This window comes from Alligator mississippiensis, chromosome 11 (genome assembly GCF_030867095.1).
Source record: "Alligator mississippiensis isolate rAllMis1 chromosome 11, rAllMis1, whole genome shotgun sequence".
Classification (NCBI taxonomy): Eukaryota; Metazoa; Chordata; order Crocodylia; family Alligatoridae; genus Alligator; species Alligator mississippiensis.
In genome coordinates this window covers 46,960,377-47,029,642 of record NC_081834.1, presented here as the reverse complement: position 1 = coordinate 47,029,642, position 69,266 = coordinate 46,960,377, and the positions used below count along the sequence as shown (strand labels likewise).

Below are 69,266 nucleotides of genomic sequence, written 5' to 3'. Positions count from 1 at the left end.
AGACCTTCACCCTGTGAGACATGACGTGCTCAAGGGAACTTGAAGTGTCATCATACTCAGGTGGATTAATTCATTGTTTTATCCAAATTACTTGGCAGGCTTCCTGTTCTCCTAGAGGCCAGTTTCCTGAAAAGTCAGGGAAGATCTGCACCTTATAGACAGGTGCAGGCTTCAGCCTCTGCAAGGTGACCTGGGGCCACCATATCTTGGGCTATACGTACATATCTCACTGATCCAGTTAACCTATAAGGTGCAAATTGACCCTTCCTTGTGCTAGAGCTCAGACTCCTGTGGCTAATAAACTCTCTGCTCCATGTGGTGAGGTGAGAGCAACAATACATGGCACAGAGGTGAGGGACCCTTTCTCACTCTCCTGAACCCAAGGCACCAGCTGGCTTTGTCCCTGATCAGGAGGCCAGCTTTCCCCAGGATGGCATAGAGGAAGACCATCCCAGCTGACTTCACGTGCAGCAGCTCATGTTGAACTGCCAGAATGGCCTTCTGCAGGAATGATCTCTTTTGTTCCTCCAACAAGATCTTTCTCAGCCCCTGAAAGCAGAGGACACAAGGCTTGGTGGATCCCAGAGACAGGCTCCATCTCTGGGGCCTGGGACCATGTTGCTCTGGACACTTGCAAACCCCAAACCCAATGCAGGAAGAACCCTGTGAGCTGGAGACAAGCAGCAGGACTTTCTCTAGAGCCCACCACGCAGCCAAGCCAAGGAGACACAGACTTCAGCTTTGGCAAGGGGTAGGCACAGCATCCTCACCTCTCCAACTCTTGCTGGGTCCCTGTAGCCCTGGACCTGGCTTGGCTCCATCAGGCACTCACAGAACAGCTCATCTGCCCCTCGCATGTCATGGACTGGGAGAAGTGGAGACACGAGGCTCTGAGCTGCCACCCCAGCTTTGGATCAGGCTTTTGGGGGGGCACTGTTTGCATCATGGTCCTGAGCTCCACCTGGGTCTCTTTACCCCTTTGGTGCAGGAGGATTTGAGCGAGCCAATACAAGCCCTCCATGGTATTGTAGCCAATGGTCTCCACTGGGTCACTGATGGACAGACCCAGGTGCGCTGCCATGTCCCCCACCTCAGGCACATCAGGGGAGCCCTAAGGAGAGGGAGAGGACGGAGGAATCCATGCTTGTCTTACCATCCCGGGCCCGCAGTTTCCCCAGGACCACCTGTCTCTCTCCACCTCCCACCACCATTACAAAGCACAAGGCGGGGGCAGAGAACACAGTGCCAGGACATGAAATCCTTCTGTTCTCATGGGAACCTGGAGCGCGGGGACTTGGTCAGGGCCCCATGATGTTTCCCCGTGCCTGTTGCTCCACGGTTACAAAAGTGCCAGGATCTGGGTGGACCGTGCCCGGAGCAGGCCATGGAAAAGAGACCCCCAGAAAGAGAAAAAGAGAGCCAGGGGGCACCAATGAGACAGAAACAGAGCCCTGGAGTGAAGCTCAGTTCCCAGCTCTGACTCCACTCTCCCAGGAGGGCCCTGACAATGACAGGGGACCAGGACACCAGGGGTCAGGGCTATCTAACCTCAAATTGTGGGAGAAGGTGGACTGCAAAGGAGATGAGGGTGGTGCTGGTCCTTGTGCCCAGGGCTTGGTGCTGGGCATTTGGCAACTCCATCCAGAACGTGAATTGCAGTGGGAATAAGACATCAAAATCATCGGGCACATGCCTCTGCTGTACAGAGCAATCTTGTCTTCCTTCTCCCCTTCAAGGTCGAGGCTTTGAGCTCAGGCTTGACTGTCAATCTTACGGCTCCATAGGTGTTGAGAGAGGCTTGTGCAGGGCTTGGGAGTGTCCCTCCCAGGGCCCAAGACCTCTGCATCCTGCTCACCTCCCACAGGAAATTCAGCCTGCCCAGGTTGGGGGTGCTGGACAGCAGGCACCACAGCAGGCCCTCCAGATTCCCTGTGTGCATCCTTTGTGTGACCAGGAAGGGGAGGGAGAGCCCAGGGTCAGTGCCATGCAGCTTGTGCCTGCACCTGCCAGGGGCTGGCTTGTGGGACAGGGCAGTGGCAGGGGGACCTACCAGGTCGCTGTTGCTGTCGCGCCCTATGGCCCAGAAGGTTTTGGAAGCTGCAGCTCGCAGGAGGCACGACTGCAGGAAGGAGTGCAGGTACATCTTCAGGTTGCTGTCAGGAAAGAGGAGCCTGCATGAGACTGAGCAGTGCAGGGCAGGGGTGGCACTGGGGTGGGCAGGAAACAGCTCAGAAATCTGGCCCTGAGCAGCGGTGCAGAGCAAGGACTGTCAGGCAGAAGTCCTCGTACCTAAGGTACCAGATGGCAGCTATGATGGTGGGAGGATGCTTCCCAAGTCTTACTCAGTTGACAAATCCTCCATCAGCTCCTGTGAAACCCAAAGGGAAGGGTGAGGTTAGGGCCCCACAGGCCACAGCCCCATCTCGCATGGGAGACCACCCAGTGCTTCAGGCACCCGCAGCAGGATCCCACCCATCCCACTGGGCTGCCTCAAACGTTCCCCTCTCACCGACCCCACTGGGCTGGCCCTCTCCTACCCACAGCCACTCAAACATGTCACTCAAACCACCCACTTGCTCCCTGATCGCGCCCTCATCTGCCCTCCAGACACATGATTCCCTCTGGCCTCTACCAGAATGTCCCTTCTCTGCTGCCCCAGCCCAAGACTCAGGCCCAGGCGTATCTGCCCTTCTCTCCCTGTTCCAGCTCCACCTCTCCCCTCCTTCCTGGACTGAAGCAACCCTTTCTCCTATCCTTCCCTCTTCCCACACCATCCTGTGCAACCTCCAACTCACCATGGTCTTTTCAGGGATGGACACTATTCATCCCTGCAGCTCCACAGCCTCCTCTCCCCTCTGCTCCATGGCCGCACACAGGGTGAGGAGCTCCTGCAGCAGGTGCTGTCCATCCTTTCTGGGCTGCATCTATCAGGAGTGGGACTGGGGCAAAGTCCAGTTCTTAGCCAGAGACCCCTCAGGACCTAGAGACCAGTGGGACTCAGGCCTCTTGGGACCCCGCCAGTGCTGAAATGCATCTCCTCCAGGGCAGGCTCAGTGAGGAGCAGGGCAGTGCCTGTGGTGGAAGGAACTTGCTGGGATTTCACAAACACACCCACCTACAGCACAGCCCATGGGTGAGCGTCTCCCTAGGGATGGAACAGAGGACTGTCTGGGTGCTGGCTGCACTGGGAAAGTTTCCTACCTCCCCTGGTTCCTGGAGGTGCTGTGTGAATGAGGGCAGCCAAGTCTTCTGATGTTCCTTGTCCTCTTCTTCATGCTCTTCCTCATCCTGGGTCTTCTCACTGGCTGGACTGGGAATCACTGCAGTGGGAAGGAAAGCAGGGAGGGTGAGACCTTTGGTCTGGTGGATAACACAGATGAGGTGTGAGGGGCAGAGGTTGTGTCATGATCCTCTTGCCAGCCAAAGGCCCCCTTCCAATAACCCTACTCCACACCTGCTACCTCATGCCCCCATGGCTGAGAGCAGACTAGACTGCCCCTGGTCTCCTGGAAAGTGCCTCTCCTCACCACAAGTGACCCTGCCTCCTTTTTCACCCCACATCCCACCAAGGCCACACCACACATGGGGACCAGGAGGGTTGTGCAGCTCACCCCCCTCGCCTTGGCCAGGAATAGATCTACCTGCCCAGCCCTACTCGGGGTCTGACTGGCCTCACAGAGTGAATGGCCCTGAGACCTCCTGGCCCCCAGTGCGTCTCCTCACCTATGCGGCTGGTGCCAGGGGCTGGGAGGCTCCCGGGCTGCAGGGAACTGTTCAAGTCTGAGGAGGAGGAGCAGCAGCTCAGGCTGGGGCTGTTGCAGGACTGGCTCAGCTCCTGCCCCAGGGTGACTAGGCCTCCATTGTGCCTCTACTAGGGGGCTGCCTCCTGCTGGGGGCTGCAGGTGCAGGCTCCAGGCTGCCCCCATGCCCTGGGCAGGGGGTTGCATGGCTTTTCTGCCCAGTGCTCTTCTCCTCTGGGCTCCTGCCAGCCCAAGTGCACCCAGGGCCACCTCCACTTGGACCTGGAGGTGGTTGGTTTCTTCAGCTGGTCTTCCTTGGCGCTGGGAGCTGCTAGTTTCTTATGCCAGCTCACAGGGCACAGCCACATTCTTGCCTTGATAGACCCCTCCTCTTAAAACTGGGGGGTGGGGGAAAGGAGGACACAAATGTTCCTGCCCAGGCCCCCTGCTGCTCTCTTCTGGCATGTAGTCCACCTTGGCTGTCCTCTTCCTCAGCACCCGCCTCAGCCTGTCCATCCTGGCACTGAGCTGGAGCAGTCCTCAACTGGCTTTCAAGGCACCCCTTCTATATCTGTCTGCATCCCACTTCTCTACAGGAGATAGGTAGGTGGCCCCTGGGGTTCACCCATGCCCCCAGCATCCCTGGCACTAGGGGGTCACGGGCAACAAAAGCCCTGGAATCAGGGTCAAAGACCTGCAGCTGGTTTGGACACACAGATCCCTGCTCGTGCCCTTCACCTCTGGCCCCTCACCTGCCCGGGGAATGGAGTGCTGCTGGGAGGGTGCTCACAGGCCCTGGGGACACCTCACACTCCTCCCTCTGGCTCCTGCACTCAGGCCTCCTGCCTTGCCTCCGACCTATGTCCCACGCAGCCTGGACCTGCCCTTGCTGCCGTTGGATGGGGATGACGCCTACTCCCGAAAGCCTCTTTGAAGCCATCCCCTTGCACAGCTCCTTCCCCTGGAGCCAGTCTGCACCTCTCCTGCCTCCCACCCCTTTCCCTCTCTGCTTGCCCATGCCAGGAGTTTTGTCCCTTCCGGACCTTCTCTTGTTGGCCCTTTCCTGCCGCCTGAGAGAAACTCCTGCCACCCTGTGGTGGGCTTCTTGCTTTGCACAGCTACTATTGGCTTCTCCCTGAACCTTGTCTTCATGCCTGTTATTACTCAGGAGGGGGTGACCCCCCTCCTCTGCCCCAGCAATAAAGGTGGCTCTAAATATACTGTAAGAAGAACCAGCATTTCAATCCACACTGGCTGTGCACTGCACTCCAGCCATCCTGGCGGGGAAGGGAACCCTGTCCTGGGAAGTATTGGGAAGCCTTGTGACACCCATGCAGGAACAGATGGTCTGAATTGGAGATAAAACACACACGAGGTTAGAGCACAAATATGTCTTGTCACATGGTAGGCAGGGGGTGGCCTCCAGAGCATGGCTAGATCCTGCCTCCTACACACAGAGCTGCAGGGAACATTACTCAGCCCCTCACTCCAAAGGCAGGGTCTTGTCAGCTTCATCTTTATTCTTCACGTTTTTTTCTGCACACAGGCCACGAGCCTTAAAGCAGAAGAGACCCTCACTCCCCTCCCATCTCTACCCCTGCTGGAGCCTCTGGCAGCATTGCCCAAGGACCTCAACCTTAACTGCTCAGTCCTGGGTGAGAGATCAGAGCCAATTCCTCCCTGAGACCAGTTCTCCTGTTGCACTCAAGTGAGTCAATTGCTAAGAGAAACAAGATGGGACTTTAAAATTGCCTGAAATGTTCATACCTCTGGACCGTGGTTTCAACGAGGAAATGAATCCTCAGCCAGTGGAACTGATCCGGGTTTGTGCTTCAATTCTGCACTTCATTAAAAAGGAGGAGAAACCCCATTTCTAGGTGCCTCTGATGGGGCAGCTCAGCCAGGCACGGCTGTGTTTTCTCCCTCCGGGCTTTACACAGGAACAAAAGACCCCAGAGCAGCCTTCCTTCAGGGCAGCGTCCATGTCTACCTGGGCCCGCAGTCCATGCTGCCTGCTGATGGGCATCCCTCTGGGCAGGCCAGGCGGTCCCCCAAATTGAAGGCAGGTGGAAGAAATGCCCAAGTCACTCACCCACATTGCCAGAATCATCTTGTTCTTCACCAGTGCCAAAACGAGGAATGGGCATGGTGGCCACTGCCCGGAGCTGTGCACATGGCAATGGGGCCCTGCTCATAGCTACACCCCTGCTGGGCTCCCTTAGCTTGCTCTGCATTCCTCTCTCTTTAAACAGGCACAGAGGACCAGAAACTGGGCCATGCACCAACCCTGCACCCAAAGCTGCTCGGGCTGCCCAGCAACCCCAGGAAACAGAGCCTGGGAAGCCTCATGACAGGACCTGTCCTGGGAAGTCCACAGGCAGCATAGAAGGGACCAGTCAATACATCCTGGAGCAAAAAGTACCTGCCACTCAAAATGCCAATCCCAAAGCTGGCAGCAATCCCAGCTCTAGCCCAGCTAGGGGGGCCTGGAGACTAGCCTGCTTCCTTTGCACATGGACTGCCTTCCCTCACTGTGTCCTAAATACATCTCTAGGAGTCCAACCAACTCCAAGCAAGAAAACACCTCTAACCCCTTCCTGTTCCCTAATCCTAAACCCTACCCTGATCCTAACCACAGCTCAGCCTGCTTCAGCAGGAGACCCTGCACAGCCTGGCTACATGTAGTGCGCAGGTTTGTTATTACTCTGAAATAGAATAGTTTTCTGATAGCATACTGTTAGGTTAACAATAATTTGGATTATTAAGAAGTATTAGCTTTACAGCTGAATACAAGGCATGACCTGTGGCCTAGCAATGCAGCTGACCACAAGGCAGAATGATAGCTAAGCCTTTGCTTGTGTCAAGTAATCATTTTAACTGTATTAAGCATTTTCTGAGTTAAAAAGTGGATCTGTGTCTGTGTGCTGAAAAATCAGCTACAGCAAGAAGTAAGATAAGACAGGGGAGCCATTGTTCTGGGTGCAGTGGTTGCATCCTTGAGAAGTATCTACTACTGTGTAAGGTTTTGCTAACATATTATAATGTTACTGTTACTTAACTTTTACCTTTTAAAAAGTGCTAGTTCAGCTTAATAAAAATATGCTGTTACAAAGATTTATAAAGCACCGCCTAAATATTGCTTTTTTGTTAACCATGTAGTCTCGCCTTGTTGTAATAAGTATAAAAGATCTCCTCACCCTTGGGGGGGGGCATTTTGCCTTTTGCTGGCTTTATGGTCTTTGCTCGAGCAAATAAACAGCTGTCTTTCTTTACCCGCGTTGTCTGTCAATCAAATTACAGCTAGACAACGAACCTTAGGGAGGTTTCTCCCACCACAATAGCAACTGGCTTGGAAGGCCCAAAAACCCATCGCTAGGCCCAGTTGTCAGGTCTCTAGCTGCCAAAACACCTCCTGGATCCAAATCTAAGTGGGTTCACCAGGGTTAATCCAGTTTAGTAGTGGTGTGGAGGAGGTGACACATTTCTATCTGAAATACAGCACCAATAGGGAGTCCTACTCATCCCAAGCAGAAAGACAGCTCCACACTTGTTTTCAGTCACTAACTAAAACCCCATTCTCAGCCCCAACCATAGGTCAGGCTGCTCCAGCAGCCTCAGGCAGGAGCCCCTGAGTAAGCTAATTTCCACTGTACTTGCTAGTCCTTCCGTGCATCGGGATGGTTCCTTCCTGTGCCCTCAGTATAGTTTCTTTAAAATATGGTTTCTTGTACAACCATCTCTCCTGGACTCTTCTCCACCTCACACGGGACTCCCAGGGGATTCTGCACATCAATTCCCTTGGCCAGTCCAAGTCTGCTTGTCTCAAGTCAGGGTCCTTACTCTGCTGCTGTCTTCCCTTCCTGTCCTCAGGATCCTCAACTCAATCATCTTGTGGTCGCTGCTGCTCAAGGTGCTACATCCACTACTACATTCCCAACTAATTCTTCCCTGTTTGTGAACAGTAGCTCAAGAGCACCATGGCCCCTAGTTGACCGTTCCAGGAAGTTGTCCCCAACACTCTCCAAAACCTTCCTGGATTGCCCATGCACTGCTGTGTTGCCCTCCCGGCACATGTCAGGGTGATTGAAGTCCCCCATGAGAACCAGGGCCTGTGATGGGGAAACTTCCACTAGCTGTTTGAAAAAAATCTCATCCACCTCATCCTCCTGGTCTGGTGGTCTATAGCACACATCCACCACATCACCCTTGTTGCTCTTCCCTCTGAGCCTCACCCAGGGACTTTCAACAGGCCTATCTCCAGTTTCATACTAGAGCTATGAGCAATCATCCAGCTCTTTTACATAAAGAGCTACTCCTCCTCCTCTTCTCCCCTTCCTGCCCTTCCTCAACAGTTTATACCCATCCAGGACAATGTTCCAGTCAGTAGAGCTATCACACTAATACTCTGTTATTCAAGTCACATCATAGCCCTGGGACTGTATGAGGACTTCTAATCCTTCCTGCTTGTTTCCCAGGCTTTGGGCATTTGTGTGTAGATACCTGAGGTAACTACCCAATTGCCCTACGTTCTCAGGAACAGTGAGAAGGCTTCTGCTGTTGCACCCTCCTGCTTGTGCTTCCTCCAGGTCACCCACTTCCCTACTTACCTCCAGGCTTTGGTCTTCACCCCCCCCCCCCCCCCCAATTAATCTACTTTAAAGCCTTCCTCACAAGGTTAGCCATCCTGTCTGCTAAGGTGCTCTTTCCTCTCTGTGGCAGGTGGATCCCATCTCTTCCTAGCAATCCTTCTTCTTGGAACAACATCCCATGGTCAAAGAAGCCAAAGCCCTGGTGGTGACACCACCTGCACAGCCATGCATTGATCTGTAGGATGTGTCTACTTCTGCCCATGCCCTTCCCTTTGACTGGAAGGGTCGAGGAGAACATCATCTGAGTCCCACCACCCTTTCACTCAGAGCCCTGTGGTCATTTTTTATCTGCCCAGGGCCACCCCCTGGCAGTATCATTGGTGACCTGGATGAGCAGCATGGGGCATGGAGTAGTATAAGCAGCATGGAGCCATGGATGACTAGCATGGAGGCAGTCAGGAAGCAAAACCAGATCAGCAAGGAAACGAAGCTTGTGTGCGATGTATACAGTGCATGTTACAAATTTTTATGTTATCCTATGACAAAAGCAGGGTGTTCTGCTTGTGTCATATATGCATCCTTGTGTGTGTTACAGACAAGTGGCGTGAATTCATCTTGATTGGTGATTACTGTGTGGCCCATGTATGCATGCATATAGGCAATTGTGTGTTTTGCACAGTTGTCACATGCATGTACCCACATGTGTCTGCCTGTGATACAGAATAACTATGCACATGCATGCACGTGTGTGCTTTGTCATATGAGTGCTTGTGTGTATCCCAGGCTTGTGGGTTTGTTGCAAGGCCATGCCTGTGACATACATGCACATGGGTGCCCATGTGTTGCATTTTCTGTGTGTAACATTGGCATGCATGTACCAGTGTGTATGTGTGTCCCAGAATTTGCTTTAGTGTGCAGTGGAGAGGGGTTTGGGGATGCAAGCAAAGTAGGGACAGAAGCTAAGGAGGGAGTCTCACTTTACTTAAAAGTTTCCTTGAGGGGGAGGGAAAAAGTGCCAGTTGGCTTTGGTTGAGAAGCAGCAGCAGGACTCTGAGCTAAGATAGCTTCTCCCACCTCTACTCCCCAGACCCAGTTCAGTGACACCCAGGCAGTAGGGAGGACCAAATTCACACAGGACTATGGCAGCAGCTCTTTGTCTCTATGCTGGCCAGAACCAGCCCCCACCTACCCATGAACAGGCTTGAATTGCAAGGCACCACAGACACACAGTCACCTCCATGCCTCGGCCCTTTTCTCTTTCTTTTACTGTAAGGAGCCAGCCCCCTCCCCAGGGATCATGAACATGGAGAAAAGGAGCATCAGCAAATACAAGCTGAGCTGGGGGAGGAAATGGAGGCTGCTTATGGCCCTTTTTGCCTGCTGCATTTCAAAGGTGAAAAAAGGTAATGAAAATAAGAGGAGAACCTCAGTCAGCTTAGAAGATGAGAGAGTCACAGACCTCTGGCAGGGGAAGAAGCAAGTCAGTCCTACCTATGCCACCCTGTCAGCACCTACAGCACTAGACCCTCCAACCCATGCTTTGGTGCTACAGCCAGCCTGGTTTTACATGTCCCCAGCAACTGGACATCTCCCAAGGAGACCGTGCTGGAACCTAATATACGTCTCTGCCTCTGCCCCTAGTGATGCCAGCCCTCAGCTGGTGTTTATGCTTCCTGAAATTGTTCTCTTCTCTCCCCGTTTTGGCCCCATCTCTGTGGGTCAATGTTTGGTAGAAGCAGGGCCTCCAGTTTTCTTTTAGACCACTAGAGGTCACTACACACCTCCATAAAACCACAGAAGATGGGGTAAGGCAGGGACGCCCCTGGGTCTGAGCACACCCATGCAGGACGGGGCATGGCACCCACCAGGCTGGGCCCACGCACAGGACCCTGTGTGATGCAGTCTGGTTGGGGACACAAAGTGCAGATCCCAGGCTGAAGTGCCCACCCTGGCTAGATTGTGCTCCATGAGCACAGCTGGCCTTGGGGGGTCGGGGTGATGTGGGCGACCACCCAGGGTGCTGTGGTCAGGGGTGCCACACACACACATAGGCACCATGAATGGTATGTGGCAGTGCTGGCCTGGGGTGCTGCTCAAGGCCAGGCAGGATGCGGGGACGGGGGGCAGCGTGTCTCAGCAGTGCCGGCGGTGGCAGGCTGCCCAGGATTCTGTGCATGGGGATGCCAGCAGCACCTCTTCGCACCCGGGTGAGGCAGGGCAGGATAACGCATGCAGGTAGCCTGGCTAGGGTGGTGGACCACATTGGGGAGCATGGGTGGGCTCTGGCTGAGTTTCACCTGTGCATGGCTGGTTGAGTGTTGAGCCCTGGAGGAGCCCTGTGGTGGCCACAGGGTACCAGAGCGCCATGCAGGCACTTGCTGGCCGGTCATCGCAGACTCTTGCTCCCCTCCACTTTGGCTCCACAGGGCCACAGCAGGTGGTGGTCCCTGCCACAGACAGATGCCCTGCCCAGCTCCTGGGCCTGCAAATGGAGCCCCTCTGCAGCAGGGCAACAGTGCTGGTGACGTGGGGGTGGGGGGCGCCAAGGTACAAGTTCCCTCAGTGTGCTATGTTCCTTAATGCCGTCTCTGCTCATGAGTCTCCTGCTCTGGCATGGAGCTGCACATGGCCACTGCTCCAGTCAGGTCAGGACCCACGCTGCACATGGTACCTTCCAGAGCTGCATACAGCACAGGTCCTGGAGCCTGCACCACATGTGGCATGATTCCTGGAGTGGACAATGCATGTAGCACAGTCCGGCCAGGGTGCTTACCATGTGCTGCATGCCCCCTGCTTCAGCCAGTCTGGGATCTGTGCTGTGCACCCCCCACCAGTCTGCGCAGCAGAGGTGACAGTTCTGGCACTCCAGGATCTGCACCATGTGCAGCACAGGTCCCAGACTCGTTGGAGCAGGCACTGGATCCAGTCTGTTGGGAGGAGTGGGATCTGTGGGCCTGATCCAGGCTGCAGACTGGTCCTGTGATGCTCATCTGGCTCACAGGGCCGGACGAGTTTGACACACGTGTCAAGGACTGCAATTCCTACATCTGAGTGTGAAGGTAGAAAAGGTTTGGGCTCGGAGAGTCACTGCCCACCTCCCTCCAGCCACAACAGGAAAGTAACAGTTCAAACACTGAATTTAAGAAACTGTGCCTATGTGGGAGGGCGATTCACCAGTCAGCACCACCAGAGGGCTCTGGCTACTGCTGGGTGGGGGAAGGTAGCTCCTGCTCCCCCTCCCTGCCTCTCTGCCTAGTGCAGGGGAGGTTGAGCTTCCTGGGTCAGATGCTGCAGCAGCTGAGAGCTAGGGGCTGAGCTGCTGCTGCATTGCTGAGCAGGGGCTGTGCTGGGAGAGACCTTCATCAAAGCCCCTCGGTGCCCAGCCCAGGGTGGGGCAAACTCCAGTGTCTGGAGCCAGCTCTCTGGGGCAGCCCCGGACAGCTCCTCAGCCAGATTCCAGGTAATGGGGAGAGACCTCGGGGGAAGACCTGGGGACGGGCAGCACTGGGTCTCTCTGCACACACATCCCCTCCGCATCCAACTCTGCTCCCCGGGGCTGCGGGTCCCAGAGCTGCTGCCCTCGCTGGCACCTAGGGGCTGTCACTCCCAGTGATACTGGCAGCAGCTGATCCAGCTAGGGGAGCACAACCCTTCTGGCAAGAGCAGTGATGGAGTGTCCTTGACCCAGGGGGCTATAGAGGGAGGAGAAGAGGCTGAAAAGTGCCGCAGGAGAAACGCATGGGGCAAGAGTCCTGCGACTCCCAGGAACCAACCATCCTCCTTCGTCTTCCCCATGCAAAAGGCACTTGGGACTTGGAACAACTCCCTGTGTCTCTAGTGTTTTGGGTAGGGAAGGGTGCTGGGTCCCAGCCTCTTGGAGCTGCTGCCTCTGCTGCAGGGACTCACCTTTCTGAGGTTGTGCTTCTGCTGCAGCTGCAGCAGCCCCACCATGTAGGATTGCTGCAGTGAGCAGGGCATTAGCAGGCATGGATTGCATCCCAGTTGCCCAGTGTGGTGCTATAGGAGCTTATTCATTACAGAGCCCATATACATATGTAGGCAAGCACTCATAAGCTGCTGCAAGGGTCTTATTCCCCTTTTACCAAACTTAAAAGCTTCTCTGTGCATGTGTATATTCTTACATTTCCTACAGCAACTCCTGCAAAACTTTGCCAAGCACCCAAAGAAACTTCCCATCATCCATTCAGTTGAAACCTTGCCCCAGTTGCAGAAAGCTGTTTGTGTTAACACTGGCTTGTGGGAGGGCGATTCACCAGGTGACACCACTTGAAGGCTCTGGCTATTGCTCAATGGGGGAAGGTAGCTCAGGGACTGAACAGGCAAATAGATTGGTCACTGATGTTACCAGATTTGCCCATTACTTTGGGGTGTGCTCATTTATTAGGGATAGTTTCTAGGGTCTCAGTGATTCTGTCAATGTGCTGCTTGTGTTACTGTACGGAGCTGTATCTCTCTCTTCTGCAAGCCCTCACCCCCAATGGAGCTATCTTGCAGGACTCAATCTCAATGGGACTGGGTTCCTCCAGTCACCAAATCAGTCATACACACAAACACACACAAATTAACGTGACACGCCTGACCTGGCCGGGCTGATCAGCATGGACAGGCTGACACCCTCATATGCCAAGAATCAGTTCATAAGAGCAACAATAAAATGCAGTCAGACACAAGCACACAGGTGAACAGAATCCCTCTGAATCTGGCTGACACCCTCATGGGCCAGCATTCAGTTCATAAGGGCACGTCTGAGTCAAACTGGGTCAATCAGCCTGTACAAGCTGATCCCCTTATGTGTTTCAAACTCAGCATGTCCCAATCTTTGGCCTCTTGATGAGCAGACACCACAGTATTTTTTTGGGCTTCACAGGGATCTTTAGCTTAGGTAAAAGAAGCGTTGCTGCAGAGCACGGGAGGAAAGAGAAGCAGAGAAGAAAAAATGTACCCAGTTACTACCAGTCTGACTATAAAAGTTATTTATTGCTAAGCATATGAAATATATAATAGTACTAGTAGTAATAGACATGCAAAGGAAAAACAAACACAAACAATGACAATACTACCCTGGTTTCACTAAGTATTTGGGGAAACTTAGCTCAAGCTTAACTGATACAGTTCAGGTTCAGAAATTTATGCCTAGAGAGAAAAGAGAGAGAGAGAGCGCTGGGATCTCACCAGTCAAAGGTACTCAGGCTGCAAAGCTGACAGGCACAGTCCGTAGCATAATCCTTGAAGAGAGATGATCTGTTCTTCCAGCGTCCCAAGAACGACAGGGGATGGTGTCAGCACAGGAGTTTTCTTCTTCTTCTTCTTCTTCTTCTTCTTCTTCTTCTTCCTTCTGAAGCACCTCTCTCTTCTTCTTCTTTTGAAGCACGCACACTTTTTACATTTTTATACCCTCAGTTCAGCTGCTTTGAAGCATCCTTAATCGTGTAAATCATTGTCTTTTCTATTGACAAGGGGTTATCTGGTTGGGAACATCTCAAGAAACTGATTGATAATCAGGAAACTCTTAAGATTAGAGAGTAACCAAATACTTGGGAGCCAGCTTGAAATTCCTATGGATGGCAGATATACTGATGGGAGATCTCATGGTTTCTTCAGAAACAATAGAGATCTTGCAGAATCAGGATTTTGGATTTTTACTTGTTGTGCACAAGCCTCAGCTTAGCATGACTTTTCCAGATCTTACTATAGTCTTTTAACAGACTTAAAGCAATTATTGGGGTGCTCATAACCTTTTGTGGAGAGGACTCCCACCAGTCATCTCGGGAAAGGTATGACAACACCTGTGATTAGGGCTCCAATGGGCTGGATGTTGTGAATTAACCCTTAGCCATTGTTCAAATGTTGCCCATACCCCCTCTGACTCGGTCTCTTGCCTCAGCATTCCCTAACCCGGCAACCGAATTTTAGTCAATCAAGTTTAAGTAGGCCTCCCATAGTGGGACCAGGGAATGTACGGCCTGAGATGCCTATTAAACTTAGAGGTGTGTGTGTGTCTGGGGGGGAAAGGTCCTTTGTAAATCCAGATTAGAACTGGTCTGATAAATGCTGAGCTGGGTGTGTGTGAACATGGGTTGATTAACATTTGGAGCACAGATTCCCCATCATGCAGTGCTCCCCTGCTTCTCTGATCCCAGAATTCACTGCAGTCTCTGCTTCAGGCTTTCTGTTCTCCATCTCCCATGTAAATGAATGGTCATCTGGTTCCATCTCAGATGCAGATGAGACCGAGGGCAGTTGTTCACTCTTATCACCCTTATCTGGAGAGTTTTAGGTGTGTCTCTCACTGCATCTTAATCAGTTTCGTTTAGGTAGAGGAGGGGAGGGAGGGGGGGGGAGTCCTTTGTGAGTCAGACAGACTACATCCTGTGCCAGGGTTGCCCAAGAACACACAGCTGAGATGTAACACTGATGGTTATTTGGCCACCTAAACCACATTTGCAGCTGGTCTAATGGCCTGATTCCAGCCTATGCTAGCTCCCTCTCTCTGAGTGCCATTGAGGGGGCTGCACTCTTCTATGCAGCAGAATAGTCGATTTCCAGGAATAAAGGGCAGTGTATATATGACCCAAGAAGATGAGTTTAAAGTCCTGGAATATTCTGTGTAATTTATGCTCAGTAAATATACAAACCCTGGTCTGGTCTGTTCTTTCTCCCTTGAACAGGAGTTCCAGTGCTCAAGGCTGAAGTTACCTCCTTGCTGAAAGCAGAGGAAGAGCCATGGGTCCTGGGTCCTCAGGGGTCCAAGGAACAGAGAGTCCAAGAAGCATCATTGTAGGTGAGGAATTGTTCAACCAGCTCAGAAACCTTCCAAGGCCCCACTGGCTTCTTTAATCCTGCCTGTCTTAGCTTGTTCATTGTTGTTACTTTTATGTGCTGGGTGTTCATGGCAGACATCACTTGCAGCTTCTTACCTAACCTAACTGATATCTTGCCACTGACCCCACCTTTGTGGTTAGGAGTTTTCCTCTTAAAAGCCTTCTTTTTTGGGAACTCAGGTCCTGTTTGTCAATTCTACCTCAAGGATTTTTAGTTTGGTTTTAGTTTTGTGAAAAACCCTTTTCCTTTTCCTTCTGAGTTTACCTTTCCCCCACACACAGTCAAGGACTCCTGTCTGGATTCTCTCTGTCCCAGCAGGTGACAGGGCCGTGAGTGAGACTAAGGAGGATAATCATCAGCTGAAGGATTTTGAGTATGTGGAACCACCTGGGACAGTACTCAGAAGAGCTGAAAGGGGCGCTGCCCAGAGGCCTGAGCAGAGAGAAGCTTGTGGGTCTCAGATGCTAAGTGGGGCACCCCCCAGCAAGAGAGGCAGCAGGTCTTCTGCTCAAGGGGGACAAGGAGTGAATAACCCTGAAGCACTCACCCTGCAGAAGAACCCCAGTGAAATGAGATCAAACCTGTGCAGTGAGTGTGGGAAAAGCTTCCTCTGGAGATCAAGGCTGATCGCCCATCAGCGGTTCCACACCGGAGAGAAACCCTACAAGTGTCATGACTGTGGGCAGAGCTTCAACAAGAGCTCTGCCCTGACCGTGCATCAGAGGATCCACACAGGCGAGAAGCCTTTCAAGTGCCCTGACTGTGGGAAGAGCTTTAATCGGAGTTCAAACCTCATCCAGCATCAGAGGATCCATGTGGAGGAGAAGCCCTACAAGTGTCAGGACTGTGAGAAAAGCTTTAATGACAGCCGGCACCTTGTCCGGCACCAGAGATCCCACTCTGGAGACAAGCCATACCAGTGTACGGACTGTGGGAAGAGCTTCAGTCAGAAATCGGATCTCAGCAGACACCGAGGAACCCACCTAGGGGAGAAACCTTTTAAATGTGCTGACTGTGAGAAGAGCTTCAGCCAGAGCTCTGATCTCATCCGACACCAGAAAACCCATGCAGGAGAGAAGGCCTACCAGTGCCTAGAATGTGGGAAAATCTTCAGCCGGAGCTTGAACCTCATCACCCACCAGAGAATCCACATGGGAGACAAACCCTATCGCTGTCCCAACTGTGGGAAGACCTTCAGTCAGGAAATAGATCTCATGAGACACAGAGGAACCCACCTTGGTGAGAAACCATTCAAGTGCACTGACTGCGAGAAGAGCTTCGGCCAGAGCTCCGATCTCATCCGACACCAGAGAACCCACTCAGGAGAAAAGCCCTACCAGTGCCCCGACTGTGGGAAAATCTTCAGCCAGAGCTCAAACCTCACCACCCACCAGCGCATCCATACAGCGGACAAGCCCTACCCGTGCCTTGATTGTGGGAAGAGCTTCAGTCAGAAATCTGATCTCATCCGGCACCAGCTCAGCCATTCACAAGAGAAGCCCTACAAGTGCCCTGACTGTGGGAAGAGCTTCAGCCGGAGCTCAAACCTCACCACCCACCAGAGAATCCACACGGGAGACAAACCCTACCACTGTGCTAACTGCGGGAAGAGCTTTGCATACAACTCAGTTCTCATTAGACACCAGAGAATTCATCTAGGGTAGAAAACGGTGGTGCTTCTACCCAGGAGGGAAGGCTGCGCCATTTCAGACAAACATGGTGAGAGGCTTGGATGGAACTGATGCACTTTGGAAGTCAGAGCTGCTCGTGAAGATGGCAGTGGGGCTGAGTCAGGAATAAAGATTGTTTGTGCCCTTGTAATCTCCATCTCACAAAGCTTGTCCCTGTCGTCTGGGACAAGGGCACTTTGCTTGGAGTATAAACATACAGCATCAGTCGAATGGCTTTGTAGAGCTTCCCGGGAGGAAGAGAAGTTGGTTACTCTGCTGGAGGATGTGTGGCCTTCTCATTTGGAGACCCAGGCTTTGCTCTCAGTGAACAAGATAACAACGTAGCAATGGAGAGTCACCTCTTACAGTAGTGGGAGCTGGTGGAAAAGGAGGAAATAAAGAGGTGTAAATCTTAAGTGAACAACATAGACAAATGCCCTGACCCCTTGAGTACCTAAAAACACCAGTATTTCCATATTTCCCTCACCTTTCCCCTACTAACTCATACCATGCATCACTGATTAGTGAGAAACACTGACTGTTCACAAAGAAGTGCCTCAGTCCTCAGCATCAAAAGCTGCTCAGCTGCTGGTCCCGGTGGTGGTGTAAGAGCGAGGGGGAATGCAGCTGGGCAGAATGCTTCTGAAGAGGCCTGGGCTAGGCAACCCTACCCTGGCACAGTCACCCCGGGCAGAAGAAGAGAGGTCTGGAGTGGCAGTGTGCAGGGGCCTTGTAATAGCAGCAGGCAGTGCCACTCTGACTGGGGCATCAGGTTCACTTGGGACCTCGCTGTCTGTGAAACTACCTAACTTCAGAGCTTTCTTTCCTGAGCCTTTTGCACCCCTCCCTCTGAGGGAAAGATCCTGGCCACTGATTGCTTTAAAGAGCTCACATGTACTTGTGAGAGTGTGTCAAAACCCAGGGAGAAATTGTGGAGCATTTTGAAAATAGAACAAATATTTAATTTTTCCCTTTTTTTGGATTTTTCTTGTGAGCTTTTTGAATAGAAAAAGATCACAATCCTAAAACATTCCTTTTTTTTCTCATTACGCAATGTGAAATGACAAACAGGAAGAGTTGATGAAAAACTGTTACAGTGATCTCTCCCCACAAACAGTTACGGCATTTAGTATGCATAAAAGTGTTTTATATGAAAAATCCCCCTTCTCGATAGCCACAAGTGACTGTGAAGAGGAAACTGAACCCAAGTATGTCCCTGCAATAAAAGTTTGAGGGTAGCTAGTTGTTTCCCTGAGCAGTCTTTGTTGCCAGGCTGACTCCCGTTACTTGATGTGCCCTATGGCATATTACAGGGTGTTGGTGCTGTAGGTGCAGTGTCTTATAACTGTGTGTGAGGGTTTGAAGTGATGATCTGGGGGGGCTCCATGGGTAAATGAGTACCTGTGAACAGAGGGACTGACCTAAGTGGCTCGGGAGACCTCTTCCAGTCCAATGTTTCTTTCATATGAGAGGGCCCAGCTTAAAGGACTGCACAGGCTGCCCTCACATCACAAAGGAAGCCTTGGAGTCAGAAGTTTACAGTTATCTTGTTTTTTATTACCGTTGACACGAGAAAGAGAAGCTCAGTGTCCCCCTCATTTGCTGCAATTTCCCTGCACAGTATCATCCTCTCCAGCCCTTTAGATTGTATGCTTGCTACCCAGTCTGCTTTCTTTTAGCTCTCTCCCTCTCTGCTTCCTTTCCCCATTCTGGAGAGAGGGTCCATCCTAGTTCTTTGGTGGAAATGTTGCCTTTCCCACCTTGCGACCCTGAAGCCCATCTGCATCATACCAGACCTTTCAAGAGTGACACCATGAAAGCATGTGCCACCTCCTCGCTCCTGCTCTGTCTGCACCAAATGCCACAAAACCTAACAGCATTGTAGGGCACCACTGTGCATGCACCAACAAACATACCTCAGGCTGAAAGCAGTGCAGAAGGGACCCCAGGCTCCTACCTTCTGTAGCAGTGCTCATCTCACTGAGCCACAATGCTTCTGTCTGTTCTTCTCCTGGCCCCACATATCTTCCCCTCCTGCCTGCCCAGTGGGCCAGCTTCAACAAGAGGGCTGGGGGGATGAGAGGAGATGGTACTTTGGGCAATGCCTAGCCTGTGGCTTAGTGGTTACAGCACTTTGCTAGAAAGTAGAAGCAGGTTCAAACCTCCTCTGCCTGGGCAGGGCCTGCAGCCTGGGCAGGTGCTTTACTGCTGGGCTTTTGCTAGGCTGGGCTGCTTCCTCCTCCAACACAAATTCCCAGAAAGTCCTGTTCCACCAGTGGCGGAAATAGACTTTCAAATCTGTGGGAGTGCCAAATACAGCATTTACAAAGTGAAGCCAGTAGCAACTAGATGTGTAAAAATGAAATAGCTTATGCTCTGGGAATTCCCTTGAATGGATGATTTTATCCTCATGTTTTACAAAAACATTAAATGCAGCCTTTTGGGTTTTACATGAACCATTTAGAAACAGCCTTGCGTTTTCTATAGTAGAGCAGGTTGAAAATGTTCCAACGGGTGGGTTTCCATGACAAATGTTGACTTGGCTGAATCAAAACGTTTCAGGGGAAAGCAGCAATTTCATCCGAATTCTTTACAAGAAATGTTTTAAATATTTTATTTCAACCTTATTGTTCCATTGCTGTGCTCTGTTCTGTTAGCCAACATGAAAAGAAAATTCAACCATAGCAAAATACAATGTTTGAATAAAATTAAAATGAAATATTTGAGAACATTTTATTTTGTGAAAATTCTGAGAAGTCTACATTGTGTCCTGGTTTACGACAAAGGAACATTTAAAACATGAAGAATTTCTGATACTATAAGAATTCAGATTTTAATCCAACTCTCCTCTTTAGAAAGGTGCAATCTAATCAATTGTCTTCCTGTTCTGGTTAGAAATAGTTGAAACTAAACCTAAGGGCCAAATAATTTCAGCTGATGCAGCTAGAAGGCATCTTATCTTGCCATTTTTTGCTACAGAGTTCACCAGTTTTAATCACATTGGACCCACAGGAAAAGTTAGGCCAGTGTGTTTTACCCCTTTTTTCTACTTCATGTTTGTAAGAAGGTCAACAATACCATGAGCAAAAAGACTGATGAGGTTGCTCGATCCAGCTAGGGTGCCACAGAACAATGACCTTCAGTCACATAGTTTGTTTGACATTTACCCACTTGTTTTTTTAATACTGTGTTATAGACTCTGCCAAGAGATTCTTGATAATCACCTCCACGCCCTTTGCTGTCAGCTGCTGCCCCCCTGTCCTCCCATTCACCCATCCACCAATGTATGTGCTTCAGTTTGCTGCACCAGTGAGAGGGGTTGCAAAAAGGTCCTTGACCTAACAATGCTCTGGGAATGGGGAAAGTACAGGTACTTTGGAGAAACCCATGGAAAGCAAGTGCCTTTAATACCACTGTTGCACAGATTTCAGCCTGGGGCTGCCTGCAAGGATGACCAGCCAGTGAGAGAGAGACAAAAGGACACTAGCAGGACTGGCTAACACAAGGGTCAGGTATGTCCACTGCTGCTTGGGTACCAAGCAGGCCATGTGCCTCTACTCCAAGGAACTTGGTGTGACTGGTGGAGGATGCCAGCATGAAGCCTATTGTTGGGAGGTCGACCGTAGGTAGGAAGCTGATGATAGCTATGTCAGCATCCTGGAGAAACTAGGGTAAAACAGCATGGGAAAGAGCAGCATTTTGGATGATCAAAACCAGTTTCAAGTCATACTTTTAGGACATTTCTCGATGGGACAATAGACCAAAATAACTGTCCTGCGATAACTGATCTACTGGATCTGTTCTAGCATAATTTTCCAAATTATCACCTTTGAATCCACATCAGGAGTTAATCTGGACTTAACTTCTCTTACTCTAGAATACTATCCCTGCCTGCACAATCAGGTCAACTGATGTAAGCTAGAGTGTGGACAGGGCCTGATGGACTTCAGCTAAGCAGAAATACACCTGTTTCAGACCATGTTTGTGCAGGCTCAGGCCCAAGGTCAGGGTCAGGGTCACTCCTTAGCTAAAGGGACACAGAGAGGCCTGTATGCCATATAGGCTGGAGAGCCTCACAGAGAACAATCCCTAGGCTTCAGCCCTCCCTCCAGGGGCAGGTTGGAAGGTCTCCCCCCAAGGTGGGTCCTCTGGTGGGCAAAAAGGTTGGACTTCTGGATGAAGTCCTTCCTGCAGTCGGGGCACACATAGGGCTTCTCGCCTGTGTGGATGTGCTGATGTCGGCTCAGGCTGGAGCTCTGTGGGAAGCTCTTCCCGCAGTCGGGGCACTTGTAGGGGTTCTTGTCCATGTGGGTGCACTGGTGGGTGGCCAGGCTGGAGCTGTAGCAGAAGCGCTTCCCGCAGTCAGGGCAGGCATAGGGGCGCCCCTCCAGGTGGGTGTGTTCGTGCAATATGTGGCCACTTGCTCCTCTGAGGCCTTTGTCTGCTGGGCAGTTTCACTGGGACTCTTCACTGCTCTTCTCCCTCGAGTGAATGTATCCCATCTCCCCTCCTCTCTCTTTGTACTGACTCTGACAGGTTTCTCCCAGTTCAGGGCTCTGGGAACTGTCTTTACCTCTTTGCAAATACATCCTGTGCAGTTCCACGTGCTCAGAACCTCCCTGCTGGGGACTGTCGTCCTTGTTCTCACTCACCATCCCATCACCTGCTGGGGCAGAGAGAGGATCCAGCAGGAGTCACTGGCTGTGCCCTGTGGGAAGGCCAAGCTCTGAGAAGAAAACGAACCAAAAAACCTCCTGGTTGTAAAGGAGGAAATCAGGCTGCAGATCTCTCTTTCTCCAGTCCTCATGCTCCAGCCTCAGAAAGGCAGTGCTTCATGGGGGGCACAGACAGACTTTTTGGAGGGGGAGGGTGGAGGTGTGCGTGGAGGGTGATGAGCACTCCTGGCTGGGGTGGGAGCTCTGTGGGGATGATGTGGGAGGTCTGGGGTTCATCCCAGCCATAGGAGCAGAACAGCAGGATCTTGAGTAAAGGGCAGACAGAGGGGGGGAGCAAAGCAGAGGACTGAGAGGGCTCAGCTGCCAGAGGTCAATGCTGGAACAGTCCTACTAGAAGCAGGATCCTGTGAGGGCAGCAGCTCTGGGACTTGCAGACCCCCAGGTGCAGAGAAGCCGTGCGTGTAGTCCCTGGGCTGCCTGCCCCAGTGCTTCCCCGCAAGGTCTCTCTCCATTACCTGGAGCCTCCAGCTCAGGAGCTGGTGTCAGCAGAGCTTGGAGCTGCCCCAGGGTGGTCCCAGCCACTGGAGAAAGCCCCAACTTGGCCAGAGCACTGAGGGGTGCTGATGAAGGACTCCCCACAGCACAGACTGGAGCAGCCCCAGCTGCTCAGCCTGGGATCACAATGGAGGAGGCAGCAGCAGCATCTGAACCAGGAAGCTCAACATCCTGAGCGGACAGCGGAGGGAGCTGCCTCTGCTCTATTAGCCGCAGCCAGAGCCCTCTAGTGTCAGTGGGCACCATCTCATTACTCCTTTCCTTGCTGCAGTTACTCTCCCCAGCAGCAGCTTGATATCTCTGATCCCAGCACAGGCCTCCAGGCATCCCTGCAGGCAGGGTAGCAAGTCTTTCCCTGCTTTGAACCTCCTGGCCCATAACTGGTCCCACTTCCCCTCCCAGCCTCCCCCCACCCCACGCCCCGAGGTAATCTACTCCCTTACCCTTGCTGCCAACTTGGCTCTTCGTCTAAGAGTTGACATTTGTCGTGATGGCCAAAACATTAAAAAAGGAGCTGAGACTTCAGCCTTGTCTGCCTCATCCTTTATTAGCTTCCACAGTATACAACTCAGTCCTTTTGAAGGTGGCCCATGAGGAAACTGAGAGGGGAAGATATGTGGGGCCAGGAGGAGAGAAACACTCAGAGGGGCTGTGGGTCAGTGAGGTGGGTGCTACTGTGCAAGGGGGGAGCCCAGGGTCCCCTCCACACTGCTCTCGGTCTGAGGTGTGCCTGTTGGTGCACACACAGGGTTGCTCGAACCACAGTCGTGCTACATTTTGTGACATTTGGTGCACACAGAGGAATGGGTGGGCGGTATGTGCTTTCATGGGGTCGGTCTAGAATAGTCTCATGTGATGCAGACAGGTCTCAGGGTCACAAGGCAGGAAAAGCAGCATTCCCCTAAAAGAACTTGGATGGGCCCTCTCTCCGGCAGAGGAAAGGGAGCAGGGAGGGAGAGAGCTGAAGGGAAGCAGAAATGGATGGAAGGGTATGACCAAAGGGGCTGGAGAGGATGATGCCATGCGGAGAAATCAGAGCAAGTTGGCAGGAGGCTGAGCTTGTCTCTCTCCTGTCAAAGGCATGAAAAACAGGAAAATTGTGTATGTCTGACTCAGAAGCTTTGTTTGTGGCATGTGAGTAGCTTGTGCCATCCTCTACCCTGGGTCCTTCCCATTGAAAAAGCATGGGTCTGGAAGGGGCCTCCTGGGCCGCTGAGGTCAATCCCTTTGTTCAGAGGTAATCCCAAGGAATTGGAAGGCAAACCCAATCAATCCCCAAAATTGCCACTTCAAACCCTCACACACAATTATAAGGCACAGTACCCAATACGTCAACAACACTTTGTAATATGCCATAGATGAAAGCAGGGGAAATGAGAGACTGCCAATGCCCTGCTGCTGCAGGGACAGAGAAGTCACTTGTCATTATACATTCAGAAGATACTAGGAAATGATCTGCCTAATGCTACAAAGGAAGGGAAAAAATCCTCACAGCCCTTGACAATCTGACCTAGGGGGGAAATTCTTTCCATGCTCCCATTTTGGCAATCAGTAGGACCCTGAGCAGAAGAGCAAGATCCTTTAGCTTGGAACCTCTGAGTTTCTAAGCATTGCCAGGGGCAGTGCTTGCAAAGTAAGATTTTTGAAAATCTGACCCGTTGATCATGAGTCCAGTGACTAGATTTCCCTGAGGAGTCCTGAGGGATGTGCTGGGGATATCAAGTAAAGACAGCTGGTGTGACAAAAATGACCAGCTGGAGGGGAGGACAGGAGGGGCAGGGGTTCGCATGGGAGAAGACAAGCAGGTCTCCAGCACTCCAACACTAGCTAACCTCAAAATCTTATTGTAGGAACATGTTTGGCTTCAGCTTTCTCCTCAGACAGTTACTTTTGGTTATTGTGAGAGGGCATTTCTCAAACAAAATAAGCTTTAATTGAAAATAAATGCCATACCAATGGGGGGGGGGGGGGGGGGGGGGGACAGGGGACTGTTTTTCATCATAGCTTCCTGTTTGTAGTTTCTCACTTTTGAGAAAAAAATTGGACTTCCTAGAATTTTTCCTTTTGACTTCAGAAAAGTTTGCAAGAAAATACAACCCCCCACACTTTTTTTTTTTTTAAATTTTCAAAATGCTTCACAATTTTCCTTCCAGTTTTGACCCACTCTCATAAGTGCATCTGAGCTCTTTATATCAGGGCCTTTTTCCCAGAAGGAGGGGCACAAAAGGCTCAGAAGAAATAGCTCTGAAGTTAGATAGCTTCACAGAGAGAGATCCCAAATTATCCTGAAGCCCCAGTCAGAGTGGCACCGCCAGATGCCATCACAAAGCCCCAGTACACCGCCACTCTGGAGCTCTCTTCTGCTTGGCGTGACCCTGCCAGGACAGGGTCAGCCATCCCAGCTCTCTTCAGAAGCATTTTGCCCAGCCCTGTGCCCCGGCTCTTTCACCATCACAGAGATGAGGAGCGTAGCAGCTTCTGACACTGAAGTCTGAGGCACTTCATCTGTGATCATGATCAGTCAGTGTTTCTCACTAGTCATTGATGTGGCAGGAATCAGTGGGGTGATGGAGATATATCTGTTGGGCACAAATGGTGGCTTTAGGAGCCCACAGGGTCATAGCATTTGTTTAACGGTGTTGCTCTCTCATCCATTCTACCATTTCCTTTTCAATCTTCCCCTCCTGCATCCTCCTTTTTCAGCACCTTTATAGATAGTGATCAGCCTACACTGCCCAGTGTGGGTGACTTGTCTCTCTCATCTGACTGTCTACCAGCCCTTTCAGATGCCTCTCACTAGGGTAACGGGTCATTCTCCATTCCTGTGCTAAGTTCTCTTGCTCTCAGAGCAGAGGCACTGGGCCCCCGGGTGGGAAGGCCACACGTCCTCTGGCAGAATAACTGACTTTTCCTCTGCAAGGAAAGCCCTTACCATTAGACTCACATCTTATGCTCACTCCCCAAGCACAGTCCTCTTGTGCCAGAGCAAATAGACAAGCTTTCTGAGATGGAGGTTTGTAGATTACAAGGGCACCGATGTTCTTTATTCTTGGCCCAGTCCCATGGCCATCACAGCGACCAGCGGGAACCCGCGGCCATCGCAGCAACCATGCTGGAACCCTAACTTCCAACGTGCATCACTCCGATGCAACCTTCAAACCACATTTAACTGAATGGGGCAACCCCAGAACTGCTGTCAGGTAGAAGCACCACTGTTTTCTAACCTAAGTGGATGATCTGGTGTCTAATTAGTGCTGAGCTCCGAGCAAAGCTCTTCTCACACTCAGAGCATTTGAAAGGTTTCTCCTTGAGGTGGGTTCCTGTGTGTCTGCTGAGATCCGATTTCTGACTGAAGCTCTTCCCACAGTCCAGGCAGCAGTAGGGTTTGTCTCCCGTGTGGATGCGCTGGTGGGTGGTGAGGTTCGAGCTCTGGCTGAAGATTTTCCCACAGTCGGGGCACTTGTAGGGCTTTTCTCCTGAGTGGCTGAGCTGGTGTCGGATGAGATCGGAGCTCTGGCTGAAGCCCTTTTCACAGTCAGCGCATTTAAAAGGTTTCTCCCCAAAGTGGGTTCCTCGGTGTCTTGTGAGATCCGATTTCTGACTGAAGCTCTTCCCACAATCCATACATTGGTATGGCTTGTCTCCAGAGTGGGATCTCTGGTGCCGGACAAGGTGCCGGCTGTCGTTAAAGCTTTTCTCACAGTCTTGACACTTGTAGGGCTTCTCCTCTGTGTGGATCCTTTGATGTTGGATGAGGTTTGAACTCTGAGTGAAGCTCTTCCCACAGTCGGGGCACTTGAAAGGCTTCTCGCCCGTGTGGATCCTCTGGTGCACGGTCAGGGCAGAGCTCTCGTTGAAGCTCTGCCCACAGTCATGACATTTATAGGGTTTCTCTCCGGTGTGGAGTCGCTGATGTGTAATAAGCCTTGATCTCCAGCGGAAGCTTTTCCCACACTCCCTGCATAGGTTTGGTCTCTTCCCACTTAGGTTCCTCGTCAAACTAAGTGCTTCAAGGTTATTCACTCCTTGTCCCCTGCGAGCCGGGAGGCTGCTGCCTCTTTTGCTGCAGTTTGCTCCATTTGGCAGCAGTGGCTCACTCTCATTTCCACAAGCTTCTCCCTGCTCAGGACTCTGAGCAATGTCTTCTTCAGCTCTTCCCAGTACTGTCCCATGTGGTTCCTGCTGAGCGTCCTCCTCCTCACTCTTACTCATGACCTTGTCACCTGCTGGAACCAAAAGAGAATGCAGGAGGAGTCTCTGGCTGTGTGCAGGGAGGGAACCACAGAAGAAAGGAAAGAAAATGGGTTTGTGGTGAAATTAAAACAGTCCAAAAAACCCTGAGTTAGAATTCATAAACAAGACCTGGGTTCCTGAAAAAGAGCCTTTGAGAGGAAAACGTCTTACCTATGCACACACAGGCCATGTTCATACGAGCGCAGCCATGTGGTATGTGGCACTGCAGACACATCTGTGGTGCCACATTCCACACTTTCAGCTGTTCTCTGCACTGCAAGGGAGCAGTGTGGGGTTTTCTTGTTGACCCCTGGATATCCAGGGGTCAAAAAAACCCATGCAAAAAAAGCAGTGGTGCACATGGGAGTAGCACATACCACTCAAAGCTGGAGCTACACTCTGTCTGCCAGCCAGGTTTGGAGCAGCAGGATCACTGTGGCTGCAGTCCCAGGAGGCCCTCAGGACCCCAGGTAAGGCTGCTGGCTCTCAGGACCCTAGTGCTGGCCCCAGCCTCCCCTACCTCACCGGAGGGTGCATGGCACAGGCATTCCCCAGGGACAACTAGTGGTGGCACAAGGTGTCCCAATGCTAGTTGTCCCCAGGGAACCAAACGTTTGCACTCATGAGGACGCAGCCACAGGGATGGGCCAGTGGCCAGATATCAATTAAGATGAGTAAGAATCCATGAGTGATGTCTACCATGAGCACTCAACACACACAGGTAATAACGGCGAACAAGCCAAAACAGGCAGAGCTAGAGGAACCCATGGGACTTTGGAAGGTTTCTGAATTGTTTGAACAACTCCTCACCTATAGGGACACTTCGTGGGCTTTCTGCTCCTTGGACCCCTGGAGACCCAGGACCCATGGCTCTTCCTCTCCTTTCAGCCAGGTTATGTCAGCTTTGGGTACTGGAACAGGGAAGAAAGAAGAGACCAGACTAGGGTTTGATACATACTTGCTGAGCATGAATTACACAGACCGTTTCAGGACATTCAGCTCATCTTTTGGGTCACGCTGCACTGCCCTTTATTTTTGGAAATCACCTGTTGTATGGCACTAACACAGGTACGGCTCCCTCAGTGGCTCCCCGCAGTGGGGGAGTCAACACAGGCTGGAATCATGCCCCTAGACCTGCTAAACATGGTTCAGGTGGCATTGCCAAAACCCATCAGTGATCAGTCTATCTGCCTTCTTAATCCCTGAGCATCATGAATGGAAATGAGCTGGTGTTAGACAAACAGCTTTCTGCAGCTGGTTTGCGCTGAATGTATAGAGAGATGTTTCTGTGCGTTTGGCAACGTTATAGATGTACTGGGGGTCACACAGCAATTCCTGTAGGAAATGCAAAAATATCCACATGCCCAGGGAAGCAAATACATTTGGTAGAAGGGTAAAATGATGCATGCAGCATCTTATGAATGCATGCCTACATTTGCATATGAGCTCTGTAGCGAATATGCATATGATCTCCCATGAAGCAGCACTAAACTGGGCGGCTGGGATGCAAACCACGCCTGCCATTGCCCTGCTCACTGCAGCAATCCTACGTGGTGGGGCTGCTGCAGCTGCAGCAGAAGCACGACCTCAGAAAGGTGAGTCCCTGCAGCAGAGGCAGCAGCTCCAAGAGGCTGAGACCCAGCACCTTTCCCTACCCAAAGCACTAGAGACACAGGGAGTTGTTCCAAGTCCCAAGTGCCTTTTGCATGGGGAAGACGAAGGAGGATGGTCGGTTCCTGGGAGTCACAGGACTCTTGCCCCATGTATTTCTCCTGCGGCACTTTTCAGCCACTTCTCCTCCCTCTACAGCCCCCTGGTCCAAGGACACTCCATCACTGCTCTTGCCAGAAGGGTTGTGCTCCCCTAGCTGGATCAGCTGCTGCCAGTGTCACTGGGAGCAACAGCCCCTAGGTGCCAGCGAGGGCAGCAGCTCTGGGACCCGCAGCCCCGGGGAGCAGAGATGGAAGCAGAGGGGATGTGTGTGCAGAGAGACCCAGTGCTGCCCCTCCCCGGGTCTTCCCCCGAGGTCTCTCCCCATTACCTGGAGTCTGGCTGAGGAGCTGTCCGGGGCTGCCCCAGAGGGCTGGCTCCAGACACTGGAGTTCGCCCCACCCTGGGCTGGGCATCGAGGGGCTTTGATGAAGGTCTCTCCCAGCACAGCCCCTGCTCAGCAATGCAGCAGCAGCTCAGTCCTCAGCTCTCAGCTGCTGCAGCATCTGACCCAGGAAGCTCAACCTCCCCTGCACTAGGCAGAGAGGCAGGGAGGGGGAGCAGGAGCTACCTTCCCCCACCCAGCAGTAGCCAGAGCCCTCTGGTGGTGCCGGCTGATGGACCTGTCCTCTCTCCCAGCACAGATTCATGGCTCAGGAAAGATTTGGCTCCTTCCTGCCCAGAGAGAAACATGCAGAGCAAACGAACAGCAGACAAAGTCCTACAAAAATGTGCCCCTTCTCCCCTCCAGGGCCGTGTGTGCTGCTTGCCTGGGGTCAGCTGCCCACTGTCCTTGGCCTCCAAACCACCTCCCTGGTAAGCTGCAGCGCTTTTTTGTTTCTGATCTGGTCATCAAATGGCAGCTCCTTTTCCACTGAGCTGGGAAGGAGAAAGAGAGAGATCATGTGTGTGTGGCTTGGCTCATCCCCTCTATCTGCCTTGCCTGCCTGCTGCTTAAAGATTTCAATAGCTTCAGGCCATACAATGTCACCCATTCCACCTGGCTTGTAGGGGTCTCCTTCCCCTGGGAGCCCAACCACTTGCATGTAGCTATATCTTTGCTCTTCCTCTCTCTCCTCCAGATCCAACCACCTGGCAGTGGGCAAGGGCAGCTAATTCCCAGACCTCCACCTCACACTCCCAAGGCCGCAGTGAGAGCTGCCAGGGTCTGGGTCCCTCCCAAGATGAGGGAACCTGCAGAAGGAACTGAAGAATAGCATGCACAAGGTAGCTGTGTGTACTGATAGAGCTGTTCCTTCCTAGTCATGGATGTGCCTGGGGTTACTGGAAACCTCCCTGCTGTCCCTTTCTGGGAGCCCTCTATGCAGTTTCTACCTTTGACCAAGCCAGGTGGGGCAGATTACTTGCAGGTGGGAGCAGGGGGCTGCAAGCACCTCTTGTGTCCTTGGGGGAAAGGGAGAGGAAGGATCTATTGCAGGGATGGAGCCGAGAGTTTGCCCTCCCAGTCCTAAGCTCTGAGCACTTGACCCTTAAAGCAGCACGTAGTAGTTCATGGTGTTTGTAAGAAGGGCATTCACCCAGCTGCCTGATACATTAGGGTTTCAAAGCAGTTTCTTTTACATGGAGCAACCTTGTCCCCACAGTAAGCGGAACAAGGAAATGAGCAAAGCAGCAAATGGGCAAGCAAACAAAACCAAAGCCTGTTGTCTTCCTTCAGACCTTAAGAGGGACGCCCTGTGCACTCAGCACTGCAGCCTAGCCTCCTTTTGTAGCTCTTCCCTCATTAACCGGTATCCGTTCTAGCTGGCTCCCAGCCAGGCAGAGCTGCTGACCCCTGAGCATTTGAGGGGCTGAGTACCTCTTTATATATATATATATATATATATATATACACTCCTCCAGATCCAGCCCCCAGCTGAGCACCTCTTTATAGTGCCCCAGGTTCAACCTAGGACAGTCTGAGGGCTCATTATCAGGTCTATGTAGTCTTGGACTTGATGGTAACATCTGGTTGCTTGGAGTCAGGGAAGGGCCCTCCGTGGGTGAGTGGATTTATACTACTTTCTCAGAAGGGTTTCCTCCTGCCTCCCTGCCCAGCACCGAACCCTGTGAGTATGCCCTTCCTCAGGGCTATAGAAGTGCTGCAGCTGGGTGTTTCTTGTCCTAAAGCGCCGCCTGGCAGTAACATAGGATGGAAAGGGCAGGAGGGTAAAACTGTTCTGACATGCCCTCTAATGCTTTTTACTAGTCAGAGTATAATAAGCCCTTACGTGGAAAATCATGTCCGTGTTACTTATTTAGCTATCTTAAACTAAGAAAAAAAATTAAACCAGGAACATTTTTAGCAACTAAATGCCATGTACATGTACAAGCATCCTTTGACTCTTCCTCCTACTGTTCCAACTGGTACCTGACCAGCTCAAAATTAGACAGCTTAGGTGGCAAAAGCAGTCTAGCCATGGCAGCAAGGTACTCTGCACTGGCTAATGAACACTTCTTTCCAGTAGGTTATCATGCAAACTAACTTGTTTCCGGTTAACTCAAGTCCTCCTACACTTCACAACAGCAGGCATGCAGACATCCTCTGGAGGGGCAGTCAACTAAATTAGCAGGGGAAGAAACTATAGACTTCTAAACCTGCCTGGAGCCATTTATTGGTGCCTTCCTGGTCACTCACTGTCCTTTAAAGAATGGTGAGAGAAGCAGAGAGCTGAGCAGCCATTCCCTGCTTCCACCCCCTACTCTACTCTGTCCTGCTGAGCGAATGGTCTAGGGATAAGTCAAGAGAAATCCCTCAAAGCAGCTTTGTGGTTTGGGCTCTTTTCCAAAGTTTGGATCAGGGACTTTGCTGCTGGGTGCAAATGGGTTAGTGGTCTAAGAATGTCTTGGAAGATTAGGCCTAGTGAAAAGGGCTGCTTCTGTGCTCTGTGAGTTTTATTCTATGGCGCCGGGTGAAAAATGTTGGTTTAGAGGAAAAGAACTGGAGGGGTTGGGGATATGGAGTGGACTATAGCCCCTTTTGAAATCTTCCCAACTGCCTTTCTTTCCCTGCCAGACTGCAGGGTAGCATCCAGTGAGATAGGAAGGGTGAAGAATTCTGACAAACTTGATAGGACTTTCATCTGGGGCCTGATTTTGAGGAAAAAGCCCAGTGGAGCAGAGTGGAAATTCTTCCATCTGTGGAAGAAGCAACAAACGTCTTAGGAAAATGTATCAACTTTTCATTAGCTAGAGCTCCAAACTTACTGGCAACAGACACTGAGTTGGGGATTCTTAAACCAAACCTACAGAAGCTGATACAAAAAAGGACCCTCAGCACGTTCCAGGAGAGACTTCCTTTCCCTAACAACGTCCCACAAACACTTCCAGTTGTTAGACCTGTATCCCTGAAGAAAGGTTGCTTGGATTTCTACCCTTATACTGTCCCTGGAATTTAACTGAGCAAAAAATAATTTCTAGCACCTCCTTAAAACTTCCCTGCTGATGTTTTAGCTCAGTTGTTAATTGTGGACAGGGGTGCAGAAATAACCAAGTGAAATTCTTTGGCCTGCATGGTGCAGAAGGTCAGACTCGGTAGTCATAATGGTCCCTTTTGACTCGAATTAATGATTTTTTCCTAACATATTCATGTAGCACCTAAGAACAAGTCCCTGTAGTGCTGTATGCAGTGCATAAAAACATGTAGTAAGGGACAGGGCTTGTCCCAAACTGAGAGAGTTAGAGTGTGAGAAGGGAAATTAAGGCACAGAGAGGGGCAGGGAGGTCCCACAGCAAGTCAGTAACAGAGCTTAAAGTAGAACTTCAGCTCTTCCAGGTCTCAGCCCATGGATCTAACTTTGCTGCCTATAGCGACGGCGTTGCAAAGCGTGGTTAATAAAGAAAGACACTCAAATGGCTTCTCAATTTGTGTCTCTTGAACACCGAACAGACATGGTTCCCCATGCTGCATAGATTATTTTATTTTTGGGTTGGAACAAAAAGCTTGCTAGCCACCTACAGTTGCTGAAGTGGGAACTTCCCATTTATTTGTGATCTATTTATGTGAAAATATGAACTGCATTGCTTGTGGCTTACATTTTACTTTTGACCTTTAGATTGTGGAGGCCAAACGCAGTCTGAGAATAGAACCTGGGAAGGGTGCCACCCTGCTCTGCCTTCTGCCCGACTTTAGACTAACCCCTGTCTACTTTGAGAGCACTGCACAACCCCGTATTCCCCAGTTTGAGAAACACAGTTTGAGACTATTAATATAGATGTGGAACAGCACCGGGTAACAAACAAAATCAGTGAGATTCTGGTAGAACTCCTCTGAATCCACACAAGAAAACCTGTTTTGCTTTCTATCATTTTTTAGCTGCGTTAACATCTTAGACTGAATAGTATAATTTATGTTACTTTTAAATTCTGAAGCAATATAAGACCTTTGAATATGAGCAGGCTTTTAGAAGGTGGGGTTACCTTTTGGGGCACCGTTTGGGGAGTTTGTTGTTTATCACATCCTTTTAAAAAATAATTAATCTTGTTTTTCTTCTTGCTATTTAGCTTATAATGTAGTTATTATAAATAATAAAATTGTCAAAGCAACCTGAAACTCAATCAGTTCTTGGAAAATACACTCTATGGGCAAATTGAAATAATTTAACCAATGAGCTTGTTTCATCTGTAAGAACAGAGAGCTAGTTAGATGCTGTGATGCTGCTGTCTTGAGATCCAAAAGAACTTATACTAAACAGCAGGAGCTGAAGGTTGCAAAGGAAGACTGTCTTTTCCTTTCAGTCTTCCTCCAGCTCTAGGCTGTAGGGTTGTGGCTCATGACCCACCAACACATCCACACAAGCGAGCACCCCATAGGTGCCCTGAGTGCAGCAAGGGTCTCCCTCACACAGATGTTAATTCAGGTATCGTTTTATAGAAGTCAGGAATTCACAGCAACATAAACCAGGAGTGTCAATCATATGGCTTATGGGGTTCATGGAAGGGCTGGGAATCCAGGGGCAGATTGAATGGGGGGAAGCGGGGTCTGCCACTGAGTTTGAGGGTATGAAGGCCTGTGGGGCATGGGTTTTGGCAGTGGCTGTATGAACTCCCTGATATGGTTTGCCTCGCCACAAGAGGCAGGTCTGGATGCAGCCTGCAAGGAATCCCTATCTGAATTTGGCCCAGGGGGCCTAAACAAGTTTGAAACCCCTGGTATAAACCTATGCACTTGGGAGGAAAATAAGGCCCATTGAGCTCATTATGGAGTGATGGCCGCTGTGTTGTCTATAGTTTGGCTCGGAGCTCAATTCCCCATGTTTGGTCTCCTCCACTCTAAACTCCTGCCCTGTTGGCTTTGCAGCCAGCAGCTGTGGACTATGTAGATCTTGGGATGAGATGGACAGTTCCCAGGGAGCTCAGATCTCATTTACTCCAACTAACTTTCAAGCAGATAACCAGCTGCCACCTTATTTAATTTTTCCCTCCAGTTTGTGGGGAAAGGAACCTGCAAAAGGTGGAGACAGAAAGTGGTGCCTTGGGCTGAATCTAGGCCTTGCCCTGTGGGTGAGGACAAGAGGCCACCTCACCTACACATACGATATGGGACTTCCTTTCTGAGACTCCCTCCAGAGTCAGAGCCCCAGCAAGGTGGGTGCATGGCGTGGGGCCTCTTCTGCACTGCTCAGGTGTTGTGCCCACCTCACTTGGGGGGCCCCCATCATGGTTACAAGGGACTTTCCCGGCAAAAGTCTTCCAGAGGACAGGGTGAGAGGCTCCGGGGTGCTTCTGAAGGCCATGGCAAAGCCTCATAATTCAGTGGGCCAGAATCTCAGCCCCTGGCATGGGGTGGGGTGAGGCGGGTGGTGTCTGTGTCTGAGTGCAGGGGAGGGGAAAGCCTCTGCAGGGCTGAGCAGCACAGGCAGGTGCAGGCCAGTGCCCTGGGAGAGGACAGGGAGTGGACAGAGGTAATTGCTGCCCTGCTTCCCCTCCAAACATACAAGCAGCAGGGACCCCGATGAGGAATAATCCCTCTGTGGACCACAGACACTGATGCCACTAGATCCTGCCCCTGGCAGCGAGAGCAGGTGGACCAGACATGGTTAACGAAGCAGTGCCCAGTGACACTAGAGGGCTCTGGTTGCTTCAGGCAGAGGGAGGAAGGAGGCAGCTCTCTCTGTCTGTCACCAGGATGTGGGGTTTGAGCTTCCTGGGTCACATGCACATCCTAACTCCTCCATTGTGATTTGAGAGCCTGGGCTGAGCAGCGGCTGCTCCCCCAGCAGGGTCTGTGCTGGGGAGAGACCTGCACTGTAGCCTGTGTCTGCCCAGCTCAGCGGGGACTGTCTCCGGTAGCTGGGAGCAACCCCCAGGGCAGCTGCAGGCTCTGCTGACACCCGCTCTGCCAACCGGAGGCTCCAGGTAATGGGGAGAGACCTCGGGGAAAGCGCTGGGACAGGCAGGACAGCGGCTCTGCACACACGGCCCTTCTGCACCCATGTCTGCTCTCCAGGGTCTGCGAGTCCCAGAGCTGCTGCCCTCCTGACACACACACACAGGGTCCCACTCCTGGTGATCCCTGGCAGCTGACCCTTCCCAGTCCCCCTCTTTGCTCCTCCCTGCTGACCACCAGGACAAGATCCCGCTGTGCTGCTTCTCTGGCTGGGCCGGCGCCTGGCCCTGTCGTCTCAGCTCCAGATTGCTGCCACCCCGTCGAGGCATGTTCTTCACTCTCCGTGCACAGCTCCAACGTCCCCCCACCTCCCCGTCTGTCTTTGTCCCCCCTGGGTCACTGCCTGTCTGAGGCTGGAACAGGAGGAGTTGAGCTTCCCAGGGCCCCTCATCTCCCCTCTGCCCTCCTGCTTCCTTCGCAGGCCAACAAGAGGCACAAAGAGCCGATGGGAGCTGGGGACTTATAAGGGGGTGAAGCTCCCTGGGATTCAGTGCCCAGGAGCAGAAAAACTGGATCGTGACCATCACTGGTCTGAAAACAGCATGCATGGAGGAAGAAGTCAGGCCTGGGACAAAGGCTGGGGAGGGAGTGTTGCCTGGGTCAGAAATGTTGCCTGCAGCTGGAGGCTTCAGGAAGTCAGCAGAAGCCAAGCAGTATGCACGTGGGAACAGGTTTACAGAAATTCCTGGTGCAGTTTAAATATGAGACCAAACCTGTCTGACATCCAGAGCTGGGATTGTGGAGCAATGTGGCTTGATATCTTTCATAGCTGCCAGCAGTTCTTTTAGCCAGTTTCTCTTTCTGATGTTGATGGATTTCCTTGCTCTGGGAGTGAAGTGTTTCTGAATCCTCTCTTTGTCCCACCAGGTGATGGGATGATGACAGAGAAGGAGGAGGATAGTCCTCAACACAAAGGCTCTGAGGAAGTGGAACAGCATGGGGTGGCAGTAGAAAGAGCAGATGGGCCTGTTTCCTGGAGTCTTGAACATGGGGAAGCCTCTGCCACCCAGTGCAAGGTGGAGAGAGAAGAGGAAAGCCAGCTGGCAGAGAGATGGGATACATCCACTCGAGGGCGAAGAGTGGTGAAGACCCTCAGTGAATCTGCCCAGCAGAGAAAGGCCTCAGAGGAGCGAGCAGCCACATGCGGGAAGTGTGGACAGAGCTTCCCCTGCAGTTCAGCCCTCAGCGTGCACCAAAGGAGCCACAACAGCACCCGGGAGAAGCCATACAAGTGTGACGAGTGTGGGAAGAGATTCAGCCGCAGTCTGAACCTGGTGATTCACCAGCGTGTGCACACGGGGGAGAGACCCTACAAGTGCCCCGACTGCACCAAGTGCTTCAAGAACAGCTCGGGCTTCCTGCGCCACCAGCTGGCTCACACAGGGGACAAGCCCTTCATCTGCCCTGACTGTGGGAAGAGCTTCAACCGGAGCTCCACACTTATCACACACCAGCGCACGCACACGGGGCAGCAGCCCTACAAATGCGCGCGCTGTGGAAAGGCCTTCAGCCAGAGCTCCAACCTGATCCGGCACCAGCGCACCCACGGTGGGGAGAAGCCCTACCCCTGCCCCGACTGTGGGAAGAGCTTCAGCCAGAGCTCCAACCTCATGACCCACCAGCGCATCCACACAGGTGAGCGCCCCTACAAGTGCCCCGAGTGCGGCAAGGGGTTCATCCAGATTGCCAGCCTCGTCTCACATGAACGTACCCACCTGGAAGGGCGACCCTATGCCTGCCCTGACTGCGGGAAGCGCTTCCGCTACAGCTCCAGCCTGGCCTCCCACCAGCGCACCCACACGGACGAGAACCCCTACAAGTGCCCCGACTGCGGGAAGAGCTTCCCACAGAGCTCCAACCTGAGTCGGCATCAGCGCATCCACACAGGCGAGAAGCCCTATGTGTGCCCCGACTGTGGGAAGGGCTTCATCCAGAAGTCCAACCTTTTTGCCCACCAGAGGACCCACCTTGGGGGGAGACCTTCCAACCCACCCCCAGAGGGAGGGCCAGAGCCTACAGCTCATTCTACGTGAGGCACCCCAGCCAAGTGGGCATGAGGGCCCCTCTGTGTCCCTTTAACTAAGGAGTGACCCTGGCCTGGGGCTTGAGGCTGTGTGAACACTCTTTGAACCAAGGGAAGTCCCTAAACCAGTGAGAAGTGCAGGAATTAATAGACATGGAGCCCAAATGCAGTTTTTCACCTGAGGTTGCACACAGTGGGGGCTCCCCTCTCCCTTTGGATGAAGCTGATTAGATCGGTCTATGCAAACAAGGTTGTACTGAGCTAAGGGATTGTCTACATGGAGCAGCTATTCGGAAGGAAGGGAGTGTGCGCATTACAGGCACAATAGCTGTTTTGGAATAAACCTCATTCTGGAATTAAAGTAGCCTTTTTTCAAGTGTAGCTGAGTTCCCCTTTAAAATCAAAGTCCCTTTTAAAATCAGTCTGCCAAGCAGGATGGCGCACTGAGCTAAACTGGTTAAGGCACTGCTGCTTCTGTAGCCAGCAGCACATAAGTGGTGCAAACAGTGTCACATCCACTTTGCCCTTGTCTACACTAGGCTGCATTTGGTGATAGGCAGCTGCAGCCAGACTGTATGGAAAACTGTGCCTCTTCCTTCTGGCAGCTCCACACAGCACCACTTCTTCAGCTGGTCATGAAATGCATCCTGGCTAAGACAGCTATTCAAGCAGCCACGCCAGTTGGCAGATGGAGCAGGAAACATGTACCTGTACATATTTTCTGTCAGCTCCCCAGAGGTGGCAGAGATCTCCTGTTGCTTGCAAAGCTGGTGTTTCTCTGCTAAGAGGAAGAAGGGGGTCTGTTTCTACAGGGGAGCTGGGAGTGTGGATACATATTCACAGTTGCCAGCAGAACCTGGGTTAAGCTGGCAAAATCACTTAATTTAGGCCAAGCTTTTAATACCTCAGTGTGAAGGGCCCAGCAGTCCTTTAGAGGGGTATTTCCTTGGGGTGGCCTTTGATATGAGGTCAGAGTGAGGAAGCGAGCTCATGTCTTCTGGAGCCTTAGAAGACCATCTGAATTATTCTTCTCTTACTTCCTGGCACTTTCATACTGGCTTAATTCACAAAAAGTCATTTTTAATCCGGAAATGAATATCCAGCCCTGAATGTATCCTAGAACAGCTCATGTGTAGCCAACCACCAAAGGCATACTTTTGAACTGATTTAGTTAAGCTGTTGCATGTGTGTTTGTGGACACTGGTAGATCAGTTTCAACCTGGCTTAGTTTGAAACATTTGCAGCATCTCAGTGAAATGTGTGTGAACACAAGGAATCTGATGTGGCACTGTTCTCCTCTCCTATTAGAAAAGCAGACACTGGGGTCCAAAAATTGAAAAGAAAGTAGGCAGAAAAATACTGTTTGTAATAAGCAGAAGTCATAGCACTAAATTATTGAAACAGAAGCTTCAAAGTATTTTTTTAAATGAATGAGAACAGAGTAAAATAAACCTATTCACACAAAACACTAGATCAGCTGCTGTGTTGAAGCATTAATCATTATTGTGTGCTGTAGCTGGCTCAGGTAACCTCATTATCATTTATTGGTGTTACCCTCATTGTTACACACCTCCTTGTCCCACTTCTGCTTTGTAAAACTCACTTGCTGCACCATCTCTTGTTGACCAAGTGTGATTAAAGTTGGTGAAATATGTGTGAAAAGTTGTGTGTGATTTCTAGCTGTGGTAATAGAAATTGCTTGTCCAGGAGGTTTAGTTCCAGCTCAGGTTTATCAGAATTGGCATGAAATCTACTAGACTATACTGTGTGAAATAACCCAGTGGAAATGCCAAGGTTTTTCTATTTAATCTGTTCCAAACTGGAAAAGAAAAGAAGAAATCTTTAAAAATTCACACAATGTGATATGAAAAAAAAAGATTTTCATGACAGATCTTTCATTTTTTATAATATAATGTAATCTAATATCTCTAACCACACTACTCCAGTTGAGACCTCACCAGTGCTGAATAGAGCAGAAGAATTACTTCCTATAATTTACATATGACACTGGTGAGGGTTTCAGCAGCTGTGGGTCCAGAAGTGGCAGTGGCAGGGCCAGAGGAGGCAGGGGATCCAGCTGTGGTGGTCTGAAAGCAGTAGCAGCAGGTCCAGAGGTGGCGAGAGGTCCAGGGGCAGCAGTGGGTCCAGGGATGAGGCTCTGACAGTGGCAGAGGTCCAGGGGCACAGTGAGGGTTCAGAATGATCACAGCAGTCACCCAAGCTTGCTGCCAATGGCCATGACCAGTGGGTCCAAAGGGCCCTGTATTCTGTGGCAGGCCATGCTCCCCAACTCCCAGTGGGCCAGATAGAGAGGCTCCATAGGCCCAAGTTGGTCCATACATTTTATACTCCTGACATAGATCATACTAATTTAGATTACTCGTGAGTAAATGCTAGGAGACAATGTCAAAAGTCTTGCCCAAATTGAGGTGTATCACATCCAGACTACCACCAACAAGACCCCTCCTCTTTTCATAGAAGGCAATGAGGTTGGTTAGGTATGACTTGCTCTTGACAAATCCATGCTAGAAGTTCTTTATCAACCTGTGGTGCTTCCAACCCAGTGCTGTGAGGATGTGCTCCAATGCACTGAAGTCTTGCAATATTTTGTGGGGTTTTTTCCATATAAACCTATTTCCTGCAATCAAGTTGTTATGTGAGAATTTCAGCTTCCACTGGGGAGAGAAAAGTGTTTCCCTAGCTTTGTGACTGCAAAAAAGGGAAAAAAAAGAAAACAATGGAAAATGTGACCACCCCCCCCCGCCCCACCCCAGTAGCTCAAAAACCAGAAGGCAAATAAAAGAAACCTAAAATGTCTTACTTTATAAATCTCACGGTTTAATATCTTGTTTTAGGGGTTGACCCTGGATTTTTGAAACTTGGATTTGGCAAAATTGAAAGAGGGAGTTATTGCATTAATTTCAATGGAATATATGGAGCCAGCAAGTCAGATGTGTTAATGTGCCTCTATTCCTGTGCAACTTTAAAACAGCAAGACAAGGCTCAGGGGTTTGAGTACAGGCACCTGAACCTGCTTTACCCCGGAGCTGAAAACCACTGTCAAAAATCTTTTCAGCCTTTTATTAAAGATGCACACACACACACACACAAAAAAAGAAAACACATCTGGAAGGTGCAGTATTAAGAAGGGCTTTTGTTTTAACAACATCCTTTATGCTCGTTCCTTCTAGTTATAGAGTGCTTTTATATAGAACAATGCCCCTTCTCCTTGCATGTGATGAAGGCAATTGCCTACGAAACTTATGCTTCTTTAAACCAGCTAGCTTCTAAGGTGCCATCCTCTGCCCTCTTTGATGGTGTTAGCAATGGTAATTATCTTAATTTCTGGGGAAAAGAAAAAGTGTGTGTTGAGATGGATAGAAGCAGTTTTTGTTGCTCTTTTGGATTGAGTATGATCCTGTAAGGCCAACACACCTAAAAGAAGAAGAGCAAAGGTGGAAAATACAGCTTCTGTTTCTGGTCACCAATCTGCAGCCTTGAGGCTAGAGAAGAACAGGTGCAGCACGTGGTCTTGTCAGGCTCTCTGAGACGTGGCTGACTCAAACCATATATAAATAGTTGTAGCTGGTCATGGGCTCACAGTAGTGATTTGAAAGATGCAGTCCTGGCTGGCCAAGGCAGACTCTCATTTAACCAGAGGCAAAAGCAAGAGAGTGAGAAAGAAGACACAAGTTGGGGAAGGAAAAAGAGTCTTGAGGGAGTGCATGGCAACAAGTACCCGTAGTCTCAGCATTTAGCCAAAGTCAGGGGGTTTAGTAACATGGTCTCTCTATCTGGCTCATTCAGTTCAGGACATGCCATTGGAGCAGGATGACAAAGGTCCAGTGGTGTCATGGTAGGTCCTGGGGTCCCAGGATGTGGTTGGGGCAGCAGATGTGGTGCTAATGTTCTCCTTTTGGTCACTGAGGCAGGTATTCTAGCATCAGTGTAACATCCTGGTGTCCATCTAGGGGCAATGGAAATGCATATTCATTTTTAATAAAAGAGTAACAGGTTAAAATGCACAAATTGTGTTGGGACCTAAATCCAGCACTTCACCTTCCCAGATGAGGGCTCAAATCACTGAGCTAAAAAGTCAGGCTTCCTCCTGCTTTCCTTTCTGCATAGCACTCCAGTTTCAGTAGAAGCTGTCCTGCTTTTCCCCTCAACATTATTTCATAGCATGGTGGTGCAAGTCCTCTCCTGGGAGGTTGGCAACGTGGAATAGGATCAGATATTCAACTATCTGCTCCATTCTCATTCTGTTTTCTAATCTAGGTAGAGATGGGCTTACGGCTTGAAGCAGAAGGTTTCCTACCGCTTCCAAACCGATTATTTCACAGTGTTTAAAAAGTTTTCAAAAGTTGGCAGCAAGTGCTCAAAAGTTATTACAACTTTTTAACTTCTGTGTTTAATGTTTGACTTCTAATAGAGGAGAAAAAGCTGCCACACTTCTGGGATGGGGGACTATATTCTGAAAAGCAGTGACGGTGGAAAGAGTTTAGGAGTCGCAGTGCAAACTAGCTGGATGTGAGCTCGCAGTGCAATAGTGCTGCAAGCGATTGAGAGCTGTGAAAGCAAGTGGTGTTAGTTCTGTCCATGACATTACTGGATGCGGTGCCCAGCTCTGGAGTCCACGGATTGGAAAGGATGTTTGGAAACTGGAAAGGAAGCAGATAAGAGCAACAGGAATGATTTGAGGCTTATAAAATGGGCTCACCAGGAGAAATTTAGTAAGCCAACCGATTTAGAGTGCTCCGGAGAAGACCGAGATATCACTGCACGAGACGCTTAATGCGCAGTAGCCTAATAACGCTGTGCAGTAGCGCGTCACAGCACAGACAATGCTAATATGCTACTGCGCAGTATTATGAGGTTGCTGCGCAGCAGTGTCACTAAAAAGGCACTTACCAGCGGTACTGTGCAGTAAGTCTAGCTCCTGCATATTTAGTTAGTACTTCATTAAGCAAGTACTAAAGTAAATGTAGAGCAGCACTTTAATGAACATAGAGACGTGCCTACTGTTTCAGTCAAGGCCAGAACTGCTAATACCGGCGGGTGCTTTCTTTGAGCAAGATCTCCCTTTGGAGAGGTGGGAGGTGGTGGCGGGGAGGCGGTGTCATTAGCAGCGGCCAGTAGAGGGCTCTGATTAGACTGCCAGGATACTTCTTCCACCCTGTGTTTTCCTGTCTGAGAACAGCAGGGTTGAGCTTCCTGGGTCAAGCTGTGGCTGCCTCCTCCATTGTGATCTGTGAGCCGAGCCGGAGCCCAGGCTCAGCGGTGGCTGCTGCCCAAGCAGGGGCTGTGCTGGGAGAGACCTGCGCTGCAGCCCCCTGGTGTCCAGCCCAGGGGGGACTTTGTCTGGTGGCTGCAGCCAGCCCCCCGGGCAGCCCCGGGCTCTGCCAACACCAGCTCCCGAGTCAGAGACTGCAGGTAATGGGGAGAGACCAGAGGAAGGGGCTGGGGAGGGCAGTGACAGTGACCATCCTCGCACCATCGGGGTCCCGGGGCTGCTGCGGTCACTAGCACACACAGCTGCCTGGCATCCTGGAAGGAGCAGATCCAGCTCCAGGAGAGTGAATGCCCCTGGGAAGGGGGCAGCGCGTGAGACCGGATCCCACCCTCTGGCTAGGTGCTGGAGCTCGGTCCGATTCCACCCTGCTTGGCCCCCTGAGCAGAAATCCTCTTGCTCCCGGCTCCGTTCTTGTGCTTTCGGTTCAGGGCTCAGCAGGCAGCCAGGCACAAGAACGGAGGCATTCATGGGCTTTCAGACACTGCAGCCTTGAGGGACAGGATCATGGTTAGGCACCTACGTCTCATGATGGGCCTAGCCAATGAAGGAGTGTCTGGCACTAAGTGTCCCAACTTGCGGGGGAGGAAAGAAAGAGCTGAGAAGGGCAGCTGCGGCAGTAAATAGAGGGGACTGACCCCCAGCCTATTTGCTGAAGCCTCTCCAGGTAGAGTCCCTGCCCTGTGCACAAAATGAGGGGTACTGAGTGGAAAAGCCAGTCCTGGCCCCTGCTTGGTCCCTGCACTGCTGCAGGACCTGGCTGCCCTGATGTGTTGCATTGGCAAACCTCCCCGAGTTGCCCCTTGGCTTCTACTGTAGCCATCGGGTCAAAGGTTGTAGAGGGTGTAAATGTGTCTTGGGGGGCGTTTAGGCCTGGCAGGAAGGGCTGGGTCTGTGCCGCTAATAAGTGACCAGGCACTTCTCCAGCATTGCAAAGTCCTGATGTGGTGTCTGCAGAGTCAGATCCTGAGCAGAGCTGGGGCACGGCATGGACTTGGGTGAGCTCCCCAGTTGTCCTCACTCTGGCAGGCTGCCAAATAACATCCATGTTTCACTCCAGATCACCCCATCCTTCTAGGGGAGGAGAAGGAAAATGACTGCAGCAGAATCAGCTCAGGTAGGAGATTTTTCCTGGGGAAGGCGGGTTGTGGCACTAGCCGGAGCGATTACAGTTCAGTGCGGTGTGGGGGGAGCAGGAGGTATAGTATACAGCATAAGCCACCACAGCCTTGTGGGGAGACACAGACCTGGGGGGTTCTGGGTCCTGGTCTCTGCTCTACCTGCAGGGTGACCTTTGGGAGGTCCTTTTCCCTCTCCATGCCTCAGTTTCCCTATCTGTAAAAAGGGAATCGTGATACTGTCCTCCTTTGTAGCATGCTTTAAGGACTGCAGATGAACAGCATTGTATGAGTGCTTGATGTTATTAGGCCCTTTAATAACCTTATCGAGACAAGCCATTCCTGTGGGTGGGGGAAGTCCTAAGAAATCTGGAACAGAGCCACAGAGGGCCTGAGGCTCCAGCCTGAGATTGTATAATCTGCTCTTGGTGATAGGAAATCAGCTTTAATTGCACCAAAATAGGTGAAGATGAGATAAGATCTCAAATTAAAGATACCTCCGGTGCCTAAGAACAGTAGGACTGTGGCACACGCTGCCCAGGGAAGCTGTGGAAATCTCTTGTCATTGGAGAATAGGCTGGGGAGGCATCTGTCTAGGAAGACCATCATGTTGCATATTATCTGATTTAGGAACAGCAACTTCCACAGCTGTGCTAGGAGTTGGACTAGATCAGGGCTCAGCGATCTGCAGCCTGCGAACCAGATTTGGGCCATGGAGCCATTCGATCTGGCACATGGAGCCAGGGGCTTCAGCAGCATTTGGTGATGGGAGATTTGGCAGCAGGGGCTTTCTCCCACATTGCATTGTGACCAGGTAGTGGGGAACTTTGCCTCTGCAGCAGCCAGATGCCAAGGAGAAGCAGCGGTTGTAGCCACCAGTTCCTAGTGCTGCCTTGCCTCGGATGCGACCGGGGTCATCCTGGCCTGCCACCACAGGAAAGTTCCTGTGCACTGGACCTGATGATGACCCTTGGGGTCCTTTTCAGCCCTATGAGTCTTGAGTCTAGGATTATCCTGGCTTTGTGAGTTGGCATTGCTTCCCCCTCAACCTGAATAAACCTCACAATGTTGTCAGCTCTGGGGATTTCAGCACCAGTCTCGTAGTATTTGTGAGTGGCTCTAAGTTTCACATGAATTCCAGCAGTCAAATCTTACCCTTAATCAGAATGGCTGCCAACTCCTACCTCTATTGAGAGGGCTGAAGGCAGGCAGATAGCCTCCATTTCTCATACCAGGCCCCTCTCAGGAAAGATGGCTGTTGTTTAACTGGGGAAGGTCAGGAGCAGGGCTTAAAAAGCCATAGCAAGGTGTGTAAGGCACACTGATAAGGGAGGGATCAAACAGCTGTTCCCACACCCTTACTATTAGAGGGGAAAGCAATGGGACCATGGCATGGAGCAGCCCACCTGGCTGATTAGAGATATAGTTCTGACACCAGAGGCCAAGCAATAGCCAGGACCAAGGGTTGCACCAAGGCCAGGGCCTTGTATAACAGACAGGGATGTAAGGAGCCTAACAGCCTGGACCAGGAGACAAGCCTAGGCCACAGTCTCCTGTACAGGCCACGACCAGGGCATGAGTAGATGAACATCTATACGACAGACCAGAGTATGAAGGCCATAAACAGAGATACCAGACAAGGATAAGCTACATATGGTTTATCTTAATCCCTGCAACTAACTGAAGCTGATCCCAGGCCCAGCTGCAGGGGCTAATACCCAGCTATTGTGTCATTGTGCCAGTTGGGGGAAGACTCTGGCTTGAGCTAACAGGAAGCTATCTTGAAGCCCTGTATACTGGGAGCATCTACACGTCCATTAATGCACTGTAGTTACTGCACATTTCGTTTACTACTTCCTTAATGAAGTACTAACTGAATATGCCATAACTACAGTTACTGCATAGTAGTGCCAGAACATGTTTTTTTGGTGACGCTTCCTGTGCAGTAGCCTAATAACACTGCGCAGGAAGTTATTAACGTGGTTTTTGACCGTCTCGCTACTGCACAGTGTTATTAGGCTACTGTGCAGTAAGTGTCTTGTGTAGATGCACCCACTGAGAGCCAGTGTCCACCTGAGGTACTCCCACATGCATTGGCTGTGAGCTCTGCCAGGGCCCAGACTTGGCTGAAGGCTGGAGAGGTGGGTGCTTAGGATGAGGCCAAGTTCAGTCCTGTGGTGGGAGGGTGTTATCTGCAGGGCAGCCTGCGGATGCAGTATTCTGGCTGGGGGCTTGGTGGGAACAGTAGATCATGTGGTGAAGGGGATGATTTGGGAATGAACTGAGGGGCCAGTGGGCAGGGAATGTAACCCAGGGCTTGTGGGACTTGCTGCCATGATGACAGGGTGGAAGGCAAGGGAAGTTGGGACAAGTCATGATTAAGCTGGTGGCACTGTGGTTACGGCAGCAGGTGCTGAGAGGGGCACTCCTGCTATTTCAGGGGCCAGTGACTTTTGAGGAAGTGCCTACGTATTTTACAGAGGGGCAATGGGATCTTCTGGACCCCCATCACAGGATCCTCTACAGGGATGTCATTGGTAAGGATTTCTTGCTCTTTGGGTATTGGAAGTTCCTAATTTAGCTCTTACATAGGGTTCTTTCCAGGTCCCTTATATTTCTGGAGGGCCAGTCTCCAGATCACATGTGACAGGCTGCCCCCTCCATCCTCTTCCCACAATGCAGGCATATAGTCATGGTGCTGTTTGTCCAATGCTAAAAATCTCAAGTGGGACAAACCTCGGTATCCAGAGCAGGTTCTATCCTTTCGGGTGTTTGATCCTATCCTGCCATCTCAGCGATGGACAGATGTGCCATGTGTCAGCTCTGATATTTAGAAGCCTCAACATGGAGACCAGCACGGAGTGGGACCTCCAAATCCCCTGTGCATCCAACACTCATTGTGCTGTTAGAAATCCTGTGATGCGCATATCTGCATTTTTGGACATTTAAAGAAGCTGGCTCCAAGCTTTTTTAAGTGCTGGTCCACATACTTACTTAAGGAACACCCGGTACTGGCCTTTCCCAATGGGTCTTCCACATTTCACTGTCTTTTCATCTGGAACTTCTTAGCAGAAAGGGGCTCATTTAAAAACACTAAAGCAGCCTCTGTACCATATACTTAGCTAACACAGAGCAAAGATGATGCCTGTTTGCTTTTGTCCTCTGAGCAGGATTTCCTGTTCCCAAACCCAGTGTGATCTCCAAGCTGGAACGAGGGGAAGAGTTGTGGGTCCTGGATCTACAGGGCTTTGGCGAAAGAGAGATCCCAAGAGGTGCCTGCACAGGTGAGGAGTAAATTCAGCCAGCTCCTAACCCAATTCTTTTAATCTTGTGACAAATCACACTCAGAAGTTTCCATCACCATCCTTGCCTTGCATTTAGCTGAGTCTTCTCTCTGCTGGGGATGGATCTGGGGACTATGCAACTTGTGACACTAGTTGTTTTCACCCTTTTGGGCACAGATATTGACCCCTGTCTTGATTCGCTTTCTGTCCTAGCAGGTGAGGGAACAGTGAGTGAGAGTCAGGAGGAGAACCCTCAGCAAGAGGATCCTGAGCAAGTGGAGCACCATGGGACGGCACTGGAAGGAGCCGAAGGGGATCTTTTGCAGAGCCCTGAGATGGGAGAAGCCTGTGAGAATCAGCCCAGAGCTGAGAGGCATCAGGGAAACCAGCCAGGAAAGAGAGGGAGCAAATCCCTTCACAAGAGCATAGACACTGCTCACCAGAGAATCATCAGTGAAGAGAGACCAACCATATGTGAGGAGTGTGGTAGAAGCTTCAGCCGCACCTCAAACCTCATTGTGCACCAAAGACTCCATGCTGGAGAGAAACCCTATAAATGTCTTGACTGTGGGAAGACCTTCAGCCGGAGCTCTCACCTGATCACCCACCAGAGACTGCACACCGGGGAGAAGCCCTACAAGTGCTCCGACTGCGGGAAGAGCTTCAGTGACAGCTCCACCCTCATCACCCACCAGAGACTCCACACGGGAGAGAAGCCCTACAAGTGCCCCGACTGCGGGAAGGGCTTCAACCAGAGCTCCAACCTCACTTCCCACCAGAGGACACACACAGGAGAGAGACCCTATAAATGCCCCGAGTGTGGGAAGAGCTTCAGCGTGAGCTCCTACCTCATCCGGCACCAGAAAATCCACACAGGGGAGAGACCCTACAAGTGTGAGGAGTGTGAGAAGAGCTTCAGTCAGAGCTCAAGCCTTATTAATCACCAGCGAGTGCACACGGGGGAGAAACCCTACAAGTGCATTGACTGCAACAAATGGTTCAGGAACAGCTCGGACTTGATTAGACACCAGAGGACCCACACGGGCGAGAGACCCTACCGATGCCCTGACTGTGGGAAGAGCTTCAACCGCAACTCGAACCTCATGACTCACCAACGGACTCACACAGGGGAGAAACCATACGAGTGCCCTGTGTGTGGAAGGAGCTTCACAGTGAGCTCAGCCTTGATTAAGCACCAGAGGACACACCGGGAGGGGCAGCCTTATAAGTGTCCGGACTGTGGCAAGAGCTTCATCCGCTGCTCGAATTTTATTACACACCGGAGAATCCACTTGGGCTAGGCGTCGCCAGCCACGCCAGGTTTCCCTGCTCTGCTTGCCCCAGCTCAGTAGGGCCTGTTGGGAGACTGGAGTTGCAGTGTGGGGTCTGGCAGGCTCTGTGGAAACTGCTGGTTCGCGGGGGCCTGGGAATTTGAAGAACAGGTTTTGACACACAGAGGAATAGAGAGGGTAAAATCACCTTGTTTTAGATTTCAAGAACTTTGGTAAATTTAGCCCCATAATTCTCCCTTACAGCATTAGACGGGATGGGTCACAATGATTTGTCTCTTACCTGGGAATTCTTGTGTGCTCATGATGTGAACATCTGTAATGGATGGATTGCATTAATAAGCCTGTTTGTGGGTTATAGCAAGGATTTACTAAGCTATAGAGACTACAGAAATAAACTCCATCTTGGAGAAACTATACGCGACAATAAGGGCATTTGAGGTAGATATCTTGGATAAAAGTGTTCCCTAGAGAATTTACTGACATACATTTCACCTAAGTAACAGACTTCTGAACATGCCTGTTCTCTAGCCTAGTGACAGCATGGTCATGCTAAATGAAATATTTGTTGGACAGTGTGTCCCCCAGTTACTGAAAGCATGTAAATGATTTTAAAATATATTGCGCCTTTGTATATCACTAGCCAGCCTCACCTTGCCTATCCAGAATTAAAATTCAGTTAATAAACATCAACCAAGTGCACTCTGTCTGGGGAATTTTAGATTAGTTCAACACAAAGCTGCCTTAACAGAAAACAGTATTTGTAAACCCCCAAAGGGTAGCTAAGGCCTAAAGCAATTATAATCTAGACTATAGTGTCACTCAAGGCTCTATAACTTGCTAGAACTAAGATATTCATATAAGTCATTGTTTTAACTTCCAGCACTATTTTAACACTTGGTGAGAGTAACACAGAAAACTAAGACTGTGATGATGTATGGTGATGCTTCCATTTGAATTACCGTGGAAATGATACTTTACCTGTGTCGACATGTTAATGTGACATTTGTGTGAGAAAGGCTTGGCTCTGCACTAACATCATCCTCTCAGAGGGCAAATTGAAAGTGAATTGGCATTTTGGAAATTAGGCAGCTGTTTCTATCTTTTAAGGGTGCTTGATCTCAGAGCTGTTACTGACAGGCCTCTAATTTTTTATCTGTTACAAAATGTGATTGGTAAATTGAGACAGACCTGTGCTAAGGCTTAATCGCAGTACCAAAAATCAGCTCCCCTGAAGTATAACAACTTTACTACAGATCAGTAAGACTTGGATGTCAAGTGGCTTGATTTATTACTTCTTGGTATATTGTTTTTAACTCCCTATGTTAAATTGATTCATTTAAATTGTGTGAGCTTTATTCATTTTCAAATTCTGTTTTGATTAATAAACCTTATACTATAATAAATGTAGTTTTGGTACTTAGAAGTGTCAGATTCAACCACCTCAGGAGAAACATGGTTCAGTATTAGTAAGTGGTTAAAATTGTTTAACTAAATACGAGCAGTGCATGGATGAAGGGACAAATCCATATTGGCCTCAGAGATGCCCTGTTCTGAGCTTCAATCTGTCTGAAAATGTAGGTGCCTTTTCCCTGAAGGATGTCCCAAACAGTTGGGATTCAGTGTTGAGGGTCCCCAGACAGTCAGTGGGAAGAAGCACTCAGAAGACTGATGCACAGCCGCAAGGTGCTGATTAGGAAACCAGGGACCATGGGAAATGCTGAACACAGGGGCACTTCTGAACTCACAGGCCTCTAAGGGTATAAATAGAGGTCACCAAATAAAGTGGATTGGCTGTGCTGGGATGGGTCCCAACACAGCTGATTTGCTTCACTGAACAAAACACCTATTGCCTGTTGTCCTACCCTTTGGTCCTGCAAGAGAACAGGTGTCATGTTCCCCCTTTGGAGACATGCGGCCCAGGGATTTTCCAGGGCATACCTCTGTGTGTAGGGAAAGTCACCTCTAGTGTGGTTTTGGGGCTGAGACCACCAATCAGCTGAAGCCCTGTGTACTCAGTCCCAAGACCATACTGAAGTGAGTTCGGCACTCTGATGCAGTACTGGAACTAGGAGTCATTGGTGATCCCAGCCCCAGGACTGCACCAACATATTGATGGGCACCCAGGGACTCCTAAACAGGGGAAGCAGACATATGTTCCCAGGGCTTCAGGGGCCCAATCCTGCACACCCCAGGGATGGGAATTTCTAAGGCTTGCAAAATTGGGCCCCTGAAATCCCAAGAAGTGCCCTCCCGGAGCAGCTGGAGAGCATGAGCAGCTCCAGGTTGACCATGCTTTCCCACCATAAACTTAACAGATGTCTGCCACAAGAAGGCAGTACAAAATGATATCAATTACATCACAGCCAGAAATTTTGGGCATTTGTGGAATGAAAAGGGGGAGGGGTGTCTGTCTTCTTGGCCTTTGGGGCAGCACAAAGACAACATCTGTTTTCACCCTAAGGTCTTAGGCAGTTCTTTTCAAGCTGCACATTAGAGTCCTCTGTTCACTTGAGGTCCACAGTACCTGGTCCTCTCCTGAAGGTAGGTGCCTGATGGAGGCCACACCTAGTTGTATAATTGCTTACTGATTAAAACACTCATGAAGAGAGTAGACAGCTTGGGTTATGGATCCTACCTAGCTTGAAGGGATTCAAAGCAACTGCAGATTAGTTCCTGCTTATTTCTGATTTCTGTGCAGTGATCAGCCCATGTAAAATGCATGAAGAGAACTGCTGATATTGAGACCACTCCATGACAGGTAAAACTTGCTTGGCACATTCAACACGAAAGCTGCCCACCTGCCTCCTGCTTTCCCCATGCTGTCTGGGGCAGTGAAATGGCTAGCTACGCTTCTGCTGGAAAGCTCTCTAATGCACTGATATGGACTTCCAGCAAAGTTGTGGATCTCACAAAGGGTTCACAAGGTAGAGCCCTCTGAAATGGCTCAGGAACAATCTTCCAACACTTCTGTAACTTTTCTTTCTACTGCTTTTCTGCAAAAACACTAAAAAGAGGTTAAAAAAAAGAATCAAACCAACCTCACCTTCAGAAGGACTATTCCCTACCCCAGCCCTGTACCCTGTCAAAGGGTCAGGCTTCAAGGCTGGAGATGACCATGGAATAGGGAACCAGATTACCACTCACAGTGGGCACATGGTGGTCACAGGTTTGGAGTGAACATGCCAGGAAGCTGAATGTGGCAGTTCCTATATCTTGCAGAAGTGTCTGCTCGACCCCTAGTTGATGCTAGGATGGGGTCTCTGTAGTCAGGAAGGAAAATTCACCAGCTAGATGTTCAGGATGGGACTTTAACCAAGTATCACAATCAGGGAGAGAGAAAGGGAGAGTCAGGATGGAAGGGGCAGCAGAAGCAGTCAGTAGAGAGGGACGTGGCCAGATCTAGACCTTCCTATCCCCCTTCCCTGCAGCCACCCTGGGCAGAGTCACTGTCCTGTGACCAAGGCAAGGAGCAGATAGAGAAAAAGCTGGTCCATGCCTGTCCCTGCACTGCTGAGGGAACAGGGACAGGTCAACAGAGACAAAGCTGCTTTCCTTCTGCACTTTTATAACATTTAGTCAGAGTCTACAAGAGGGAACAATGCAGAGGGTGGGGGAGGAATGGGGTAAAACTTAGTCAATCTGTTTAGTCTTCATGGGAGTGCATACTTTCAGTGTGATTGTTGGTAAAGTTTTCAACAGGCTGCCAAATTATTTAAAACCAAAATCTCTTATTATGAAAATAGACTTCCAGTGAGAGCTGCGTTTCTAAGGGCCTCTGGCCTATGCCTACACACAAGAGTTACATAATTTTAAGTGACTGCTCTGGTTAACTTGATACAACATCCCGCGCTCCAACCTAGAAACAAGGATGTGGATGTCAAAGTGCTTATAATGTACAGCAGAATACAAAATCACTCACCCAAGGAAATGGCAGTAGTTACATTTAAAGAAGCAAAAAGAGGCTGCTTGCTTCTTCTGTTATCCTTTGCCTCCCCATGTTAGACTGAAATCCAAAGAGTTAGTGACATAAGGCTAGCAATGAGCAGTCACTAAGAGCTATTTAGTAGTGAACAGACCTGGCCCTTACCATCCAGTTTGATGGTGGAAGTCTGGAGGAAGCAATTCTTCTCTGACTGGTCTGCAGGAGGCTAGGGATGTGAGCATGGAAACTCCTCAACCAGGAGAGCAAAGAAGAAAGGGATTCATACACTGACAGGGTAACTCAGAGGGAAAAGGCATAGAGGAGCAATGCCTAGGTCAAGAGAAAATGGCACACTTTCTCAGCAGTTAGGGAATTTTTTCTGACTGTAGAACCAGGTAAAGGAGGAGAGAGAGAGCAAGAGAGAGGAAGACTCCACGTGCTGGATGGGGAGATACTGGACTCCTTAGAGCAGGGGTGTCAAACTCATCCAGCCTGGCAGGTTAGATGAGTAGTATGGGGCCAGTCCAAGGGCTCGACTGGATACACAGACTGCCCGCACATTCTGATCCTGCTCTGGCTGCTGTGAAGCTGTGCTACATGGCCCCAGAGCCCTCACCATGGGGCTGTGCTGCGCTGCCCTGGAGCCAGTGCTATTGGGCTGTGCTGCACAAGGCAGCTGCTCCACTTCTCCACCGCATCTTTGCCACCCCTGCCGTAGAGGACTCTGAGCAATGGGAAAAAGTGTTCAAAACTGGGGAGAGAACTGAGGGAGGTGGGTATCAGTTATTTTTGTGTGGATCTTATGCTAGCTACAGTAAAGAGTGATTCACTTTGGGAGCCCTTGCATTTTCTCTGGGCATGTGTGTGTGAGGGTGTGTTTGTGCATGCATGCATGTGCTTTTTGCTGTTGCAGGTCAGCTGTAGACCCAGCTCATCATATAACTGAAAGAGTGTGTTTAAGCTGCTGGGGAGTCTGGGGCACTAGCCCTGGTCCTTGAGCATAAGGAACAGAGCAGCACAGGCTGCTGGGCTATGAAGACCCATTTCTGCAAAGGTGTTACAGGTGAGCAAACAGTGCCTGAGAAACAAGGCAGAGAGGCCTAGGAAGCTGGCCAAAGGCAGAGTAAGAGCCCAGTGTGGGGCAGCTCAAACCCAGCAGCCTGATGAGTGCTGGGAGGGGGGTGGGGTGCTACAGCAGAGTGTGACAACCAGCATCTGGAAGCAAATTCAGAGGACAGGACTCAAGCAGAGCGCATGTCTCTGAACCTTGCCTACAGGGCGGCCAGTGCTGTGATACTTCCATAGTAGTTAATGTTAGAAATGTCCTAGGAGTCAGTGTGGGTGAGGGCAATTAGGGCTCAGTTGAAAACCTTGGAACATTCTTTATAGCAAACATTTGGGATAGACATAACCCATAAGGAAAGGGAGGTCCCACCAGTTGTGCAGGAAAAAAAACCCTGTGATTCTCACAAAGAGCTCAAGGGGGCTTTCATAGATCTGCATCATCTCGCCAGGTCAGCGCTGCACCTAGCTGGGGCTGTATCCTCATGGCAGAGGTTGTTTGTGGCTTCCCACCCAGCTGGGCCAACATCTGGGGAGTAACTCTTTTTCTTTTGAGTTTTAAGGTGGAATGTGGCGGTAGAATTGATCCCCTTCTGCTGAGGAAAGATTTGTGGAGAATCCACGCCTGGTCATTCACTTCCCCTGTGATTATTTATTATTTGTTCCTTCTTTTCCCTTCCCCCTCGCTGAGTGCCCCTCTTGCCCCCCAGCACCGGGGACAACTCCCATCTGGATTCTTTGTCTGTCTCGGCAGGTGAGTGGGCAGCGATACACCGAGGAGGAGCATCCCCTGCAGGCAGGTCCTGAGCACATGAGATGCCCCGGGATGGCATTGGGAAGAGCTGAGGGGGATGAGCTGAGAGAAGCCTGTGAGAGTCAGTACAAGCTATTTTGTCAGAAAGGGCCACAGCTTGAGAAGAGAGGCAGTAAATCCATGCACATGGGACGAGAAGTCAAGAAACAAAAGGAAAGTCCCCAACAGAGTGACCGGAGTGAGGAGAGATCGATCACATGTGGGGAGTATGGGAAGAGCTTACACTGGCGGTCAGCATTCATTGTGCACCAGCGAACTCACATGGGAGAGAGGCCCGACCGGTGCGAGCAGTGTGGGAAGTGCTTCAGCCAAAGCTTCATGCTTTTTGAACTCTGGAGGATCCATGTGAGAGAGAAGTATCAGTGCCCTGATTGCGGGAGATGCTGCGGTGCCAAGAGGTACCTAGTTCAGCACCAGAGACTCCTTCTGGGAGAGAAGCCCTACAGGTGCTTGCAGTGTGGAAGGGGCTTCAGTCAGACTGCCACCCTTATCCGGCACCAGAGCACCCACATCGGAGAGAAGCCCTATAAATGCCCTGTCTGCAGGAAGAGCTTCAGCCAGAGCTCAAAACTCATCACACACCAAAGATCCCACATGGGGGAGAAACCCTAGAACTGCCCCAACTCTGGGAAAAGCTTTGGCGGAGCTCAATCCTCATATGGCATCAAAGGACCCACACGGCATGAAATCTGTTAGGGGAGGGTGCAGGTGAAAGCTTGATACATGCTTGGAGACAGAGCGGATGCTGGTTTGTCAGATTGTTGTCATTTAGGAATGCTTCTAATGTTGTTTCTATGTAATACAGACCTTGGAAAGGTGAAGACAGTCTACACTGTATTTCCAGGATAGCTTGTGGAAGTAAATCTGAATGATTTCTTTTTTCTGCAGAAAGAGAGTGAAATTGAAAAAAATGTAATTTTGAGGACAGGGACATTAATTTTTTTTAACCAAAACTTTGACCTTTTTGTTTCAAAATGCTATATTCAATTAAACATTGACCAAAAAAAAGAAAAGGGGGGTGGGCCCTAAAAAAAAGGAGGAGGTGACCCAAAAAAGAAATATAACTATTTTTATTACTATTATTATTTGGTTTATCACTGGACTGAAAAACCCTTTTTTGCACACCTCTTTCTGACAGGTCTCAGTGATCTATTTAGTGAAGTCTGAGTATGTCCTTGAGAGACTGAAAGTGTTGAACTATTATTAAAGGCAACTTTCTTTTTTTTCAAAGCCCTATGAGTTGCTCCAGAAATGACCTCCTCTCACCACATGCACTTTGCTGTTATCCTTTTCCATCCTGGAAGCTGCAAAATTCTGTGAAAGCCTGTGAAATATTAGTTGCAGGAAAGTGATGACCAGCAAGTAGAGTCCTCCCACCTTTTAGTCCAGTAGCCTGGTGGTTGGGGCACTTGCCGAGTGAGCAAGGAAAGCTCAGAGAAACCAAGAATATGCCCAAGACACCAGAAACCTTCAGGTTAGGTGGAAATTTTGCCCCCTCCTCAAGTCCCAGTTCTCGTGGCTCTTTCCATCCCCCATGGCAGCCACATCAAGTGTAGGACAGAAGTTACTTGCAGGAATGGAGGAATCTCCTTTGCGGGAGGTTTTTAAAATCAAGTAGGTTAATCAGCAATCATTCAGATAGTGTTGGCCCTGCCTTGAAGCAGGGGGATGGACTAAACCCTCTTCCTGCATGACCTCTCTGAGTCCTTTCTATTCACATTGTCTGTGATTCTTTTCCTTCCATGTATACCAAGGAGGTTCCTAGGGATATAAAAGCCTCAGCTGAGGTCGATAGCTGACATGGCTGCAACCACTTCCTCTGTGTGCGGTTAAGCTGCTGCCACATCCAGTGCTAACAGAAAACTCAGATTACAAAGGGAGTGGAGGTTCTCTCTCCTACTCTTGAGAATCCCACCCTGTGCAGTAGGGTCCCGTTTAGGGAATGCTGCTGCAGTCACTCCCAGTTGATGAGCCCCACCATGCAGCCACACGCACAGCCGAATTGCAAGACCCATCTCAGCTGGGAACACCCCAGAGCCTATTTGTTTCTAAGTCTGCAGTCTCTAAAGGGTTTCTCCCACTCTTCCGATGCCAAAGCAAGTTCACAGTCCGTGATCCTTGTGCATTCACTCACTTCCACTCCCTCCCTCTTGATGGCAGTGTTTGGGGGCCATGAAAATGCAGCCTCGTGCCGCAATGTCGGCAGTATTCAGTGACTTAGGAGTGACTGGTGCACAGGGTCAATGGCTATGTATTATTCGCAAAACAGCAGCACCTGGGAAATTTGAGTTTACATCATATCAGGCACAGAACTAAGAGACACTCCTTCGCCCAGAGAGCTCAGTCTTAAATATTGAACACGGGACAGCAGATGGGTACAGACAGGGCGATGGGGAATGCCAGGGAGCAGTAAGACAATATTAGTCAGCATGTGCTCAGTGCACCAGCAACCTAACTGTTGTCAGATGTGTTGCGGTCGTGGTGTGAAAGAAGAATACTGAAGAAGTGTGAAGGAAGATATTGCTCAGTAGGTCAGTTAGAGGTCTCAGCCCAGCAGCAGCTTCTAAGTCATCAACTTATCCAGCAGACTGTCCCATTCTGGCCTAAGGGAGGAATATGTTCAGGGTTAATGTGTTTATCCTCAGTTACATAGTACTGTGGCATCCCAGCCTGGTGATCAGGAGGGCAAGGATCAGGAGGGCTCCTCTTCCAGCTGTGCTCCACGCTGCACCCATTCTGCTGGGCATGCTCCAGAAGTGCTCACTGGAGCCACATCCTCACAGGGAGACATGGAGAGTGTAAATTCAAATGGGGCTTACATGTGAGATGGAGGGGTGTTCAGGTAGTGGTGGGACTCCAGTTGAGAGAATTCAGGTGCCAGCAGGGTTAGGCAACAGCTGAGAGGCGTTTTGAGGATCTGGATTCTACACAGGTGTCTGAAGTGGCAAGCAGGCACTTAAATTCTGCCTAAATTTAAGGTTAAATGTGTCACTGCAGCTGTTTTCTATTAAGTTTAAGCACCAAGGTCTTGTTTACAAGTCTACTGGGCACCAATCTGTCTTTTCAGGCACCCACAGACCTCTAAAACTATGGCTCTTAGCTCCTCTGACCTACCTCACCTTCAATTTGGCCAGCTTCACTCCTCACCAGCTACAATGTGTTAGCAGGACCTACATAATGAAATGAAGCCCAAATCCCAGGTGCTGTGAATCAGGCGACTTCATAGAAGCCCAGGAGTTTTATTCCCAGCTGGTTTAAATCAGCCACAGCTCTACAGGAGTCTGTGAGGCCCGATCTCAATTGAAGTCAATTGTTGGTAGCTCTGCTGAAACCAGCACGTACCAGAACACTCCCTATGGAGCTGGTAGGCACTGACTATGATTCCCTTGTGGATATGGCACCAGCAAGAGTCTTATGCACTATCTGTATCCTGCTTCAGCCGTCTTTGTGGGCTGAACTAGCACCTGGGCCTGCTCTTCATCAGCAAAGGGAGATTTCCATCCCCTGGATGTGTTACAACATATGCACACACCCAGGAAAGTGTTATTTTTGTGAGCTCTGAATAAATTTCATCACTAAACTGAAGAAATATAAACCAGCTGTTATCATATATTATTAGTTCTGAAAGAGCACCCGCAAGCCTCCACCATGATTGGGGCCAACAGCCCCTGGGGGCTGTACCAACATGTGGGAAGACACAATCCCTGCTTCAAGGAGTTTACAATCTAAGAGAGGCAAAAAAACAGACAGAGGGAGAGTATGGCCCATGGATGAGGATGTGACTGACATAGTCTTCTCCCTATATCCATAGTATCATACATGTAGGTAAAATATAGCTTGACTAGTAAATGTTCAGGTAAGGCCAGAATTTTTCCATCAACAGTTTGTTGATATAATACTGGACTTTTGATTACACGAAAATTTTCAGAAAAAGTGTTTCTGCTGTGCAGGTGACCCCAGCAAGGTGGGTGTCAAGATGCTTTTTGAAAATCGTTCAACTGCTTCATACTCGCATTCTCCCCCAAGGCCTGGGATCCCCAGCTGGACTGCATCTCCCATGACACAATGTGGCCATGAGAGTCCCGTGATGTATCTCTTCCCCCAATCATGAGGATGGGTAGTGAGGGCGCATGGGAGATGGTAGTCTGACCCAGGAGCTGCACCGATATAGGAGAACTGGTACACAAAGTGCTCTGAACTGCAACTGCCATGACACACTCTGGCAGCATTTCAGACTGGGCATATTGCCGCTTTCAAATTTTAGCCAAAGTACATTTTAGTTTTTCATTGAAAAGTAAAAATGTTCGGTGCAGAACAGTTCAACAAAACCATATTTTGGTAACGTTGGCATGATGTTGTAGCTGCGATGCTCCAGGAAATATGCAAGAGGTCACGATTTTTGTGGGTGATATTTTTTGAGTCTCAAACCAAAATAATATTCCCCTTTTGCCATCAGTTCCTTCCCCCAAGCACACATAACTAACCTGTTTCCCAGCACTCAGCTCCCTCCTCCAGCCTCTAGTTTCCTGGTGTGCCCCATTCCTTCCCTACTTCTATGCCCACACCCTTTCCTTCACTACCAACCCCCCACCCCACATACATGCACATATCTCATCATGGCCCTAGACAATGTAGGGCAAGATTTTTCAAAGAAATAAAAAAAATCTTTGATTGTGTAGTTTTAGGAATAAGTTAGACAAGGACTAGTATGGGATGGTTTGGATGGGGATAACCCTGTCCTAGGTATAGGGCTGGACTAGATCAGTGTTTCTCAAACTTTTAAGTAGCAAGTACCCCCTAACTTCTGATCATTTGAATAAGTACGCCAACACTCAATTTTCCAGGGGATTTTATATTTACAGACTAATGTGTGCCATAAGTTGGAAGAAGGGCTGTGTATATAAGGCCATGATACGACAGATGTCTGATCTGTTATGGGTAGGGTTGCCACCTTTTACACCAGGGATGCACAACTCAAGTATGTACCTGGGCTAGAGGTGATATTGGCCAAAGCTAGGAGGGCTGAACCCAGTGCCACGCAAAGCACAGCACACCAAATTATTACTGGGGAATTTAATTTTTTTAATTACACCAAATTTTTTGCCATAGTTTTGAGAGGAGGAATTGGTGAGAGAGAGGAAGAGGGCAAGAGAGACAGTGTTGGGGTACCCGCGTACCCTTTGCCTGTGTCTCGCATGCCCCCAGGGGTACACGTACCACAGGTTGAGAAACTATGGATTAGATGACCTCTGGTGGTACCTTCCAGTCCTACTTTTTTCTATGATTGTATGAGATACAGGCACCTAGTCTCCTGTGAAATTAAATGGAGTTAGCTACCCTGCCCCTTCCATCTACCAGAAGTGGGGCAAGAGAGACACATTTCCAGTGAATCTATATCCATCCAGTTATTTCACAGCCTGTACTGCGTTGATCCTCACACACTTCTGCCAGGTTGGCAATGCTGCCATCCCCGTTGCCAGATGGAGAACTGATGTACAGAGAAACAAAGAGCAACATTTACAAAAGCATGGATGTACCTCACAATAGAGAGAGGAGCCATGAGGAATTTACAAAAGCCCCTTAGCACCTTATAGACCAGAACTGGTTACATTTTCCCCTACCACATAATGTCTTTTTGGCAGAAAATGCCATTTCACTGAAATTGAAATGATTCATAAATGGATTTTGATATAATTTTGTGTAGACTATCCAATGAGGATAAAATGTTCAATTTGATATTTTTCAGAAGGGCCTGATTTAACTTGGAAATTACTTTTCAATGAACTCCTCCCCCCCCCCAACATATACTATGTAATTTAATAAAAAGAAGCCTGGGTTTGGACTGAGGGTTGAATATTGCTTCAGAGGGAGTCAAGGAATGTGTTGGTTCTGTTTAGGAACACAAAAAAGTTCTGAAAACCCCTGAATTTCCCACTGAACAGAAAATCTGGCAGCGATAGAGCTTGGAAGCCCACCGAAGGCCAACGGGAACTGGGCCTACTTGTAAATTCATGAGATGCCTGTCTACACCTGTAGGCACTGAAACACCTCTGAAATCTACCCATGAATAACTCATGCAGGGCAGCTCTGCCACCCACTCTTCATGGCACCTTGCCACCCCTCCGAGGGTGCCCTATCTTGCTGTGCAGCTCATCTGTGTGGAGCCAGACCCCTCCATCACTGGTGGCTTTTCTGGTGCCTGTGAAGGAGCAGACTGGTGGGGAAGCTCTTTGGGCAGTGGCTGCAGGGGTGGGCCCCTCCCTGGCATGCCCCCCGAGATGCCTGGTGAGCTCAGAGCTGGTGGCAAAGCCCCTGGCGCAGCGAGCACAGCGATAGGGCCGCTCACCGGTGTGGACACGCTGGTGGGCCAGGAGGGTGGAGTTCTGGCTGAAGCCCCGGCCGCAGGTGGCACAGTGGTAGGGCACCTCGCCCGTGTGCGTGCGGAGGTGCACGAAGAGGGTGGAACTCTGGGAGAAGCGCTTTCCACAGTGGGCGCAGGGGTAGGGCCGCTCACCCGTATGGACCCGCTGGTGCCGGGTCAGGTTGGAGCTGGCGCTGAAGCTCTTTCCGCAGTCGGGGCAGGTGTAGGGGCGCTCGCCCGTGTGGGTGCGCTGGTGCAGGGTCAGGTAGGCGTTGCGCCCAAAGCCCTTCCCACAGTCAGGGCAGATGTATGACTTCTCCTCCTCCTCCTCCCTAGCAGCCCCAACCCCACTGGGGGGCAGCTCCCCTGCATGCACACGCTGGTGCCGGGCAAAGTTGGACTTCTCATGGAAGCCCTTCCCACAGTGGGAGCAGGTGTGGGGCTTCTCCAAGCGGTGGGTGCGGCGGTGCCGGGCCAGTGTGGAGCCTTCCCGGAAGCTCTTCCCGCAGTCGGGGCAGCGGTAGGGCTTCTCACCCGTGTGGGAGCGCAGGTGCTGCATGAGGTGGGAGCTCTGGCTGAAGCGCTTGCCGCAGGCATCGCAGGCATAGGGACGCTCCCCTGTGTGGATGCGCCGGTGGGTGGCCAGGGCCGAGCGGACGGGGAAGCCCTTGCCACACTCGGGGCACTGGTGAGGCCACTCACCCCCATGGGCCCGCTGGTGTCTGGTGAGGTCTGAGTTGTGGCAGAAGCCTTTTCCACACTTACCACATGCGTTCAGCTGCTCCCCAGCCTCCGCTTCCAGCCCCTGGCAGCCCTTGGCACAGTGACTGGGAGAGGCTTGCCCTGGGTCTGAGTTCAATCCAGCCTCACAAGCCGTGTCCCAGTGCAGCTTCTCTCCAGCAGAGGGTTTCTCACTTATGAAGCCTCTGTTATTGGGAGGGTCCTGGCCCAGTCTGTTGCCTGAGGGATTTCTTGGCTGCTTCTCTGAGCTGCTCTCAGCCTCCCAGGTTGCTCTCCAACCAGGACTCCAGGGCTCCAGATCCTCAGGGACCTCCTGCTGGGCACTCTCCTCCTCACTCACTGTCCCCGTGGCAGCTGCAAGAGATGGAGAGAATCCAGACATGGGTCATTCACCCTATGATGGGGAAAGGGAGGGTGAGGAACTGGCACTGTAAGGGTTGCCTCGCAGTGCAAAATCACTGATGGTAACCCAGGAGATGAATTCCTCAAACTGTCTTGAATCCCAGAGGCAGGAAAGGCCACTTCTGTCTCCAGAGCAATTTTGGACTCGTAGAGAAAGGATGCAGGAATGGATAAGTCAGGCTAAGTAGAAAGCACGGAGGACATGACATCTGTTGGGGGACAACCCTGACCTGTGGCAGAGGTGGAGGACCTGGGCATGCTTGCAAGGATCTGGATCATTTCCAGATATGTGTCACCAAATCCTCACCTGTGCAAGGACTTCTCAGGATCCTCTTTGCCTCACAGCCCTTTAGATCTGGAACCCATTGCGCTTCTCCTCCTTTCAGCTTGGAAATCACACTTGGTTTGGGAATGGGAAATCCTGCTCAGGGCAGAGAAAACAGAAGTCATGGCCTGGTTGTATGGTGTGCTTTTTGTGCAGGCTCTTTTTGTGTCTGAAAAGCAGGTACTAGAAAATATTCATGGACACCCTCTTAGTGAGAGAATAGAGCCTGTGGCAGAGGCATTGTGTGCCCTGCAGTAAATGTAAAGATACACGCACACATAAGGTGAGAATAACACAGTTTCCCATCACAAAGAGGAACAGGGTGTGTGACAAGAACCCTATTCAACCAGAATAACCCAGGTCCAGCTCCCTGGGTAATATGGGCTGGTGGAAGATATTCCAGACTAGAGCCAAGGTATTTCCAGTGAAGGAATGGAAGGATAAACAGGAACTACACTGAAAGAGACAGTCACGTGTGTCCATTCACCTGCGATGGCAGGTGACCTATAAACTCAGAGCAGAAATTCCTAATCCAAGTGTAAGATCTTGCATTTTGAAATCTTAAATGTCATCCCAATTCCATTACTTCAGCCCCTATGGTCATCCTGTTCTTCCTGTAGGATATTTAGCTTCTCCTTTTTAGCAGCAGTGCTTCCCAGCTCTGTGCCCTCCCTCAGGAAATGTCATTACACACATTCCTGTTTTTTATGCCAAGTACATTCATGAAAATATCAAGTAAGATTGGTCCAAAAATTATATCCCTGAGGAGTTCCATTAGTAGCTTCTTTCCACCCCAATAGTTTTCATTTTATTACAACCCACCATTTTCACCAGGGAAGAATTATGAGCAGAAACCAACTTATATTTGGGCATTTGGGGACAGGAAGCAGGGGACAGGTGTCCTTACCTAGATTAACCATGGCCTCATAATTCTCCTGCATGACATCCCAGTAGAGGGCTCTTTGACCTGAGTCCAGCAGAGCCCACTCCTCTAGGGTGAAATACACAGCCACCTCCTCAAAGGTTATCAGTTCCACTGCAGCCATTTCCCTTCCCTATCCCCTTGGGAAGTGAATTTTATTCTGCAGCCTGTTGGGGAGAGAAGGGCAATGTGTAAAGTTTCAGAAGAGACTTTATTCTGTTTCATAGCAAATTATGTTGAGGGTCCAGCAGAGCTCACCGCCTCTCAATAAAACACACAGCTGCCCCCTTAATGGTCACCCAGCCCCAGATACTCCAAGGTTATCCCTCTGCTTTATTCTGTCCTGTAGGGATAGTGAAACATTACAGGAGACCTAGGTTAGATGCAGCTCTCAAAAGGGCTGTCACCCTGCTTTCCTCTCCGCCCCCCACAAACACTAGAGGGCAAATATCCCCTACTTATTATCCACATAAAACACTCTGAATTGGGAAAATGGCTGGACAAAAGCCCCCTTCCCCTTAGTGTATACTATTGGACTTGGCAGGAAATAAAAAAAAATCTTCAGAAAACAGATGTTCTCTGCAAAAATAAATAAATAACCTGAAAGTCCAATTTTGGACCGGCCCCAGGAATCAATTTAGCTGAGTCTGAGCCTCCTGCATCCTATTTCCACAATTTCCCCCATTAAGAATCAGTGGCTCAAGTTTGCAGAATAGTTGAAATGAGAGGATTATTGAGAAACTCCCAAAAGACACTGCCTAGAATGAATATTAATCCTTGGGCCCCGTGCAGCAGTGTCAGGCACATCCAGGGGTGTTGATTTATGTTCCACACATGAGAGAAGATCTCATACTCCAGGACATGCTCGTGCCGTGAGGTTTTTCTTAGCTTCAACTATATACTTCCTCAGCCTGCCTTTTTTCTTTCCCTCAGCTCCAGCCATCTCCCCTCTCTGTCCTCTGGACTTGGAGTGAAATGTCCTGCAGCATCTCAAGGAAAGAGATGCTATTGCCAGCAGAGAAATGGTCAAGAGTACATTATCAATGGCAGGGGAGCTTTTAAAAGGGTGATATTTTTTTAAAGGGTCTTTGGTCCATGTCACAGCCCACTTCCCCCAAGTCCTTCCCCTGCAGACAGAAGATTTAGCATCTGTGATGCTGGGAAGATGCTCAGTCCCCTTATTACAGCACAGACTGAGCATCTTCCTGAAGGGGCTAAACCTATGGAGACATTTATAACAGTCCCTGATTAATGAACTGGCTCACCCAAACATAATAAAAGAGCAGAATACAAAGAATCTCTGCAGAGAAATCCCCTAACATTGTCCCCTCTGTGCAGGGACCAGGCAGGGGCAGGGATGGGGACTGGCTTCTCCTCTCCTTGCTCCTCACTTTGGTCACAGGCCAGTGGCTCTGCCCAGAGCAGCTGCAGGGAAGGGGTCTGGGCAGGGCTGGGGATGGTCAGCTCTCCCTACTGGCTGCTCCTGCTGCCCCTTACTGTTTTGCTTTCTCTCTTTCCCCCTGGCTGGGATCCTGGATCATTCTCCCATTCTTGAGATCTTTACTCTCCTGACGCTGGACTGGATCCTGCAAAAACTACTAGGAGTGAGAGCCTGTGTATGTCAGTGCGGGCAGCATCTCTGGGACTCACAGACCCCAAGGAGCAGAGATGGGTGCAGAGGGGTTGTGTGTGCAAAGCCCCTGTGCTGCTTATGCCAGCGCTTTCCTAGAGGTCTCTCTCCATTACCTCGAGTCTCCGGCTCAGGAGCGGATGTTGGCAGAGCCCAGGGCTGCCGTGGAGGGCTGATTCCAGCCACCTAAGAAAGTCCCCCCCTGGGCTGGGCATAGCAGGGCTTTAATGAAGTTTCTCTCTGGCAGCTTGTGATCACACTGCACAATGGAGACAACAGCAGCATCTGACCCAGGAAGCTCAATCCCTGATATGGACAGATAGAGAAAACCATCTCCCTCCTTCCTTGGCGACCAGAGCCCTCCTGTGGCAGTAGCTAACTTCTGCACACAGGAAAACTGGCATGTGGTCAGCCTGCTGAGTACAGCAGGACCTCCTGACTTATTTGCAACTTCTGCCAGCAAAAATGTGCCTTACCAGTCTGGATTATAACATTTATCTTAAGCAAAGCAAGCCATGCTGGTAAATGCACTAGTAAAAATCCCAGTGTCTAAGTGATATTACTGTATTGGAAGAAGTTTCTAGTGTAGAGCTGGTCTTTAAAACCTCAGGCCCTTTCTGCCATCAATAGTGTGCTCTTGACCATTTCTCTGCTGGCAATAGCTCTGGCAGGGGAGGCTCCAACAGGATCGGTGCCTTTGATTCCAGAGGAGGTTTTTATTCCCTAGAAGTGTTCCCAGTGTGTGTGAGTGTGCATATATTTGGATGGAGATAGGTTGAGTGAGAAGACAGTCTTCAAGTCTTTTGTACCCCACTCCAGATACTGCAAAGACATAAACAGACGGGGGCAGGACATTGGAAACTGGTAAGAGGGCAGCAGCGTTTGTGTCCTACATAAGAGGTTTGAGTCTCTGAAAAGGGCAAAGGCTTCTCTAAAATTATTTGGCTTAGTTACTCTCCTGTCTGTAGAGGTCCCCTTCAAGTGACATGACTGGGCTGGTGGCAGGAGCTGCCATGTTGGCATAAGGGCTAAAAGAGAGGTGGAAGTGGCCCTATTCATAGCTGTGAACCTCCATGGCCCTGATTCATGCAGCAAACTTGGTAAGCATTGCTGGACTGCCCCGGGGACCCAACCACATCCTACACTGAACAGGCTGCACATTGGAACAGCCTAGCTGATGTGATGATGGTGGTGATGAATAATAATTATAGTTAGCATCCGTAGAGCACTGTAGAGGTAACCAAATGCAATGGCAGAGATACTGTCTACCCTGGCCAGTGGAGGTGAGAGAGAAACAAGACCTGGGGCTGGAGGGTATTCTGAAGTCCTGGGGGAGCACAAAGACAACAGAAGGCTTTGGAGAAGAAATGGGGTATAGGAAGAGGTTCTTTAGAGGACTTGGCTTGACCATAAGGACTGAAAAGGGAATGTTGTACAGGCTTCTGAATGCAAACAGGCCCTGGAGTTCACTCTAGCTGCTCAGGGCTACTACCCAGGCCCCTCTGTTTCCTGGCCTGGACCTAGCTATCATGGAGGTGAGTGATGGCTGCACAACAGATTCTGTTTTGAGAGGTGTGGGCAGGGGGGAGATATTACGCTAGTAGCATAACTTAAGCAGGGTGACTGGGGTAGCAGCCCAGATGCTGACTTGAGTGAGGGGCAGAAAAATAACAGCTGTCACTGCAGCCTTACAGCCACATCAGTAGCATCAGCAGCTGGAATCACTGCCACCATGATGTGTCCCTGCTGCCCCAGGCAGCTAGCTACACTGTTATGTCTCTGACCCTGCTGATTATGTGGGAAACGAGAAAGCCACAAGAACCTGCGCAGTTGGAATGGAGCAAGAGGCTTAATTTTGGGGGTGTCTGAGTTGAGGCCCGGGGGGCACTGGCTGAGGGCTGACCAGAGTAGGGTGAGGGGCCTGATAAGTCTTATCACCACCCTAAACCTTGACCCTTGTCTAGATGTCTCTACTTTTCCTCTGTGCTGACCGAGACCAAGTGGTGATTTTAGTAGGAAGAAGGCTTTCACTCCAGCCCAAAGCATTTTGTCCACCACTGGCTAGAGCATTTTGGATTTGACTGGATGCAGTTTTCAGACAAAGAAATGCCATCAAGTTGTGAGTAAAAGTCTTTATTACTTAACATGTGAAATCTGTAGGTGTATAAGCCTTCCAACTCAGACTGACAGCTCAGGAGGGCTGGTTTCTCACCAGATATACAGACACCTCACTTCATAGAAAGTTTAGTTGCCTCAATTGCAGTTCTGTTCTGACCTGGTAATGCTGCTTTCTCTCTTTGGACATGCTCAAAGATATGCAATGGCACAGCCCTCCACTCTGTGCTCCAAATATCAACTTTCCTTCTCTTTTGAAGAAGTCTTTCAGTGTTATGCTTTGCAAAGGTAGCCTTGGAAACATGGACAGTCATGTGCACACCAACTGAATTGGTTAAAATATGAGTTAGCTAAATCAGTGTTAGCCTCTTGTGCACATTCTGAAATTGGTTGAAAACTGGCTTATTTTGAATTTGCTTTGTGCTGGTTTAACTGAAGCTGTTAAATCAAATTGAGCCAGAACAAATTCTTCCCTTAGACAAGCCCAGAATGAGAAAAGAAAAATCACAAATCTTTGTATACTTTGGCTGTTCCCGCCTGCCAAATTTGCTTCCACGCGGTACCAAAATAAATTCCACTGGGAAAAAAATCTGAATTTTATTAGCTGCTGTCTGACTGTATCATCTCACCAAAATGGACCCCTTATTCCCCGGAGGTAACCTGAACAAACACAGGTGTTCTTCCAACACCTTACAAATCACACAGGCTCTCATTCCAGCTTCCTTGGCTACTGCAGTAAGGTACCCTGTGTTTTGTCCTGCTTTTCCACCTGTGGTGGGATGGGAGGGCAGTGCCTCAGCTGGTTCTCTACTTTGCCAGCTCTTTTGTGTTTCATTTGCCTGTAATTCTGACATAAGCCCCTCCTGGCATTCAGGAAGAGATTTCAGAACCTGTAGAGCAATGCCCCTCCCCTCCACACTGAATGAAAATTTCAGCCCACATCAGAAATATTTCAATTTGGAGATGAGACTGTGGCACTTCACAAGGGTTACAGTTCACATAGCTCCTGCCCCAGCATCGCCTGTATGCCAAGCTCCTTGTTTGAACTGAGTTTTCCATAATGCCTCACGTTCTCCCACCTTGGTGTAGTGAAGAGATGGATTGTAGGAGTGCTTGAATATGTTTAACTTAAGCCAAGAAAAAAAAACCCTTTTCCAGTGAGAGTTGGATGGGAATTGTCTGATCTGCTCTAGAGATTCTTACCGCATCACCACCCATGGATGCTAAGGATTGACATTGTGTGGTGGCACCACCGTGATGTGCAGTAAGGTTTGAGCGGTTACCACAATTGGGATGCTGACAGAGCCCCCCTCCTTTCGATGCCTTTTCTGGTGGGAAACAAGCCCTGAACTGTGACGGAAGCTCTTCCCACAATCAGCGCAGTGATAAGGTTTCTCTCCCGTGTGGAGTCTCTGGTGTGACGTGAGCTGAGAGCTGACGGTGAAGCTCTTCCCACAGCTCAGGCATTTGTAGGGTTTCTCCCCCGTGTGGATCCTCTGATGCCTGATCAGCTGGGAGCTGCAGCTGAAGGTCTTGGTGCAGTCCAGGCACTTGTATGGCTTCTGCTCCATATGGGACCGCTGGTGGACGATGAGGTTGGAGCTCCGGTTGAAGCTCTTCCCGCAGTCGGGGCAGCAGTAGTCCTTCTCCCCTGTGTGAGCGCGCTGGTGCTTGGCCAGCCGGGAGATGCTCTTGAAGCACTTGCTGCAGTCTGGGCAGGGGTGGGCGCTCTTCCCCGTGTGAGTTCTGCGGTGCCTTGTCAGGTGTGAGCTCTCACTGAAGCTCCTCCCGCACTGGCCGCACTGGTAGGGCCTCTCCCCAGTGTGGATCCTCTGGTGCCGGATCAGGTCAGAGTTGTTCCGGAACCACTTGCCACAAGCAGGGCACTTGTACGGCTTCTCCCCCGAGTGCACGCGCTTGTGGATCACCAGGGTCGAGCTCTGCCCAAAGCTCTTCTCGCACTCGTCGCACTGGTAAGGCCTTTCCCCTGTGTGGATCTTTTGGTGCCGCAGGAGGTAGGAGCTCACGCTGTAGCTCTTGCCACAGTCAGGGCACTTGTAGGGCAGGTCCCCTGTGTGCACGCGCTGGTGGGCTGCCAGGTTGGAGCTGTGGTTGAAGCCCTTACCGCAGTTGGGGCACACGTAGGGGCGCTCGCCCGTGTGCAGGCGCTGGTGGGTGGTGAGGTTGGAGCTGCGGCTGAAGCTGCGCCCACAGTCAGGGCATCGGTAGGGGCGCTCGCCCGTGTGCAGTCGCTGGTGGTCGATGAGGGCTGAGCGCCAGCGGAAGCCCTTCCCGCACTCACTGCATGTGTTGGGCCTCTCTGCATCGGGGGGTTCCTTGCAAGTGGTGTCCTTGAGCTCGACCTCCCCTGGTGGCTTTCCCTTGTGCCTGAGTGACCTACGGCGATTCACACCAGCAGTTTCGTGCTCGGGGGGCTGGGAAAGGTCCCCTTTGGCTCTTTCCAGCACCATCCCCTGAAGATCCATGGACTCAGGACCTACCTGCTGGGGACTCTCTGCCTCCCTCACACTCACTGGAGACTCACCTGCTGGGACAGAGAGAGGAACCAAACAGTCAGGAGTCATTCCCTGTTGCAGGGGAGACAGAGAACCTCAGAGAGGAGAACAAGAAGGGGAAACAAACCTGAAGAGATTAAAAAGACCAGAACATGAACCCCCACAAGCCCCACCACAAAGGAGGAACAACTCTGCCCCTCATCCCTCATATCCAGTCCTCAAGGTAGGCGTTGAAGCCTTTGAAGGAGCATCTGGTAGACACCAGATCTGGAGACGAAATATGCTGACCCCCCCCAGATTTGGGGGACTAGTCAAAAGCATTTCATGGAGACCAATTTGGCTGCTTCCAAGACCCCTCATCTTCCATTATCTAAGGGAAAAGGAGTCCTTACCCACTGTGGCTGAAGTCTCATAACTCTCCTGCATGCCGTCTGTAGAGGGCTGCCCCGCAGAGCCCACTGCCCCTCGCTGGGATACACAGCCACTTCCTTGAGGGTCACCAGCCCCTGAAACACAAGATTTCCTCCTCTCAGAACCTGCTGCCTCTGCCACAGCCCTACCAGTTCAGGCATGGCTGGTCCCAACCTCACTTACCTTCTGCTTTCCCATCAATTTCAGCTCCCATATTTGCACTCATTGTCTATTGGCCCCTCATTCAGTCCCCACATCATCCTCACAATGCATAGGCCTGTCTTTCGTGTGGTGTCACCACCACCAGTCATACCAATCAGGACATCAACCACTGCTGGAAATTCTCCCTCCTTGCACGGGACTGAATCCAGCCTTGCCAGGAGCCTCCACCTTTCTACCCTCCCCTTTCTCCCCTGACCCAGGAGTTTCAGGGTAACGGCAGGACTGGGAAGTTCAGTGAGACACTCTCCAGTTGGGAAGAGCATGAACTGTGAGGTCTTGGGCAGGGCCCTTCAGTGGGGTGGCACCATTTTCCCCAGAGCAGTGATGACATCTTCGGGAGTGTCTGGGGGATTAGCAGGCCAGTGGCCTGGCTGTGGTCTGGGACACGGCTGGGAGAACCTATGGTACCCTG

At 50.4% G+C, this 69,266-nt stretch overlaps 3 protein-coding genes and 1 long non-coding RNA gene across 7 annotated transcripts; 2 read left to right on the top strand and 2 right to left on the bottom strand.

Moving 5' to 3' along the window:
- Positions 1 to 11,607: 11,607 nt before the first annotated feature.
- On the top strand, positions 11,608 to 48,827 carry LOC102563726 (zinc finger protein 11). The gene is made up of 6 exons (XM_059714256.1): positions 11,608 to 11,789; positions 15,019 to 15,131; positions 15,488 to 16,832; positions 23,776 to 23,779; positions 35,625 to 36,340; positions 46,544 to 48,827. The coding sequence occupies exons 2-6, from the start codon at positions 15,074 to 15,076 to the stop codon at positions 47,418 to 47,420; spliced, it is 3,000 nt and encodes a 999-aa protein (XP_059570239.1). The 5' UTR covers positions 11,608 to 11,789; positions 15,019 to 15,073; the 3' UTR covers positions 47,421 to 48,827.
- On the bottom strand, positions 22,600 to 27,206 carry LOC106737695 (zinc finger protein 239). Of its 3 annotated transcripts, none has more exons than XM_019499121.2 (2): positions 27,117 to 27,206; positions 22,600 to 26,334 (listed from the first exon to the last, which is right to left on the bottom strand). In XM_019499121.2, exon 2 carries the CDS (start codon positions 26,283 to 26,285, stop codon positions 25,293 to 25,295), a length of 993 nt encoding a protein of 330 aa, XP_019354666.1. In that variant the 5' UTR covers positions 26,286 to 26,334; positions 27,117 to 27,206; the 3' UTR covers positions 22,600 to 25,292. The 3 variants fall into 3 exon arrangements, with proteins under 3 accessions (XP_019354666.1, XP_014459869.1, XP_019354665.1); XM_014604383.3 differs by having other exon boundaries at positions 22,600 to 26,299; positions 27,117 to 27,200; XM_019499120.2 differs by having other exon boundaries at positions 22,600 to 26,296; positions 27,117 to 27,193.
- Positions 27,185 to 32,561, top strand: LOC109286076 (uncharacterized). Of its 2 annotated transcripts, XR_009455393.1 has the most exons (4): positions 27,185 to 27,374; positions 28,768 to 28,832; positions 29,099 to 29,243; positions 32,072 to 32,561. It is a non-coding gene; the product is annotated as an uncharacterized LOC109286076 (long non-coding RNA). The 2 variants fall into 2 exon arrangements; XR_002093997.2 differs by lacking the exon at positions 27,185 to 27,374 and having other exon boundaries at positions 28,745 to 28,832.
- A 9,214-nt stretch (positions 48,828 to 58,041) lies between the features above and the next one.
- LOC106737351 (zinc finger protein 271) lies at positions 58,042 to 68,725 on the bottom strand. Its single transcript, XM_019499076.2, has 6 exons — positions 68,614 to 68,725; positions 66,930 to 68,253; positions 64,400 to 64,412; positions 61,946 to 62,093; positions 61,021 to 61,134; positions 58,042 to 60,665 (listed from the first exon to the last, which is right to left on the bottom strand). Exons 1-6 carry the CDS (start codon positions 68,645 to 68,647, stop codon positions 59,311 to 59,313), a joined length of 2,988 nt encoding a protein of 995 aa, XP_019354621.1. The 5' UTR covers positions 68,648 to 68,725; the 3' UTR covers positions 58,042 to 59,310.
- Positions 68,726 to 69,266: the final 541 nt, after the last annotated feature.

Excerpts from the sequence above, each read along its gene's own strand:
- LOC106737695 (XM_014604383.3), bottom strand. The coding sequence starts at position 27,174 with ATGGGTCCTGGGTCTCCAGGGGTCCAAGGAGCAGAAAGCCCACGAAGT. Across the intron at positions 26,300-27,116 it reads CCCACGAAGTGTCCCTATAG|CAGGTGACAAGGTCATGAGT; the intron begins GTGAGGAGTTGT and ends TTTTGGTTCCAG.
- LOC106737351 (XM_019499076.2), bottom strand. The coding sequence starts at position 68,647 with ATGCAGGAGAGTTATGAGACTTCAGCCACAGTGG. Across the intron at positions 68,254-68,613 it reads TGAGACTTCAGCCACAGTGG|CAGGTGAGTCTCCAGTGAGT; the intron begins GTAAGGACTCCT and ends TCTCTGTCCCAG. Across the intron at positions 61,135-61,945 it reads TGAGGCCATGGTTAATCTAG|GATTTCCCATTCCCAAACCA; the intron begins GTAAGGACACCT and ends TGCCCTGAGCAG.
- LOC102563726 (XM_059714256.1), top strand. The coding sequence starts at position 15,074 with ATGGGTCCTGGGTCCTCAGGGGTCCAAGGAACAGAGAGTCCAAGAAGC. Across the intron at positions 15,132-15,487 it reads TCCAAGAAGCATCATTGTAG|CAGGTGACAGGGCCGTGAGT; the intron begins GTGAGGAATTGT and ends TCTCTGTCCCAG. Across the intron at positions 36,341-46,543 it reads GGGAAGGGCTTCATCCAGAA|CATAGACACTGCTCACCAGA; the intron begins GTCCAACCTTTT and ends CCTTCACAAGAG.